This window comes from Cydia amplana, chromosome 25 (assembly GCF_948474715.1).
Source record: "Cydia amplana chromosome 25, ilCydAmpl1.1, whole genome shotgun sequence".
NCBI classification, from domain to species: Eukaryota; Metazoa; Arthropoda; class Insecta; order Lepidoptera; family Tortricidae; genus Cydia; species Cydia amplana.
Genome location: NC_086093.1, coordinates 5,905,028 through 5,975,668, shown reverse-complemented (window position 1 = coordinate 5,975,668; position 70,641 = coordinate 5,905,028). Strand labels below are relative to the sequence as shown.

General features: G+C 48.1%; 5 protein-coding genes across 5 annotated transcripts; 1 reads left to right on the top strand and 4 right to left on the bottom strand.

Moving 5' to 3' along the window:
- Positions 1 to 11,150: 11,150 nt before the first annotated feature.
- On the bottom strand, positions 11,151 to 16,890 carry LOC134659424 (uncharacterized). Its single transcript, XM_063515067.1, has 5 exons — positions 16,724 to 16,890; positions 16,112 to 16,589; positions 12,445 to 13,887; positions 12,059 to 12,387; positions 11,151 to 12,009 (listed from the first exon to the last, which is right to left on the bottom strand). The coding sequence occupies exons 1-5, from the start codon at positions 16,888 to 16,890 to the stop codon at positions 11,151 to 11,153; spliced, it is 3,276 nt and encodes a 1,091-aa protein (XP_063371137.1).
- Positions 16,891 to 32,521: 15,631 nt separating this feature from the next.
- Positions 32,522 to 33,154, bottom strand: LOC134659423 (uncharacterized). The gene has a single exon (XM_063515066.1). It carries the CDS (start codon positions 33,152 to 33,154, stop codon positions 32,522 to 32,524), a length of 633 nt encoding a protein of 210 aa, XP_063371136.1.
- Positions 33,155 to 57,350: 24,196 nt separating this feature from the next.
- LOC134659820 (uncharacterized) lies at positions 57,351 to 58,639 on the top strand. The gene has a single exon (XM_063515525.1). It carries the CDS (start codon positions 57,516 to 57,518, stop codon positions 58,401 to 58,403), a length of 888 nt encoding a protein of 295 aa, XP_063371595.1. The 5' UTR covers positions 57,351 to 57,515; the 3' UTR covers positions 58,404 to 58,639.
- A 3,102-nt stretch (positions 58,640 to 61,741) lies between these two features.
- On the bottom strand, positions 61,742 to 64,954 carry LOC134659422 (uncharacterized). Its single transcript, XM_063515064.1, has one exon. It carries the CDS (start codon positions 64,952 to 64,954, stop codon positions 61,742 to 61,744), a length of 3,213 nt encoding a protein of 1,070 aa, XP_063371134.1.
- Positions 64,955 to 64,963: 9 nt separating this feature from the next.
- Positions 64,964 to 67,144, bottom strand: LOC134659420 (uncharacterized). The gene has a single exon (XM_063515063.1). The coding sequence runs from the start codon at positions 67,142 to 67,144 to the stop codon at positions 64,964 to 64,966; it is 2,181 nt and encodes a 726-aa protein (XP_063371133.1).
- Positions 67,145 to 70,641: the final 3,497 nt, after the last annotated feature.

Sequence of the window (70,641 nt, the reverse complement as noted above, 5' to 3'; positions counted from 1 at the left end):
AATGAAGCGCGGTTTTTGACTGTTTTAATGTGTGTATGAAAATTTAATCTGGTGTCTAGGGTGATGCCCAGGTATTTGACTTCGTTACTCCACTGGATGGATTGACCGCATAGGGTGATGTTAGGTGCTGTTGACATTATTTTTCTAAGGTGAGAAGATCTGGAAAACAGGATGGCCACACTTTTTTCGGGGTTGATTTCTACCCGCCACAGTCGGCACCAGTGCCCTAAGGCGGTTGATGCCTCCTGCAGCAGGTGAAAAATCCTGTCGGGCCGGGGTGAGGTTGCATAAATAGCAGTATCGTCAGCAAAAAGTGCATAGGGGTTTGAGGTTTTTTAGGAATATCGTCGATATATATGGCAAAAAGCGTTGGTGAGAGACAGGAGCCCTGGGGGACGCCTGCCAGTATTGGGTGGGGTTCTGATTTTGATCCTTCGATTTTATATTTAAATTTACGATTTGAAAGGAAGTTTTCTATTATTTTTATTAGTCGGTTATTACCTACCTACCTACCTTTTTTATGGAGTTTGAAAATTAGGCCCTGGTGCCATACCTTATCAAAAGCCTTGCTTATATATCAAAGAATATGGCACCAGTTGGGATGGAACGGCCCCAGCCCGTCATCCAAAACAGGACGTGTTCAACTAGTCGGTGAATTTGGTTGGTGCAGGAGTGTTCAGCCCTGAACCCAAATTGTTCAGGGATGATCACCTTATGGTCATTTAGGTGTTGTTGGAGGCGGGTAAGTATAAGCCGCTCGTATAGCTTTCCTAGGGATTGTAATAGGCTTATGGGGCGATAGCTGGTAGGGTCCACTTTTGGTTTTCCTGGTTTTGGAATGCCGATGACATCCGCCTTTCTCCAGCATGCTGGAAAATGGCAGAATGCCATTGACATGTTGTAAATTTGGATTAGTATTGATAGGATACGGTCAGGAAGGGTTTTATTACCGGCGGCGCGCGCTTTTTTTTTCGAATGGACTCTCTGAGCTGGGCAGCTGGTGCTAGGGCATGCAGTACCGGTTCCGGTAATTCCCATCTTTCAGAAATCGTTAACGAACGTGCTAACGAAGTGATCCTCATTACAAATGGGGCACGTACGAGGGTTGTTTGAGAAGTAACTTGGTTTGATATGAAAAAATAATAATATTGTAAATGTATTTATTTTATTTCTCTACGTAATCCCCCCGAAGTTCTACGCACTTGTCCCAACGAATCTGCAACTTCTCTATGCCTTCACGGAAGTGCGTCTCTTCAAGGGCCTCGAAATACGCATTGACCTCCCATATAACCTCCTCATTGGACTTAAATGTTCGTCCTGAGAGAAATGTTTTGAGTTTAGGGAAGAGGTGATAGTCCGACGGAGCCAAATCTGGTGAATAAGCAGGGTGTGGAAGAAGTTCAAATTGTAACTCCGACAGTTTTTGTGCAGCGACACGACTTGAATGCACCGGAGCGTTGTCATGGTGATAAATCACTTTTTTTTTTGCCAACCCTGGACGTTTTTCAGCTATTGCCGCCTGTAACTGATCTAAAAGTGATGCGTAGTATGCTCCAGTTATAGTTTTTCCCTTGGCAAGGTAGTCAATTAAAAGTATTCCCTTTGCGTCCCAAAACACAGACGCCATCACCTTTCCAGCAGACGGAATGCATTTGGCTTTCTTTGGAGCTGGCTCACCATGACCAACCCATTGTTTCGACTGATGTTTCGTCTCCGGGATGTAGTGATGGATCCAGGTTTCATCCATAGTGACAAAGCGGCGAATAAAATCTGTTGGATTTTTTTAAACACCTGCAAATTTTCATCAGATAATCACATGCGAATACGCATTTTTTCTGGAGTCAGTAATCGCGGCACCCACCTTGCACAAAGCTTTTTCATGTGCAACTCGTTGTGTAAAATAAAATGCACCCGCTCAGAAGAGATGTTTGTGGCTTCAGCTAATTCGCGTATTTTCAATCTTCGGTCGGCTAAAACTAAATCATGGATTTTATCGATGACTTCGGGTAAAACTGCCGTTTTCGGGGCTCCAGGGTGAGGTGCATCTTCAATGCTTGTCCTGCCTCGCTTAAACTCATTTACCCAAAGTCGAACCGCTTCGTAGGAAGGACACGAACTACCCAACATAGGTAAAATCCTTTCATGGATTTGTTTCGCAGTTTTGCCTTCCAAAAAAAAGAACTGAATTCCAATTTTCTCCATTTTGCCGCGTAAGTGAGATCACATTTGTTTGAACTACTGTCAAAAGTCAATTTCCCGCCAAAAATTACATGACGCCACAGATTAAATATATTTAGTTCCTAAACTAAATCAACACATACAGAGTTGACGCCAACGCCATCTATACGTAGGCGAAACAAGTTACTTCTCAAATCACCCTCGTATTGCGCGGCGGGACAGAGATGGGCGATTCCTGAAGTCTAGCTCCGGTTGACGCGGGTTTTTTTCTTATTATTACTACTGCGCGAACTACTTTTCGAATCGCGTGAGTAAGCTTCGTGGGAATCTGATTCCGAATCCGTGCTAGAATCGCGGGAGGACGCGGGGGCGCGAGACCTAGAGAGAGCGTTGCTCGATCGTCTCGGTTCGCGCTCAGAGGACTCCGCATTCACTGCATTCCGTAATTTCGAATCCGACCTACAACAGTCACGGAAGAACGCGGGGGCGCGAGACCCAGAGAGAGCTTGGCTCAATCGTCTCGGCTCACACTCAGAGAACACCGCATTCACTGCATTCCGTGATCTATTAGACGGCTTATGTCGGCTTACGCGCTTGGCCGCAGTGCTAATTTCGTTAAGAAACTCGGATATCGCAACTAACCCGGGTGATTCTTCGTTAGACTGCCTGTATTTGGCCCATTCATAGCAGAGATGTTGCGAATATCCGCATCCGCAACCGCGGAACTTCCGCATTATTTTCAACATCCGCATCCGCATAAAATCGATGCGGATGCGGATGTGGAACAGGTCGGTACAGGAACGTGTTAGCATCGGCGTAAGTGCTAGACTGCTAGGTAATTTAGTCATTAGCCAAAAAAACCTATTAGAAATTAGCAGTCAAGCGTGAGTGGGACTTAATGTACGGAACCCTTGGAACGCGAGTCCGACTCGTAGGTACTTGTCCGGTTTTTTGAAATAAAAATTACTAAAATGTAATATTTGACGTTTTTTTATGTACCCATCTTGACATCCGCATCCGCATCCGCGGATGTGGGCCTCTAAAAATCCGCATCCGCGTCCGCGGATGTCAAAAAATCGGCATCCGCAACATCCCTGATTCATAGCGCACTATCAGATTCAACTTATCCACGATTTTATTCACAAGCTCAGGCGCGTGTAAATATTTTTCTTGACGCAACGATCGAATGGTGGCGACGGCGTTCGCGATATGCGCGGCAAATGAGGCGATATTCGCATTGTCTTCGGACAAACGCGGCATGCGTTTGATGTTATGTATTTCCGTAAGAACAATTTCCTCGGGGTCGCCGAACTGCCGTTCTAGCGCTTCTATTATTTCGTACGGATCCTGAACCGTGTACATGATTGATTTTACGGCGGTCCGAGCTTCGCCCTTAAATGCGCGCCTAATCCGACTCACGTTATTGACGGCACTAAAGCATAGTTCATATAGAAATGGTACGCAATCGAAGTCTAAGCTTTTTTTAAGTAAATGAAACCACGTAGCTTTTATGCGATAAAAATAGAATAATATTTATTTATTTAACAGCATTTATAAAAAATATATACTTTTATTAGTATTTCGTGCGAAATCACGGACTTTTTTCTTGATTGAGCTCATCATCTTCTGGACAAGGCTTTTTACTACTTTCTTAGCCTGTTGACGTAGTAATAATAAGCAAACTGTGATATTGTGAACTACCTATTTTTTGCTACACCCTTTCCAGGGTCCATGTATGTAACATCTATACTATGGAATGCAAATAAAGATCTCTCTATCTCTATCTCTAGAACGCAGAGAATTGATGTCTTGTACTGTTTTCCCAGTTTTATGCAATTTACCTTTCATTATTGCCCAGTAGTTCTCGATTGGGCGGAACTCAGGACAGTTTGGAGGGTTCATTGATCGGGGTATAAAATTGACATTATTTGAAGCATACCACTCCAAAACCTTTTTCGAGTAGTGGCAGCTAGCCAGATCAGGCCAAAATTTTATTGGGCCCTTGTGCTTTTTAATGAATGGCAAAAAGCGTTTGTGAGTGTTAGGTCCTATCTTCTTAAATCGTAGCAGGTACGTAGGGGGGGTGTGGACTGTATAGGCTTCTTGACATAGGCGGGATGGAGTAATGAAACAACGCAGCTGGAGTATCTTCAGAGGCAGGAGGGTCGAGGTCGGAGAGGGTTTCTTCTTTTCCTTTTAGTGTTTCTTGCTCGGCTGCTGGTTGCGTAATGACGCGGTGCGGGCGGCGCGCGTTTCTTTTTTTTTTTTTTTTTTAACCGACTTCCAAATCTAAAAGGAGGAGGTTATCAATTCGGTTGTATGTTTTTTTTTATTTTTTTTATTTTTTTTTTATTATTTTTTTTTATGTTTGTTACTCCATATCTCCGTCATTACTGGACTGATTTTGAAATTTTTTTTTTGATTGTATGTATATGCATACAGATTGGTCCCTTTTTTGTCAAAACCCGGTTCTGATGATGGGATCCATGAGGAATCGAGGGAACTCCTCAAATCTTAAAGGCATGCGTATAGAGATTTTTGTATTTTCATCAAAAAATTAAGCATTTTCATTAAAAACTGTCGCATTTGATGCAGTGGAACTGCTGATGATGATCAGAACAGAACTCTTCAACGACGCATAGTTCACGTTAGGCGATTTGTCCTCTTCGTTATGTTTGTTAAGCAAGTTAAGTTTTTAAGCCAAATTTTTTTCAAGCTCGAGTTCTGATGATGGGATCCACAAGGAATCGAGGGAACTCCTCCAATCTTAAAGGCATGCGTATAGAGGTTTTTGTATTTTCATCAGAAAATCGAGCATTTTCATTAAAAACTGTCGCATTTGATGAAGTGGAACTGCTGATGATGATCATAACGGAACTCTTCAACGACGCATAGTTCGCATTTGGCGATTTGTCCTTTTCGTTATGTTTGTTAAGCAATTTAGGTTTTTAGGCACATTTATGTCAATCTCAAGTCCTGAACATGGGATCCATGAGGAATCGAGGGAACTCCTCAAATTTTAAAGGCATATGTATAGAATTTTATATATTTTCATCAGAAAATCAAGCATTTACATTAAAAACTGTGGGATTTGATGAAGTGGAACTGCTGATGATGATCAGAACAGAACTCTTCAACGACGCATAGTACCTACACGTTTAGTGATTTTGAATTTCGATTTTGACTTGGACTGGGCCCCGGACTTCGGACTCGGACCCGTACTCGGACTCGGACCCGTACTCGGACTCGGACCCGGACTCGGATCCGGACCCGGACCCGGATCTTGACCCGGAAAACCACTATGATACTTAAACTAAAAAAACACTATGATTACCATAAAATGTATAGGTACATATTACCAAATAAAGTATAAGCGCCGTTAAGTGGGTTAGGCTAGTAGTTAGAGAAGTCGGTTTTTTTCTATTAAAGATTTTTTTTTTGATCTGTTCGCTTCAGCATTCCTGGGAATTTGGCTTGGAGGTCATGACTGCGGCTGGGAGGTCTCCGTGTTTGGGCCTCCCGAACCGCCGATAAAGTTTGTGAAACAGCGCGGGCACTCGGAGCGCGCGGGCGCTGCGAGGCAGTGTGTGGGTGAGTCTGAATTTAATTGTTGTCTAAAGTGTAGAGTGTAATGTGAGTTTTCAACTACTCGGTGCGGGTGCACCGAGTAGTTGAGTGTCGTCGTGTAGCGTATCTGTGTTGCGCGGTGGTCGACCACGCCGTCGGCGACGAGGTCGAGTGTGAGCGTCAACTGTCGTGTCGTTTGTCGTGTCTTGTCTTTGTCTTGTCCATTTGTCTATAGTCTCTGTCATGTAGTCTGTCGTGTCGTTTAGTACATCCTTGGGGCGGCGAACCGCGCTGCCCCTTGGTCTGCGTCTGGTCAAAGTGGGTGGTCCGTCGGTTGGTATGAGGGTGAGGGTGGGGGCGAGGGCATCCTCAGTCTCACTGTCGTTTTGTGAGGGGGGTAAGAATTAAGCCGTTGTGCCACACCTTGTCAAAGGCTTTCGCTATGTCTAAGAAGATGGCCGCGGTGGGGATTGGATGTCTCCAACCATTCATCCAGTAGAGCGAGTGCTCCACTATGCGGAGGCGGATCCAGATTAGCTGGAGGCAGCGAGGGAGCTAATGAGGGTGGATCAGGTTCTTTTTGGGATGGCTGACTGACAAGAGGCAGTCCTGAGGGGTCTGAGGGAGCTGAAGGAGCAGAAGGTATTTTTGGATGGGAAGGCACAGGATTGCTTCCCGTCCTAACATTATTCGTTCTATTTCTATTTTTATGGAATGGGATGTAATCCGAGGGCTTCGGAGCTTTAGGACAACCTCGGTAGTTGCCCGTATGAGGTCCCCAGCAGAGACCACAGGTGGCCTCAGTGTCCGGGGATTTACCACACTCCTCCCAGCGGTGGTTTCCTGCACACTTGACACATACCGGGTCAAGTGTGCAGTTCCTCGCTGAGTGGCCGTAGAGGAGACAATTCTTACATTGAACTACATAATTGGACTTGATGGGCCATTCGGGTTTAGAGACCATCATACCTAAAATGGATTTTTATGTTGAAGATTTTTTGGGCTTCCGGAGTGTTTAGAAGTTTGACATCTACTATGTCGTATGGAGTTTTTGGTTTTGAAAAAGGCTTGAATTTTCGGTGAACTTCAGTGACCGGGTAACCTTGGTCACGAATGTCCTTCAGAATGTCCTCAGTATTGAATTCTTTGGGTACTCCTTTAATAACTACGCGGAGCTCGATTTCGTCAAAAGTTCTGTACGAGTAATATCCGTTTATGAGGAGGTAGCGCCAGCCACGGTACTGCTTAATGGTTTCAGTGTAGATGGCCATACCACCATACGCACCTTCTATGAATCTGGAATGTTTATAGCCTATTTTGAGGCGAGTAGCCTCCTCTCGCAAAGGAACCCATCTCTTTACATTCCTGAGGAGGATGACTGGAGGTGGGCGTTCTTTGGCAATGATCTCCTCATCAACCGCAGGGGCAGGAGCGGCATTTAAGCCTTCTACTGCCTCCGCAGCTGAGTTTTGGTTTTGATGAGATGGGCTATTTTTGCCAGAGGAGGCTTTGTTAGGGCGTTTGGGGGCAGTGCCCACCGAATCGTCTGAGAGATTTTCCGTTGATTTATGTTGACAGTCTGGGTAAAAGAACGAGTTTGAGACAGGGACCCCCTCCCCTTTTTTCGGAGAAGGCAAGATGGCTTGCGTTTTGCTCTCTGGCGCAGAAGACGGTGAGGTACCAGGTACCGAAGTTGGATTTGGGTTTATTGAGTCGAGAGTTCCAGGTGCGGAAGGAGTTACTCGTTTACGCTTAATTTTGTTGCGCTTTTTTCTGCTGATGACATCATTGTACGCATCTGAATCGTAGGCCATCTCAAAATCAGGCTCTAGGTCTTGATCAGTGCCTCCATCATCAGTGAGAGTGTTGGTCGATGTGGAGTCCGATAAGTAATGCTCCGGGGGGATAGGAGTGTCTTTGCGAGGTTGGGTGGAAGTGATAGTCAGGGCAGGAGTAGCTTGCCCTAGAGGCAGCGAACAGTCAATTTGTGAGTCATACGAAGATTGCATGAGGTGCACTGGAGAGGGTTGAGCCAGTGGAAGGGAGCAATCAGGTTGCGAGATACCAGAAGAGCAAGCTGGTGAAGTGTTAGAAACTAGGTGGCAGCTGGGGGCCACTATGGAGGCAATACTCGGGGTGAAAGGGGCAACTGGAGGGAGGGGGGCAGCTGGGGGCAGGGGGGTTGCCGAGGTTACACCAACGCCAAAAGCAGGGAGCAGATTGTTGACCGCCGCTCTTCGTCCCATAGCACGAGGGTCGCGAGAGTATGGATGAGGATGAGGGTGATGAGGTGGGGGGGATGAGATAGGGATGAAAGGCACATTGGGCTGACCAGGCAACATACCTTGATAAGGGTTTCCAGCTGATGTCCCGTAGATTCTCCTGAGGGTCTCCGTAACTCCAGGATGATAGGACTCGAGGATGTCGAAGTGCGAGGGCGGAGGGCCAGAAGTAGGTGGGAGGTGCGCCATTTTATTTTGCACTGACTTATTAAATAACTACAGTAATATACAAGCGATAATAATGCAGCTATGAATTTAAAACAACTTGAGTATGTCTATACTATGATACACAGGATAAGCTAACTGTAATGTAACATAACATTTCATTTAACACTACAAATAGACTATATAGCTTTTTATTTTAACAAAGAAGTAAGACCAGAAAGGTATTATGAATACCGCACAGTAACTACGTACTATTAATAAAACACTATGAAAAATAATATAAAACTAAAATTAACTATGAGTACAGCAATAAAACAACTATGAATACTGCACCATAAGACACAACTACAAAAAATACTATGAATACAGCAACAAAACACGACTATGAATACTGCACCATAAGACACAAACCTTAAAAGTAACTATGAATACTACACAAAAAGTACCAGAAAGACACGACTATGAATTTTGCACCATAGGACATAAAACACAACTATCAGAATGTACTATGAATACTGTATAATAGTTGAATAATACTGAGAAATACACTTTGGAGTTAATTTAAACTATGAGTACAGTACAAAACAAACTATGAATTTTACACCGTGAAACACAGCTATGAATTACACTTTAAATTATACTAAAAATATTACACAAATGATACAAACTTTGTGCACTAAACGAACACTGAGAAACACTTAGAACTAGCTTAATACACTTAATTAACACTTACAGTCTTAACTAATAGAGTCCTATCTCGAAAAAATGCACTAATTTGGTAAGGCACAGGAGGTAAAGGATCGCTGGGAATAGTTCATAGGTCACAGGCCCGGCAAACTCGCGTTTAGGCTCAACCGTTGCGCGCGCAGCGAAAACGGGAGGACGCGGCCGCCTCGCGGCGGCGCAGAGGGTGCGAGGGAGACCGCGCAGGCGCGTGGGAATTCGCGCATGCGCGTGGGACTACTACTCGTTATACGTCTCCATGTCCTGTGTGGGCATGGGGGAAGCTGTTTGAGGCGTGGCCTCTTTCAGCGACGATTCTCTTCCCGCAAAGGTGGGAAGGCCATTTTTTTTTTTTTTTTGCAGTACGATCTGGGGGATCGGGACTGCGGAGGGGTAGATAGGTTTTATGTTAGGTGGGGGATAGGGATAGGGGGTCCGGGATGCGGTTCCACCGCTATTCCGCCCTCCTGTTGTTGTTGTGCTTCGGTCGGTAGTAGTAGGTCTCGTGGCAGTCCTTTGTCATCTGGTGGTCTTGAATGGTAAGGGGCCAGTTCGCGCAGGTGTTCCCAGTTTGAGTTCTTTGCCCTGTCAAACATGGCCCTGGCTAGTCTTTTTATGAAGGTTTCTATGTCCTCCATTTTGAGGTCTCTGGATAACGTCTTGTTTCTAACGTAGAAAGGTTACCAGTTACCATTCTTAGGCTTAGCATTTGTTGCGCCTGCAGTTTTTTCTTTTGTTTGTCCCTTAACAGTGCATACCAAGCCGGTGCTGCGTAGGTTAGTCTGGGTCTTACATATATTTTATAGATGGCTATTTTGGTGTGAAGGGTGAGGGCCGCAGCGGAGAGAATTGGCTGTAATAGTGCTCTTGCTGACCTGGTATGGTCTGTTATTATTTTCATGTGTCTGTTCATATTGAGTTTTCTGTCAATTGTTATTCCTAAGTATTTGACGTGAGGCGCCCATTCTATTTCTTTTTCTAATAGTTTTAATTTTGTCGGTAGTATTATTTTGTTTGTTATTGCGATGCCCTGAGTTTTTCCCACGTTTACTTTCAGTCTCCACTTATCCAGCCATGTGGGGAGGAGGTCTAGGGTTTTTTGGATTTTCAGGGCCGCGTGATTTACTTTGATTGATGTGGCCATGTAGGCGGCGTCATCTGCGTAAAGCGCCAGGGTTACTCCACTTAGAGAAGCGCTCGAACTTAGGTGTCGCCGCGTGTTTATCTTGAGGCACTGTAACTGCAGCGGCGCACGTTTCTTTTTCTTCACCGGTCACGGGAACTTCGACCTTATTCTCACGGGGCCAGGTCTCTTCTTGCTCGTACAGAAAGGACGGGCCTACGAACCATCTGTGGCTCGTATCGAAGTCAGCTGGTGTGGCGCGGGTCGCGTCGTCGGCTACGTTGTGTGCTGTCGGTACCCATCGCCACTCGTTCTTCTTAGTGTGATCTTCTATCTCGGCGAGTCTGTGGGCCACGAACGTCTTGAATGTGCGGGGCTCGGCGCGTATCCATGCTAGCGCCGTGCGGGAGTCGCTCCAGTATGTTTTCGAAGCGATCTCGAAGTCGTGCTCTTCTAACACTGTGTTTGCTAGCCGTACGCCTAGGACGGCCGCCTGTAGCTCCAGTCTAGGTATGGAGATAGGCTTCCTAGGTGTGACGCGGCTTTTGGCGGCGGCTAGGGCTATTTTCACTGAGCCGTCGGCCCGCGTCATCCTCCAGTACACTGCGGCGGCGTAGGCTTCCTCACTCGCGTCGACGAACGTGTGTAGCTCGCGGGCGGCGGCGGGCGTAGCGTCGTAACACCTAGGTATTTTTAGGGTACCTAGGTCTCGCAGTTGTTGTAGCCAGTCACTCCAACGCGCGCGCAGCTCCCCCGGTATAGTCTCGTCCCAGCCCGTGCTATGTTGCCACGTATCTTGCATGATTCGCTTGGCCGGCGTCGTAATGGGCGATATGAGGTCAAATATCGACATTATGATGCTGAGTGCTTCCCTTTTCGTCGGAGGCCGGCGGTCGTCGATCACTTCTGGCTGAGCTCTTCTTGTGTTGAGTCGAAAGCGTATTGGCAAGGTGCGCAGTCGGTGGAGGGGGAAGTGGCGCTGATCGTCACAAACACAGGTAATCTTATGGAATGTCTGACATTAGTACTAGCGGCAGCCGCTTGAACTAATTTTACTCCATAAGATTTAACGTAGAAAGTCTGCCAAAATGAGGGCAGCACCAGTCGTGCACCTAGCGAATACTGTCTTCGTTCGTGTCCCATAGCAGGCCGAGCGTTTTTTCTATCTCGCTCTCGCCGATGGGGACAGTACTTCCCTCTCGCTCTTCGGAGTCCGCGACGTCACTTATTGCTTCTTTTTTGTTCGTGGCCCACCCACGCAGTTGAAACTGGGCTTGCTTGTGCACGTAGTCGACGTCTCTGGTAACTTGTCTTGCCTCTTCTATTGTGTTGAAGCTTTGCAGATAGTCGTCCATGTAGTGATTTCGCTCGATCGCTCGCGCAGCCTCCGGGTACTGAGTAGCGTGTTCTCGTGCATTCCTATTTTTTATGTATAGGGCAGTGCACGGCGATGACGACGCGCCGAATATGACGGACGTCATGCGGTACTCTTCTGGTTCCCCGTCGCGGCGGTCGCCCCGCCACAGGAAGCGTAGGGCGTCCCTGTCCTCTTCGCGTATCTTGATCTGCATGAACATCTCTTTCAGGTCAGCTGAGACTGCGATGTTGTGTTGTCGAAACTTCATGATGACGCGGGGTAGCGATTGCAGGAAATCTGGGCCCGCGTGCAGCATGTCGTTGAGGCTGCGGCCGTGTGAGGTGGCCGCTGCGTCATGGACCAGTCTAATCTTCGGCTTCTCTGGATTGCAGACCGCGAAGTGAGGTAGGTACCACGTCCGCTCGCTAGGTGGCGTGGTCGCGCGCTCGGCGTAGCTCGATGTAAGCAGATTGTTGACGCGTTCTTCATATTGTTGTTTCAGGTTCGCGTCACGATCCAGCTTCCTCTCGAGTGTGTGTAGCCGCTTGAGAGCGTCGTTGCGGTTGTTCGGTATTCTTTCTGTCTCGTTGCGCCACAGCAGCCCGGTCTCGAACCTGCCGTCGGGTAGGCGTACTCTTCTCTTCTAATATGCGGAGTGCTTGCTGCTCGGGGTCGCTGCTCGGCCGCCGCGGCTCGATCGCTAGTGACTCGAGTGCGAAATAATTCTTCATTGTTTCTTCTATGTTTTCAGCCGGCCCGGCCCGTGTGAGGTGCGCGCAACAGTACGCGACAGGCTTCGCTTTAGTGGTGCGACAGCCGTGAAGTACCCATCCTAGTTGGGTTCTTGATGCGACGAGTTGACCGCGCCGTCCTTTTCTTATCTCGCGTGACACGATCAGCTCCCAGTTGTCTTGACCGATGAGTATTTGTGGGGTAGCATCTCGGTAGGTTAACTTGTGTTTCAGCCCCCTGAGATGCGCGCAGTTGTCTATCTCGCTCACGCCGATTGATTAGTGATTGATTAGGGTAGTGAAGCCGAGACTGCCGACGGTGTGCGCGTTCGTAATTCGCTGTTCGTCTCTCTCGTGCTTGTTCTTGATGAAGACCTCGACCCTCCTGCTCTGATTGTGCTCCATCTCTTTCCCCCCTACGCCTTGTACCCACATTGGTTCAGTGGGTCCGTCGAGCCCGAGTGCGTCCGCCAGTGCCGAGTCGATGATTGTTACTGTGCTGCCCTCGTCTAGTAGGGCGAACGTGTCTATTGCCGTCCGCGGGCCGCGCAGGGTGACTGGTACTATCTTCAGGTACGCTCGGCTCGCACGCGCCGCCGCGCAGGTGACTTGGTTCACTGCAGAGGCCACCACTTCTTCTGGTTTGTGTGTAGGTGGCTCGGCCGGGGCGGCGGGGGCGTACGTCGACGTCTTCTCGTGGTGTAGTAGGTGATGGTGTCGCATAGGGCAGCCTTGCTGGCCGCAGGGCTTCGCACGGCACGCGAAGCGGCGATGTTTGCTAACGAGGCATCGGTAGCAAATGTTGTGTCTCTTGGCCACTTCCCAGCGCTCGTTCGTGTCGATCTTCTTAAATTGCGGGCACGACGGCAGTTGGTGGGTAGCGTGTTCACATAATGGGCACGCCGGCTTCTCTTCTTTTTGTTTCTTGTTAGTGTCGACCGCGGCGGCGTACGTTCGCTCGGGCTTCTTTCTTGCGCTTCTTACTTCTTTATTCTCCGTCGTAACTTCAGGCGGAGCGTAAGGCGTGCACTTGTCGGCTTCGTTGTTTAGAAACTCGGCAATCTTCTTAAGCTCGGGCGTCTCTTCTCTCGTAGTTGCGTAGTCGTACCACTTGTTGCGAAGTATCGGCGTTAGTTTATCGACCATCGATCGCAGTAGCTCCGGGTTGTAGAGGTACTGCGGCTTCTTTAGTATCTCGATAGTCGTGACAGTGTTCGCGACCCGGCTGGCGAATATGCACAGGTCGCGCGGGCTGTCGGTGAGGCGCGGCAGTCCTTTGATCTTCTCCAGTTCATTGACGAGGAGAGCGTCCGGCCTTCCGTATCTTCTTTCTAGTGCTTTGATGACGTCATCGGGGTGCGGCTGGCTGATGAGGAGGGCGCTGACGGCCTCCCAGGCGACACCTTTGAGACTTCTTCTGATACGGGCGACGTTTTCACTCGCGGAGAAGCTGGGCGCGGACTCGTTATACGCGGCCTTAAATTGTAGCCACTCGGTGCACAGGCCACTGAAAGTCGGCCGGTCTGGTATGTACTTCTTGTAGGACTGGACTGTAGGGCTGGCTTGAATGGCTTCTGTGAGTGCGGCGGTTAGCGATGACACGTCCATCGCACGCTCGGCCTTATGTGGTTCCGGCTGCGCGCGTAATTTAGTGGCGCGCGCAGCGGGTTCGTGCGTGTCTTCTACGTGGGCGGGTTCTAATGCGGTCGCTTGTTCTGGTCGGGTATTGAACCAGTCAGCAATTCGTTGCGGAGCGAGGTCCTGTAATGTGGTGAATGTCCAATTTTAGTGTTTAGCAGTAACGCTTTGGTTTACTGCGACATAAACGCATATTGCTTGTGTCAGCGCAACCTAACGTGTATAAAACAATAGGCATTTAGAGAATAAACGTTCAGAATGTTCTTATACTATCACACATAAGGTGTTTAACTTCTACTCCCATCACCTGCTCGAAACTATATACATAACAATACCTATCTTGTTATTTGATGGCGATCCAGACCAGTGAACCAACAAGGAACTAACACTCAAGAAAGAAGGAAAAATCAAGCAAGAAAGGAAAAAAACGAAGAACCACTTTTTCAACACCAATCCACGCAGTCAGAACCAACCAGCTTATCAAGAATCAAGAAACAACCTGAGAAGAACCAACCAACATCAAAAAGCGGAAACCGCGTTAAGAAAATAAATTAAGAAGAACGAAGAGCGCTGTCCAGGGTATCCCGGCTCGCAAATCAAGAGGTGTCCAGGGTTATCCCGGCCCATTTCAAGAGGAGTCCAGGGTTATCCCGGCCCACCATCATAATCATCGGAAGCAAAGCCAGCCAGCCATATGAAGCGTCAAGCGAGTGCCACATGGAAATGCCAGCTCGCCAGGCCACGCCAGCAGCAGCAAGAATGCCGTACGCGAACTCGCACCGGTCCGGACGAAGACGAAGCCGAGGACGGCCAGCCACGCAGCAATAGGATGTAAATCCTACATGTAATTTATCATTTTAATTACTTTTCTCTAAAAGCCAGCATTTATTTTTCCAATTCAGTAGCAGTTATATTTAAATCATTCATAATTATTAAAGGTTGTCGCTAAACTCAATTTCGTTTCGAGCATAAATAATTTTCATAAGAAGTCATAATATAATATTAAATATTAACGGTGTCGAATAGTGTCCTCAATCATGTATGTTGCAATTTGCAGCGCGTGCCACACTTTGTGCGCACGTCGACAGAAAACTTAACTAGGCCGCGAGACTTTGCCGCGAGTTAGAATATTTTAATAATCGATGAATGAAATTTGATACATCGCATAACGATTAAATAATTAACAACTCAATTCAATAAAATTATTTAATTGTTTCTTAGTAATGATTGATACTTTAGCTACGTGTCGGACTGATCACCTGATATACAGCGAAAGTTTGATTTATTACATCATTTTTTTTAATTTTCGAAGTAAATAATAATGTTTATTTTATAGAAAGCTTACAGTACGGTACAAGTTTGAGAAGTTTTAAGGAGTTTTTAGGCACATTTATTTATAAAATGTGACCTCATAGCTAGAGAGCACTAGTCCTTCGTACTTGATCATAGTGTGATATACAGTATCCTCCGTGAAAGTTGTAGGAGACTTATTGTCTTAATGTATTTGTGTCTCTAGGTACAGGCAGAGCCGTACAGCCTGGCCTGATATGCCATTTTATAGAGTTGATAAAGGGTGACCATGCCCTAGGTGTTTATTGAAGAATTGCTATGGATAGCATTGATAGGTGAAGGGTGCGCACAGAGGCGCAACCCAGTTATGTCCTTGATCATAGTCGACCTCATAGGTGTCCGTGAAAGGCTTAACATTTAATACGGCATTAGTTTATTTTTTATCAGAATTATGGGAGATACCGTAACTATAAACAGCGAGAGTAAATATTTTTAAGTTGAATACCAATTGTTTCTAAATGTTTTAAAGTTGAATAGTAAATGTTTTAAAGATGAAGAGTAGGTAAATGTTTTTAAAGAAGGAGATTTATATTTTATGAGAAAAGGAAGTAAATTAATATTTTAACGTTTGAGAGATGACAACATTTTAAGTGATGATATTTTCTTATTAGCACAACGATTTTTTTCTTTTTCTTAATAGGACTACGACACTTACGACACATAAGAACCTAGCTAAATAAAGATTGCTTGCATTATACCTATATAATTTGATAATATTTTTTTTTATTAATTTCAGAAAAAATTGTAAACAAGTAACATGCGTTTAAATTTTTTCTTCTGCCACCCCGGCGGTGAGAGGAACTTTCGGGGGAGGTGTAATGTGGTGAATGTCCAATTTTAGTGTTTAGCAGTAACGCTTTGGTTTACTGCGACATAAACGCATATTGCTTGTGTCAGCGCAACCTAACGTGTATAAAACAATAGGCATTTAGAGAATAAACGTTCAGAATGTTCTTATACTATCACACATAAGGTGTTTAACTTCTACTCCCATCACCTGCTCGAAACTATATACAACAAGTAAGATCCTGTTATTTGAGTCCTCTTCATCTTCTTCCGACTCTTCTCTCGACGATGCAAGGTCTATTCTTTCTTGCTGTATCTTCAATAGCTCCGCTTCGGCTCGAATGCGCTTCAACTCCAGCTCGGCTATCCTCTCTTTGGCCTCCAACCCCGCGAGGAGTCTCTTGCTGGAGGCCTTAGATCGGTGTGACCGAGCGGGTCTAGGTGGCTTCTGGGGCGGCGGCATCAGTGCAGCGGCGTGGCGCTCGACGACCGTGGCCGTAATGCTGGCCGCGGGCGTGGCTCTGATGCCCGACGTGTCGGCAGGACCCCCGGCGCTGCTTGCGTTGCCGGTGGTGTGGGCGTCGGCGTTGCTGGTGCGTGGCGTCTCTTCTGGGTCGGGGCGCGTCTTCTTTGTAGCGCCTGTGCCCGACGTGGTGCCTGTGCCCGACGTAGTGCCCGTGCCTGAGGGCCTACCGCGAACCACGTTCGACGTGTTGCCTCTCTGTCGCACTTGTAAATTCGTACGTAAGTGTGACAGGGAGGCAACACATCTAACGTGGTTCGCGGTAGGCCCTCTGACGTGGTTCGCGGTAGGCCCTCTGACGTGGTGCCGGTGCCCGACGTCGTGCCTGTGCCCGACGTGGTGCCCGTGCCCGACGTGGTGCCGGTCTGGTCGGTGGTGCGCGTTTCCCCGGAGCTCGGAGTCTTGTCGGTGCCATCTGACGAATTTTCTTCTTCTTCTTTGCCGTGGTTGCTTCTTGTTACTACCATCTTGAAATTTTCTTTATTCAGAGATCCGGCTTCGACGAGGACCAAACAATGTGAGTGTTAGGCCCTATCTTCTTAAATCGTAGCAGGTACGTAGGGGGGGTGTGGACTGTATAGGCTTCTTGACATAGGCGGGATGGAGTAATAAAACAACGCAGCTGGAGTATCTTCAGAGGCAGGAGGGTCGAGGTCGGAGAGGGTTTCTTCTTTTCCTTTTAGTGTTTCTTGCTCGGCTGCTGGTTGCGTAATGACGCGGTGCGCAGCAGCGGTGTCATCTAACACTCCCCCTTTCTGGGGGTGTGAGGAGGCCAAGCTGGCGCTGGATCTTGCGTGCGGCGTGAGTCGGTGAAATGGACGACACGTACTAAGCCGCGTCGTCCGCGAACAGGCCCAGCTTGACGTCGCCGACCACCGGGATGTCGTCAGTGAACCAGGCGTAGCAAGATGGTGATAGACAGCTTCCTTGTGGGACTCCCGCGAGGATCGGGCGCGCTGAGGATAGGGCATCCTCAACTGCCACTTGGAAGCTTCTTTCTGTGAAGAAGGAGCTGATGACGCGTACTACTCGACGTGGGGCCGAAGACGTTGACAACTTGGCTAGCAGGCCCTCGTGCCAGACCCTGTCGAACGCCTTCTCCATATCGAGAAACATCGCGACGATATGCTCCTTCTGGTTCATCCTCTCGCCCATGTAGGAGAGGACTCTGGTCAGCTGCAGGGTTGTGGAGTGCTCTGACCGGAAGCCGAACTGCTCCGGCCTCGGCACGATGTGCGGCTGAAGTCTTCCGAGCAGGAGCCTCTCGAAGACTTTGGACAGGGTACTGAGCAGCGTGATAGGCCGGTAACTCTCCGGCCTTCTTCTATCCTTCCCCGGTTTCGGCAGCATGATGACCCGGCCAAGTTTCCAGGTCTTCGGAAAGTGGCCCGAGCGCATGATCCCATTGAACAAGCGTGTCACCGCCACGATTGTGTGCTGCGGCAGGTGACGAAGCGCCATGTTCGGGATCGAATCGGCGCCCGGGGCCTTCTTTGGGTTGGTTCTTCTGGTTGCACGTCTAACTTGGCCGGGTGAGAAGAAGACCGGGTCCTCCTCTGCATTCGGCTGTTGATTCGGTTGTTGTTGAGAGGTTTCAGGATAGACTTCAGAATAAAACACAGGAATAGCAGTATAGCGTGTACTGGTCGGTTACAGACTGACTTGCTTAACTAGTTTTAAAACTACCCTTTAATTTAAACACTACATCCCTCCACCAATAGTTGTAAAACTATCCATACAACTAATAAATAATAACAAATAATAAGTAAAACACTGAGGCGTCTTTTTGTATTAATAATCGGGGTTTGGATTCCTTGTGCTCCTTAATGGAAATCGTCGTACAAAAACATCTGGTTCAATCGGCTCGTCGTCATATACTCCGGGGGGTGTAATAGAAGAAGGTGGTACTTCCGGGACAGCCGTGGTACCCTGAAGTCGCGGCGATGATGTTTGTGAGACGACACTCGAAAATGAGCAATCGGACATGTCGGCATCGTCGTCCTCTTCCCCGGCAGCCGCAGGCGACGGCGCCGGCGGCGGCGGCGGCGGCGCTGCGGTTTCAGAGGGCGCCTCCTCTCTCGGCTCACTGGTTTGCAGAACGGGCACATCGCCATCGTAGCCGTCGTCTTCCAAAGCCTTGTTGCCCTTGTACATAAGCAACTGATCAACATGCTTTTTAGCTGTTACTTGAAGGCTTTTTATATAAACATTGAACATTGACGAGCCGATGGTACTTAAAATTGTTCCTTCTAACCACGTATGTTTTGTGCCATTTTTAAAATATGATTTTACGAGTACACAGTCTCCGATATTAAATTTAATTTGCCTCTTTCCATCGTAATATTTCGGTTTAAAGAAATTTTATTGTCTAAGAAATTACAGAAATTTCACTTATAAGACAACTTATAAATATAACGGCGCGCGCTTGATTTAATTCGATTATTTTTAAATTTGTTAAACTAATCGGGTAGTTGTGATTTGTTGTGAGGTGTTATTGACACTGACAAGTTGATTTATTTTAAGAGCGGGTAGTCCCGAATGGAGTTGTAAGTGTCATGGCGGCGCGGAACGTCATTCGTTGACAGCGCCCCGCATGGAATGGTCGCTTACAAACCCATTGGCTCTTAATCGTGATTTATTGTTGTAATCCGTGAATATTTTTGGTATTTGACAATTAAAATAAGAAATACAGTGTTTTGATTGTATCGTGACATTTTTATTTGGTGAAAACCTGCACGTGCACGCCCAAACGACATCAATATGCCAGACACGCCTGTTCGGCCTCCCGATACCCCGACATCGGAAGTGAGATTACCAGAAGCGGCGCAGGATCACCCTACAGGTCAGTGTGGTGTTATTCCTCAAAAAAAAAGTTCCGACAATCAAATGTGGAAAATGTTATTTGAAATGCAGCAAAGTCAAATGATGGAAGTGATTCGTACAATTAAGGAACCTAGTACTAAAGATTACAAACTAGTGCTTCCTGAATTTAATCCTGAATCTCGTGACAGCGATGCTCGGGCTTGGTGCGCTACTGTGGATTTGTGCATGCAAGAAAAAGAGATAACTAGTAGTAACCTAATTATTGCCCTGAGTCGAGCGCTCAAAGGCACGGCAGCGTCATGGCTGGCCCAGAATAGTTTTGCTGGGATAACCTGGGCTCAGATAAAAGATTCTTTTCTCGCTCGCTTTGACTACGCCGAAACACCTGCTGCTACATTATTCAGGCTACTCAACGAGAACCCAAATGACGGTGAATGTTTAGCATCATACGCTAATCGATTTTTAAGCACGCTCATGAACAGATGGAGTTCTTTATCAAATGAGCAGATAGCGATAGCTGTAACATTAGCACATGCATCAAAAACTGATCCACGACTGCAAAGACTGGCCTTTACTACGGAAATCGATACGCGAGTGAAAATGCAACAAGAACTGATGGCCTATACTTATCGTAAAAGAGGGCCTTCGACACAGGATAAGCCATTGGCACAAAATGATGCTAAAAGACCCCGAGTTGATTCATTAAGGAGGTGTTACATATGCAACAAGCCAGGTCATGTGGCAATCGATTGCCGTGTTGAAAGTGATTCAACTCGTGCATCGACATCGAAGAATACTGCTGATGTTCCGGTTAAACTATCTTCGCTTACGTGTTTCTCCTGTGGCGAGAAAGGACACATATCGACGCGCTGCACGAAGAAAGAAGATAAAGCAAGCGAAGCGGTTGTGGAGCCTTGACTGAATATCTGCACCATCGGGCAAGCTTCAGACCAGCTCTCTACTAATCACGGTGAGAAGTAATCATTCTGTTTTGATTCGAGCGCTGAATGCTCTCTAATTACAGAAAGTGTAGCTCTTAGTTATTCTATTCATGGGTAGGCAATACATTGTAAACTTACTTGGCATAGATAAACGTTCTGATAATGGTTTACGTGTTGTTTACAGTGTAATATTCCAATATTAGCCACGGTCAATATACAGGGGCTCTCAGTGCAATTGCTATTCTATACTGTAGGTACCTGATGTTTTCATATTTTAGCCTATCCAAATGGGGCGAGATTTATTGGCATTAGTGTATTCAGTAGAGATTACTAAGAATCAAGTTATTGTTAAGAAAATTAAGACGGTAGTGGTTTGTGAAGTAGCCTCTAAAGTTAATGGTTTCCAAAACATTAATTCTGACGTTAGGTACTCGAAGAAAGCGCAGATCATTCTGAGTTAGAACAGAGGGAAGTAGAAAATTAAAGATCTTTTGGACGTGGGCATGATTCGAGAAAGTTGTTCCCCATTTTCCCGCCTCATTTTACATGGCAATTAGCTACCATCAGATAACAGTTCATAAGGGCTCGATAGAGCGGACTAGTTTCGTGACACCGGACGGGCAGTTCAAATATCGTACGTTGAATTGTCCGTTTGGTCTCCGAAAACACGCCTGCAGTGTATTAACGTGCTATGAATAAGGCATCTTCCAGGTCCTTCATGTGAAACGTTTGCCGTAGTATCTCAGGATGTCGTCATTATTCCCTCCCGTACAGTAGCAGAAGGCTCAGATGCGCCAAGTATTAGGGGCTTTAAGTAGTGCCGGTTCCTCAGTAAATTTAAAGAAATGCGTTTTCCTGAAGAATGAGGTATAATATTTAGGCTATCACGATTCTGCGAGTGAAATACGGCCTAATCCCAGAAAAATCAAAGTGTTAACAGAACTTGCACCACCCGAAACAGTTACGCAGTTAAGACAATTTATTGATCTGGCTTCATATTTTAGGCAGGTAGTACCTGGATTTTCTCAAAAAAAAAAAGAAGAGCGACCTTTCTTTATAGATTGACACCGGAGTTTGAAAAAAAAACTAGGCAAGACATTGACTGATTAGCCGGTTTTAGCAGACAAAGGTAGGTGTTTCTCTAGAAAGATTTCTGTACGACCCATAACGTAATAGCCTAAACCTTATAGCAACAGGCCGTACTTGTGCTAAAGGGGCGGTTTACGACGAATGCTCGATTGTTATGTTTCATTAGAGTTAAATACCGCGTTAGAAACAACCGTAAGTTCTCGTATAGAGTCAGGATGCCCTAACGGCGCTGGTGAATACAAATAAGTGGTGTTAATGTTTTTGTATGTTGGGTTGTGTGTTATAGTAAAAGACTTGAGTAATATGGTAGTCTTGTGGCGATTAGCAGCTTAAATGTCAGATTGTTGCCTTGGTGGCATTAGTTGGCCTAAGTGGCCTTATTTGACCTTAGTAATATTAGTTGGCCTTGGTGGCAGTAGTAAGCCTTGGTGTCATTAGTTGGCCTCAGTGGCATTATTTGATAAAGGTAACAAAAGTTGGGCTTGGTGGCAGTAGTTAGCCTTGGTGGCATTAGCTGGCCTTGGTGGCATTAGCTGGCCTTGGTGGCATTAGTTAGCCTTGGTGGCATTAGTGGCCTTGGTGGCATTAGTTAGCCTTGGTGGCATTAGTGGCCTTGGTGACATTAGTTAGCCTTGGTGGCATTAGTGGCCTTGGTGGCATTAGTTAGCCTTGGTGGCATTAGTGGCCTTGGTGACATTAGTGAGCCTTGGTGGCATTAGTGGCCTTGGTGACATTAGTTAGCCTTGGTGACATTAGTTAGCCTTGGTGGCATTAGTGGTCTTGGTGACATTAGTGGCCTTAGTGGCATTAGTCTGGCCTTGGTGGCGTTACTTGGTATATTGGTTGCATAAGTTGGTTTTGGTGATACATGCTACAATTGCCAGTTGTTACGGTGGAAATAAGGAGATCGAAAGAATAAAATGTTAGTCAGTTCCTAATGGTTGAATGAGTAAGTTCAGTGTGTTAATGTTGTACAGCGGTCAGAATGACCGAGCAGGTTGCTGTGTGTATATTGGTGGTTTATTTGTTTACAGATGAGCCTGAGAGCAGAGACGATACACACGAGGACGTGTGATGATGCAGGACGGCCGTAACGGCGCGCGCTTGATTTAATTCGATTATTTTTAAATTTGTTAAACTAATCGGGTAGTTGTGATTTGTTGTGAGGTGTTATTGACACTGACAAGTTGATTTATTTTAAGAGCGGGTAGTCCCGAATGGAGTTGTAAGTGTCATGGCGGCGCGGAACGTCATTCGTTGACAGCGCCCCGCATGGAATGGTCGCTTACAAACCCATTGGCTCTTAATCGTGATTTATTGTTGTAATCCGTGAATATTTTTGGTATTTGACAATTAAAATAAGAAATACAGTGTTTTGATTGTATCGTGACATTTTTATTTGGTGAAAACCTGCACGTGCACGCCCAAACGACATCAATATGCCAGACACGCCTGTTCGGCCTCCCGATACCCCGACAAATAGATAACTTACAGTATTTACAAGTTACGCAATAAGCAAGCACTTAATGACAGTGTTTAACAATAAACAGTTGCATTTAGATTTAAACTAATAATTAAAACACAAGAATAAGACTAAAAATCGACCCTAATGGTCTTAACATAAGGTTTAGATTTAGTTGGTTAGTAATAGGAACATGCGAGGGTATCTTTTTTGTTCGACTCATGACGGCCAGACTTGTTTATAGGGCCAGTTAAACGAGACATTTAAGCTGTAGTTAATTATCGGTTATCGATATGACTTTTCTATTTTTATTTTTATAATATTATTATTTTAAATATACTTAAGTTATTATAACTATTTTATCCTATATATTTATTTTTTATCTTTTCTATTTTATTTTATTTATTATTATTATTTTATGTATATTCGTTATTTTACACATTTGATAAAACCAGTGTACCTATGTGTATTAATTGAACTGAAGTAAGCATTTTAAGCCTTTTTTTTTCACATACATAGTAATTTTATATTACGTTATATTTCTAGGTAGGTATATTTTCTTTTTTATTATTTTAAGTATGTTAATTAGTTTCGCTTTTTAGATCTACGGTATTTTTTTTTTCATCTTCTCGTATACCTAAATGAAATACATATTATTATTTTAGTTTGACAGGTGTTTATAATTTCGATTTATTTATTTAAGTATTTTTGTTTTAACTGATGTTAGTTTAGATGGTACTTTTTATGTTGTGATATTGTTTATAACATGTAATTTTAATTTGCTTTTAAAAGTTTTAAATGGTTTGATATCTTTCAGAGTTTTGGGTAGGTTATTATATAATTTTGCACCATCATGCATCAAATTCAGGGTTCCGTATCTGGTTCTAGGGAAACGTAGTGCTAAGTGGTCCGCGTTTCTGAGTTTCATTCTCTGGTATTTACTTTTGGTGTTAAAGGTAATTTCCGAATGTATAGTACCATCCAGTATTTTACGTATCAAGAGACATGTTTTATATACGTGTATTTGTTTTAAGTTCATGAGACCTGTTTTTTGATATAGTGTTTTTGTAGGTGTTAGATAGTCGTAGTTGAATAGGACTTTAATAACTTTGTTTTGCGCAATCTGGAGATCTTTGAGATTGGTCATTGCTGCATTGCCCCAGATTTCAGCAAGATATTCCAGGTGGGGTTTAATTAGGGCATTATAGATATTAATACGAACTTGTTTTGGAAGACAGTTTGAAATGTTGCGCATAGCGGCGGTTAGAGAAGTTATTTTAGGTCTTGTTTTAGCTATATGTGCTTTCCACGTGAGTTGACTGTCAAGGATCAAGCCTAGGTACTTTTCGTGGTCCTTTTTTTCTAAAAGTTCGCCATTTATATATAAATTTAGATTTTGTTCAATTTTTTTATTTTTGGCTGAAAAGATTACATAGCACGTCTTAGCCGTGTTAATAGTTAATAAATTACTTTGGAACCAGTTGAAAAGTAGGTCTAGATCTTGCTGTGCCTGTTGGATTATACTGGAGAGCGAAGATCCAAAATAAAACAAACAAGTGTCGTCCGCATATAAAGTTAAGTGGCCCTGTAGTCCTGCTTCATGTAAATTATTTACATATATTAAAAAGAGCAAGGGACCTATAATAGAACCTTGTGGTACACCGCAGGTCACAGGCAGCGGGGAGCTTTCATGCTGGCCTAGTTTAACTACTTGTTGCCTATTTGTAAGGTAGGACTCAAATATGCTATACGCCTTGTCTCTTATTCCGATTTGTTTTAATTTGTTTAAGAGCAAAGGGTGGCTGACTGTGTCAAATGCCTTTTTCAGGTCGACAAACACCCCTAATGCAATATTTTTTGAGTCTATATTGTTCTTTAGTTTAGTAACAAGGTCTATAGTAGCAGAAGTTGTATTACTTTTTGGTCGAAAACCGTACTGTCTTTTAAACAAAAAATGAATGGAATTTAGGTAGTTAAATAGTCTGTCATGAATAATTTTTTCGAAAATTTTAGAGATTGTAGGTAAAACGGAGATTGGGCGGTAGTTGCCAGGCTCCATTTTCAACCCAGACTTGTAAATGGGCGAAACTTTAGCGATCTTGAGGGAGTCAGGAAACTCGCCATTACTGAAGCAGGTGTTTATACAATCAGTTAGTTCATTTGCTATTGAATTTTTTATGCATTTTAGGGTCTTTGTATTAATACCGTCTACTCCGGTACTTACGTTTGAGTCTAGGCAAGAAATGATTTTTAATACCTCATTAACTGAAGTTGGTTTTAGTTGTTGTAGCTCATTTGTACAGTTAGTATTTACATTTGATGGTACATTATTTATTTGTCTAAATCGAGTTGGAATATCATTGCATAAGTTAGAGCCAATAGTTGTAAAATATTCATTAAAGCACTCGCAAATTTGTTGTGGGTCTGTAAATATTTTATCTTGATACTGGAGTTTAGGGGGAATGTAATTTGATGTAATTTTGTTTTTGGACAACGCGTTTATGAGACTCCACATTTTTTTTGGATCATTTTTACAATTTGCAAATGAGTTATGGTAGTATTTTTTCTTTGTTTTGGTGACGTTGGCTGTTAATCTGTTTCTTTCCTGTATAAATTTCTTGCGTATTTCTTCATTGTTAGGTTCTTTCTTTAGTTTTCGCCACAGTTCGTCTCTTGTAGTAATCGCCGAGATGATAGTTTGGTTAATCCAATCATCCTTGGGAAGGTTCAATATTTTGGTTTTTACAGTCTTCGACCGTTCTATAGCTATCTTGATGTACTTTTCTAGTCCGGAGTAAGCATGGTCTTTGTTAGTGAAGTTTTGATCCAACATTATTTTGCTGAGTTTATCATAGTCCACTGCCTCATATTTTATTTTGCTTTTTGGCTTTGGATATCTTTTTAAAAGTTCTAAGTATATGTGTTTGTGGTCGGACATTGCTGAGTCTATGATATGGAAATTAAAATTATCTTCTGAAAGGTTGGTATAGACGTGGTCCAGGATCGTCTTGCATGTTGTCGTCGTTTACGCTGTGAGATCTGTTTTTGGAGCACATTTTTATCAGCCGAGGATTCTGACGGACTGACGTCGGGTGCGTCGTCGGGCGTCGGCACGAGCGTATCGAAACGATAGCGCAGCGACCGACCTAGCATCAGTTCGGCGGGAGAGTGTCCGGTCGTACCGTGGACAGAGTTTCGGTACTCAAAAAGAAAATAATTAATTTTATTATAAAAATCGACCTTCGATAGATTTTGTGCCAAGATTGTTTTTAAACCTTTTTTTATGAACCTTACGCTATTTTCCGCGAGACCATTAGACGCGGGATGGTAAGGCGCAATTGTTACGTGCTTTATGTTATTACTTTTGCAAAAGTCCTCAAATGCCGCCGAAGTAAAATTGGTAGCATTATCTGTTACTAACGTTCTAACTAAACCGAATCTAGCGAACATATCGCATAGTTTCGCTATAACGCTCGCCGAGTCAGTACTCGACATAAAATAAACCTCCACCCATTTGGAGTGCGCATCCACCGCTACGAGCACCCGGTGGCCTGCCAGCTCCGCCATGTCGAGGTGCAGGCGCTGCCAGCGCGCGCGCGGCCGCGGCCACACCGTGAGCGGTGCGCGCGGTGGCGCAGCGCGGATCGATGAACAAATAGTGCAAGAACCTATCTTTTCCTCAATCTGTTTATCAATATTTGGCCACCACATATATTTACGCGCGTTGCTTTTTGTCTTAACCACACCAAAATGTGAATTATGCAGTTCATTCAATAAACGTTCCCTATAGATAACGGGTATTATGATTTTATGACCTCTCATTATACAACCTTTTTCTAAAGATAACTGCAAACGGCAATTAAAATACGGCTTAAGGTCGCTATCCACTACTTTCCTAGGCCAACCTTGCAAAATATATTTTGATATTATGCTCAACACGGGATCATTAAGAGTTTCTTTTTGTACATTTTCCACCGAAATAGGATGAATGTCGTGATACATGAAATTAATAAATAACGCTTCATCCTGCACTAAATTATCCTCATTAGCAACCAGTTGCGAATCTTTTATTGCGCGCGATAAGAAATCTGCCACGTTATCTGCGCTCTTAATGTACTCGATCTTAAAATTGTACGCCGATAAAAACAGAGCATATCGTTGTAATCGATTAGCCGCGAACTCCGGGACGCCTTTCTTGCTGCCAAAAATCGAAATTAAAGGCTTATGGTCAGTCCTTAAAATGAAAGGCTCCGGTCTACCGTACAAGTAATGGTGGAATTTTTTAATTCCAAAAATTATAGCAACCGCTTCTTTTTGAATTTGAGCATAATTTTGCTCACTCTTAGATAATGACCGAGATGCGTAGGCCACGACGCGCTCGATGCCATCCGCTTGCGTTTGAGCCAATAAGGCTGCCAGACCCTTGGGGCCGCGTCCACAGTGACAATCGTTGGCAAATCGGGGTCATAGTGAGCCAATACCTTATCAGACGCAAGCTCCTTTTTGATAGCTTCGAAAGCGTCGTTTTGGGCCTCGCCCCACTGCCATTTGCAGTCTTTTCTTAATAACAAATTTAATGGATTTAACATACTGGCCGCATCAGGAATAAACGTCCTATAATAATTTAGCATACCTAGAAAAGATTTTAATTCCGTCACGTTCCTAGGTCGTTGACATTCTAGAACAGCATTTACCTTCTTTTTAGACTTGTGCAACCCATTTTTGTCAATAACAAATCCTAAATACTCTACGGAATCCTTAAAAAATTCACATTTTTCCTGTTTTACACGTAACCCGGCATCCTTTAGTCTATTCAAAACTTGTTCCAACCTAGCCACATGAGATTCCCTATTTGGCGCGGTAATTAATAAATCGTCTAAAAATATACACGTGCCCTCAATGCCAGCTAACAGTTTATCCATGCACTGCTGAAAAATGCATGGAGCGTTGGATAGGCCAAAAACTAAACGGGTATACCGGAATAACCCCTTATGGGTATTTATACAGGTCAAATTCCGCGACGGTTCGTCTAGAACCAGCTGATTGTAAGCTCTGGATAGGTCTAATTTGGAAAACTCCACCCCGCCATGCAATTTAGAAAACAAATCTTCTATTCGCGGTAACGGATAATTGTCAATAAATAAAATATTGTTTAAGGTTACTGAGTAATCTCCGCAGATACGAATATTACCATCCGAACGCAACACGGGGACAATTGGCGTAGCTATATCGGAATGTTCGACTTTCTCCAAAATGCCTAAATCTAGTAACCTCTGTAATTCAGTTTCAACTTTAGGCTTTAACGCTAAAGGTACCGTCCGAGGCTTACAAAATTTAAACACTGCATCTTTTTTAATTTTTAAATGAATTTTATATGGAGTAAATGTGCCAAGTTCCCCTGAAAATACCTCCGAGTACTTTTCGTGTATTTTTTTTATCATCGGATCCTCTTTTATGTTATGACAATTAAGGTTACACAAATGTAGGTCAAATTTGCTAATAAAATCACGTCCTAGCAACGGCAATTGCACCATTTGCGAATCGATCGTGGCAATAATAAAAAACTTAATCTCCATTATACGATCATCAAACTTAACCGGTAATAAGATATAACCCACAGGTGTGATTTTATTGCCATCGTAACAATTGAGCCTTACGTTACACTTGCATAGGGCATAATTTACTTTAAATGTTTTTGCGTAAACATCGGCGGGTAAGACGGACACTGCGCTGCCGGTGTCAACTTCGCACAAAATCGACTTGTTATCAATCAAAACAGATTGCATCATAGGTTTCCCGTTAACCGAACGGATAGGAAAAAAATCATAAATACCTTCGCAAATATCGTCAGTATCCTCGGCTAAGAAATTTGTGGTCTTAATTTTAGATTTACACACTCGGCTCAGATGGCCTTTCTTTCCGCACTTTTTACACGAATACTGAGTAAATTTACACTGTTCTTTGGAATGTCCGTGATAAGCACATGCACTACACTTAGATCTTTTCTTATCGCCTTCCGCGGCGGGGCGTAGCGCGAACACATCTGCAGATGCGCCGGCGCTGGCGCTGACCGTACTGTTGTTGCCATGCACCGCCAGCCGCGCACAGCGCACGCTTTGCGCCAGCTGCAGGGCTTTATTGAAGGTCAACGAAGTTGGGTCTTCGGCAAAAAGTTTTTCTTTCTCCTTCCTGTTTTCTAATCCGAGCACAAAACGGTCTCTTAACGCGGAGTCGAGTTCCGTAGCGAACGAACAATATTGCGCCAGACTGCGCACACGCGCCGCCCACTCGTTTAATTCCTCTCCGGGACGCTGCTCCGCTTTGTAGAACAAGTATCGCTCGGCGAAAACACATCGCTTAGCTTCAAAATGTCCGTCTAATTTTGCAATGAGGTCATTATAACTGACCGAATCTAGGTCAGCTGGAGACACTAGGTCCTTTGCGATGCGGAAAGTGTCCTCCACCAGGGCAGTAAGTAGCACCGCTCGACTTGTAGCACCAGATTTATCTGTCTCCTCCGTAAATTTGTTCGCCAAACAAAACTGAGCAAAACGACTTTTAAAAATGGCCCACTCCTGCGTGCGGTGGTCGAACGTCGGACTGTTACCTAACACCAGATTCGTTGCTAACATCTTCTCACTTGTGTATAACTGACTTTTATCACAAAAACTTCACTTTTAATACGCGTATGTTCTTTTTTCGTCGCCACTGAGAGGTTTCAGGATAGACTTCAGAATAAAACACAGGAATAGCAGTATAGCGTGTACTGGTCGGTTACAGACTGACTTGCTTAACTAGTTTTAAAACTACCCTTTAATTTAAACACTACAAAGTACCCTGTCAATTGCTCCTCCACCTCCCTCGTGTGGGCTGCGTTGGTAGCAGGGTTCGGTTGGAACGCTCGCTCCAGGTAGTCCGCGAACAGTTCTGCCCTCTCTTCGGCCTTGTAGTGGAGCGCTCCCCCTTCGTCCACAAGCGGCCTTACTGCCTCCTTGGTTGTTCCCAATTGCCTGCACAGACGGTGAATGGAGGGCACGTCTTCGTCTATACTGGCAATATGGGACTCCCAGTCAGCTGCTGCGTAGTTCCTGAGCTCGATCTTCACCTTCTCCACTAGGGTGTTGAGCTCTGTCTTCAAGGTGGGGCAGCGGGTGTGTTGCCATCTTCTTCTCAGCTGGCGCTTTCGCAAGATGAGTGCCTGGATTTCCGCGGGGAGGGGTGTGCACCTCTCGCCTGCGGGAATGGTGTGCGACGAGGATTCTAGCGCCAGCTGTATGTTGTCGGTGATGGCCTTGGCTGCAGCTTCGACTTCATCGGCGGTGGAGACTGGTCCGATTTGGGGGTTTTGTAGTGCGTCTGTGAAGGCCTCCCAGTTGGTCTTCCGCCTCGACTTCCTCTTCGGGACGGAATATGGGGCTGCTTCTACCGTCATCAGTACTGGTCTGTGGTCGGACGGTAAGTCTGGCAGTACTTCCATACTCAGTGTGGCGTTGCAGTCGTTGTGGATTGCGAAGTCTATGATGTCACAAGTCCCTTGGCCATCTGCGTGGTGTGTGGGTTCTCCTGGTCCTGTGACATCGTAGTTTGCGTCCGATATCGCGCTGTACAGGGTTCTGCCGGCAGCGTTTATTCTAGAAGCGTTCCATGCGGTATGCTTTGCGTTCCAGTCCCCTGCCAGGATGGTCGGCCCTGAGGACTGGAATAGCGCACGGAGATCTGCTCTGAGGCGGCTCGTGGGTTGCAGTGGGGGTCTGTACACGGAGTAGAGCCGGAGGTCTCCATCGGCCACTATTATGTCGACTCCGAGCGCCGTGAAGGAGTCGTAGGGCACGAAGTCGACTGGCTGGTGAACGATGGATCTGCGGACCATCACGGCGACTCCGCGGAACGGGTGTCCCTGCTGGTTTGTCTCGTTCCGCTGGTATACTATGTAGCCCCCCATCTTCAGGTCTCTTGGCGAACGTTTCGCTGACCAGCAGTATGTCCACATTCTGCTCTCGGAGGAAGTGGCGGAGCAGGGCTTCCTTGCTGGTCAGCGATTGCGCATTCCAGAAAACTACCCTCAGCTTACGATTGAATGTTAGCTGAAGGTAATGCGCTCTCTAGTGCCTTTGCGACCGCTTGTGGCCCCTGGGCTGCAGCAGCTTGGAGCAGGGCAACTATCATCGTTGCCAGGTCCTGGCCGCCTGCCGGTGGAGTTGGTGTCCCGGCTGGTGCTGCTTTGGTGGGAGGAGGAGGAGCTTCCGCTGGCTTCTTCTTCTTCTTTTTGGGCTTCTTTTTGTTTGCGGTTGCTGGTCCACCTCGTTGCGTGGGGGCGTTCGCCGGCGCCATCAAGGACGCGGGCGCTGCCTCCTCGACGGTGGACTTGGGGACACTGGCCTTCGTCACCGGTCCCGGCTTCTTCGGCACCGTGTCGGCTGTGGTGCCCGCCTTCCAGTTACGGAGCTCTCTGATGTAAACTGGACATCTTCTATAGTTCGCGGGATGGGGACCCGCGCAGTTGGCGCAGGTGCAGGGTTGATCCTTGGGCCTTGGGCACTCTGATGCAGGGTGGGGGCCTGCGCAGCGGACGCACTTCTGAGGTCTGTGGCAGCCTTTTGAGTGGTGGCGGAACCTCTGGCATCTGTGACACTGCGCAGGCCCGCTTTTACCCCTCCATGCTTCGATTTTGACTGAGTTCATGTAGAGGAGCTCAGTCACCCGGTAGAATTCTGTGTAATCTCTTGGGGGCTCGGCGAGCTGTATGAAGTATACACAGCCCGGCTTCCCCCCTCTTGCATCGATCTGTTTGACGTACTCGACCGGATAGCCGAGCCCCTCGCACGCCTTCTTGATTTCCTCGATCGGGGTGTCTGATGGGATTCCGCACAGCGCCACCTTCATGCGCTTCTCCCCATGCAGCTGGTAGGTGTGCCACTCCATTGGCACCCCTGATTGCTCCAGTTTTTCCAGGTGGTTGTAGACACACCTGTACTCCTCTTCGGGCTTGGGTTCGAAGCGTACTCCTCTCCCCGTGTTCTTGGAGTTCGCTGTCCTCCCCAGTTCCTTTGCTATGTCTTCCGTGACTTTGAACCATTGCGGGAGCACCGACGCCACGATGTTCGGGTACTGGTTCTTACGCTGCTGTTGAGGTTGGGGCTGCTGTTGGTCCTTCTTCTTCTGCTTTTTCGCCGCCATGGCTTCGCCTGCCTCGGCGGCTTTAGAAGCATAGGAGGTCTGCGGGTCTGCGTGTGGCGTTGTCCCCAAGTTGGTGTGGGGCTTTTGGCTGGATCCGGTTTCTGGTGGTGGCAGATCCGCGGAGATGGGCTTCTGCGGTAGGGGCTCCTTTGCCGGATGGCGCTGCTTGGCAGCTGGCTCTTCCGTCGGGGGGCTTGGTCGTGGCTGGGGTACTGATGGGGGCTCCGGTGGCTTGGGGTCCCTCTTCTGTTGCCTTTTGGTGAGGCGTTGTGGTTGGGGTTCCTCTTGCGGGGGGCCCTGCTTCTGTGGTGGTGGCTCCTTTTTTTTTTTTTGTCTCGCAGGGGTAAATGCATTTGCGCATCTCATCCCCGGGCCAGGGAAGCCCATATGGGGGGGTGGTATGTGGGGCTCGCTCCTCCTGCAACTCCCTCTGATAGTCAGAGGGAGGGGAGAAGAATACCCACCAACATCCCCTGCGGCGATTCTCCGCACTGCCGTTTATTGGGGGCACCATGGGGTCGCAAGCGTTCTCGCGCCAAAGGGGGGAGGATTGGAATACGCTACAATCCCTCCCCCAGACGTGTGGAGTCTTCCATCGTGGGCCCCTCACCCACGGACTCCACTAGAGGTATTGACGGGCGGCAAAATGCGCCCGCCTCCTCCTTCTACGTCTGCGCCGGATCGGGGGCGCATCAGCTCTATTTTCGCGCTCCCGCTCCAAGGCCTCCTTCTGTGAAATGACGGTTTCGCAGAAGGAGGCCACAGTCTCTCGCTCTTCAGCATGGCCGCCACGACGCTGTGGAGCGAGAGATCATCCACTCCGATGGCGCCGATCAGGGTGCGGCGTTCCTGCGCCCAGCGACTGCACGCCTCTAGGGTGTGCTGGGCAGTGCCATCCGGGTCACCGCACTCATGACAGACCGTGCTGACCTCCCTTCTGATTCTATGCAGGTAATGACCGAAGCATCCATGCCCGGTCATCACCTGCGTCAGCCTAAACCCAATCTTGCCATGCGCCCTCTCCAGCCATTGGTCGAACGACGGGAGGAGTGCCCCTATAGTGCGAACTCCATAAGGGGAGTCCTCCAGGTCGTTTTTCCACCGGTCCCTCATCCTCATTTGCGCTTGGCGGCACTCTTCTCTTAGCTCTTCGGGAGCGGGGAACTCATTCTGGGCCCTGCGCCTTACCCGCTGTCTGTGCGCTTCTGCGAGCACCTGGGCATCAAGTTCCCAGGGCATTGTGCCCGCTAAGACGCATGCCGCCGCCCACGCCACCGTGCGGTAGCCCCGCACCACCCGAATGGCCACCACTTTTGGCGGGGCCCGGAGGCGGGCCCTATTTTCTGCATTACAAGCGACGGCACGCGAGACTTGGCCCTCCTACATTGGGCAGCAGCCTGCTTAGCGCTGACGCTGCCGCCGTAACTCGGGGAGCAAGTTGGCGGAAGTGCTCCCTAAAATCCCACCTGCGGTCCTAAAATGCCACCAGATGTATGCCCAAATACTTTATATGGGCCTTCACCCGGACCACTTCTCCACCCACAGGGATGACAGTTACAGCGGGCGGCTGCCAACCTCTGCCACTGAAGATGATGGCGTCCGTCTTCGGGAGGGCCACTCTTAGCCCCAGTAGCCCTATGCGGGTGACCATTAGATCCGCCGCGACTGCCGCTCTTCGCAGGGCTTCCTCTAGTTCAGCTCCCCGGACAGCCACCATCGTGTCGGATGACTGTCATCCGGGGGAGCAGTGGTGGTGGCTCCTGGGTAAGGGGGGCCATCTCTTGAGTGGGTTGATCTGCCGCTGCTGGGGCCTCTGCTGGCGGCACTGGGGGGCGGGGCTTGAATAGGTCCCTCCTGTAGACTTGCAGGCCTCCTATCATGATCATCTCCTTGGGGGACGGGGCCTTCCAGGGAGATGCCTGTCGCTGTTCCGTTGGCTCCGACGCTCCTGCGGATTTGGAGCGGCGACGCAGTCTCGGGTCCGATGGTGGCGAGCGCTTTCTGCAGGTGCGTTTTTCTGTACCCGCAGTATCGCCCGGGCTTTCCCTTTGCCGTTTTTCAGGCCTTAAGATGTCCGGATGGGCTTTGAGGAACTCTATGAAGGGGGCGTCCTCAGGGTGCAGCTCTGTTTCTAGCCCCAATTCGTGTGATGATATCCTGATGTAGGCGGCCAGCCATGCCTTCAGTCTCAGCGACGGCTGCTCCATTCCCATGATATGGGCAACCAGAAGAGTGTCAGCAAGCTACTCGTCTGCTTCTTTCATACCTCCCGAAGGGAGGTATGAGATGCCTTCCCATCCCTTTTGGGGATTTTTGGCGGTTTCAAATCGCCGCCCGTAACTACGGGCGGGTCTTTTCAGTGCCCTTTTCTAGGGCGGTGGCTTCACGGCCATAACTAGCCGACTGGCCTGTCATGGCATTTTCTCTCATCTATGTAGCCTCTCAGTGGCTTTGTGGCTGTGGGGCCACGTTGCTGCTGTGGGCTGTCTCCCTCTGTCGGCGGCTGTCCGGAGGGCGTGCGTGGAGCGGCGCGGTGCCCGGTTGGTGGTGTCTCCTCCTTTTTCGGCTTGCTCCTGTGCCCTGTGGGCGCTGGCGCTGCCGGCGGTTATCCGGGGGGCGCGCATAGAGCGGCGCGATGCCCAGTAGGCGGCGGGGGCCCGAGCGTTCGGCGTGCTCAGGCGTTTTAATTAGGCGCAGCTGCGGGGCTGCGGCGGTTGCGTGGTTGATGTCAGGGGCTGCGGGTGTAGATGCCGGCGCGGGGGCCGGGGGGGCAGGTACAGTAGCTCCCGACTTGGGGGCCTCTGTAAGTGCGGCGTCTTGCTTGGTGGGGCCCTTTGAGGGGCCTTGTTGAGGCTGCGGGGCGGCTCCGGGGCTGGCGCGGGGTCGCGGGTCCGTCGGTGGCGGGGTGGTGTCACAGGACCCTTCCTGGTCCTGCTTGTCGGGCGTGCTGCACTCCGGCCTCTCCTCAACTGCCGAAGGTTGAGGAGTGACGGGGTGCTCGTCCTGGTGGCACTGCGGTTGGGCTTCTTCCTGGGACTGCTCCGCTGTCCCAGGGGCGTGCCCCAACAGCCTGGGGAAGGCTGTTGGCCATACTTCCGGGCGTGGAGGTATGTGACCGACTTGCGCCAAGCTGGCAGCCTTGATACAAACACGATCAAGTTGCCCGCGAGGAGAAAGTCGGTCTGGGGCTACCCATGGGGGTGGTGCGTAGGGGCGTCCGAGGGCTTCGATGAGGCCATCGAAGTCAGGTTGCCACGGCTCTGAGGGGCCGTAGGTGGGTTCCGGGGTCTTGGTGTCGTCGGGTACTTCGTAAAACTCGCGTTGCGAACTACCCACCCTATCCGAGGGGACCGGGTGGGTCGCGAGTTTTACTGTTGTGGCTGCGGGTGGATTGTAAAATCCGTTTTCTTGACTACCCACCCGCCCCGAAGGGTCGGGGGGGGACATCGGTGGCTTCTTGTCCGTGATGATGCGGGACCTGCGCGACGCGTCACCGTCAGTCGGTCCTGTTGGGCAGGGCGACCGTCGGTGGATGGGTTCTGGGTACAGCTGGGCTTCCCCTCCGGCAGGGGCCGGGCGCGTTCCGGCTTCGATTTTCACAGAAAATCGTCGGTCGGATAGGCAGGTGCTGGTGAGGTGCGTCCGTGCGAGGTTCCGAGTGGCTCTCCACTCGTCAGCAAGCTACCACGGCGGGGGGCGGTATTTATAGGCGCGCGCCCCACCATAGCCACTTAGGCCACGCCTACTTAAGACGTGGGTGTTACGTGCAGAGTCAGTTTTGCTTTATTCGACCAATAAGCTTACGCTATTACATATGATTGGGGAATGGGTAAAATATATTTATTAGGAACATGATTTACTTAAAACTAGGCATATAACACAAATAATATTATTAATAACACAATATAAGTTAAAAATACACATGAAAGTAAAGGGTACATAAAACATAATAAAAACGCTTAAAACTAACATGCTTAATTTTAATGAGCTATACACGACAATCTCCCCCACGTGTGTCAACACCGTCTGTGTGCGAAGAGTATAGGTCTGGAAACTGGGCGACGGACTTCACCTGCGCGGGTGCGGACAATGGCTACTCTCACGTGGCCATCGGGGCCGGGAAAGAGTTGTGCGATTACGCCTCTAGGCCATGTCCCTCGTGGCATGGAGCTATCCGCTACGATGACTACGTCCCCTACATGTAGTTTCTTTACGTTTTGATGAGCACCTGGCCTAGGGAGGAGGCTGGGTCGGTATTCTCGCTGCCAGCGCCTCCAGAAGTGGTCGGCTAGCGTCTGCGCTGTTTTCCACGAAGAGAGTGACATAGTCGCGTCTGTGAAGACGCCCAGTGGTGACATGGAGCTCGATCGGCCGATGAGAAAGTGGTTCGGCGTCAGGGCTTCGACGTCTAAGTCTGGATTCACTGGTGTCAGCGGTCTAGAGTTGACTATGTGCTCTGATTCTAGCAGTAACGTGTGTAGAACTTCTTCGTGGGGTGCTCTCTCTTTTAATGTTACTTTCAGTGATAGCAATGAGGCTTTCCAATCCTCGGCGGCGACCAGAATCCTAGCGGTGACGTGAACTAGACGCACGTTAGCTATGAATGATCGCCATGCGGGTGCGAGCGAGACGGGTATAGGCGAGTCCCAATCGATTCCCGTTATCCATATTTTCCGCATTATCGATTTGCTTGACGCCGATATGGGACTTACGCAACCGATCGGATCGAATATTGATATCGCGCTACTCGTGACCTGCCGTTTTGTAGGTAATTTCTGACCGTTAAGTACGTCTTCGGGCGTATTACGAAAGTTTACGTTGAAACCTAAGGTGTCACGCTTGTGATTCCACTTCAAACCTAAGGTACGTTCGCTCTCGTTTGCGCCTAACAGCGACGTTTCCTCTTTACTTTTAACTACGTCAGCTATTACCGCAGGATTGTTCGATGCGAACCCGCGAAGCTCGAATGACGCGCGCATGTTTAACTCGTAAACCTCGTTTACTACGCGTCTGGCTTCCTCCTCGGACGTATCGAGTGCGATCAACATGTCGTCCATGTACGTATTCTTTATCGTTTTTTCAGCTGCGATCGGAAATTCCTTACTATGCGTTTTTGCGTTTTCGTTTTTGACGTATAACGCGGTTGTCGGCGACGCTGCCGATCCGAATATAAGCCGCTTCATTCTGTATTCTTGCGGTGGAAAGGTGCGGTCCTCCTCCCGCCAAACGAAACGTAACGCATCGCGATCTTGCTCAATTATTTCGATCTGTAAAAACATTTCTCTGACGTCGGCTATCACGGCGATTTTACCTTCGCGAAAGCGCACTAATACGCCAAAAAGTGACTCTAACAGATCGGGGCCGGCCAACAGCGCGCTATTTAGCGAACGTCCGTAAGCTGTGGCGGCCGCGTCCCAAACTAATCTCATTTTTCCGCGTTGCGGGTGAAAAGTGGGGAAATGCGCTAGATACCACGTCCGGGGTGCATCGGGGGGCGGCGGCGAGTCCATTTTCTCCGCGTAACCTTTGTCAAGCAAATTGTTCATATGCTTCGCATACTCGGCTTTAAGTGTCGCATCGCGGTCTTGTTTCCGTTCTAGACTGTATAGCCGTTTTAATGCTTGCGCTCGGTTATCGGGGAGTTTCTCGTCATCTGTCCGCCATAGTAAGCCCGATCGATACCTTTGCTTCTCCGGTATCTTCTCGCATGTGGCTTTCAATAAGTCTAGCGCGCGTTGGTCGGGGTCGGCCCGAGGTAACTTTTGCGAAACTGACTCGATATCAAAATGCCGTTTCATAAGTTCCAAGGCCTCTTCCTCCGCGGTTTTAGGCCGTGCGTGACCTACGAAATGTACCGTGGCACGCCGGGTGCGGTCGGGCCCATGCAATACCCAGCCTAGCCGAGTTAGGCTCGCTACAGGAAGGTTAGGCGGGCCGTTTAAAATTTGCCGAGTAACGATGAGATGCCAGTTATCTTGACCTATGACGATGGTAGGTACTGCGGGCGGGTAACTTAATTCGTCCGCGATTTTCGATAAGTGATCGCACTTATCTACTACGTCTCGCGGTACGTCCTGCGCGCCTAAACCTACATCGCAAACTGTGAACGTCTCCATCATTTCCATATGTCGGCTACAAAAACCCCGTATGGCGACTCGTATTGAATACGAATCTGGGTCCCGTACTACGCCGCCTATACCTTCTATTTCTAAAGTTTCACCGCGTACGCGAGGCGCGATTTTGTCCGCAGTTTCGTGTAGCATCAAAGTCATTGCCGCGCCTTCGTCTAATAGCGCGAGAGTTTGGGCGGTACCTAACGGTCCCGACACCTCTAATACAGGCATGATTTTGAGGTACGTCTGCGGAAGTCTAACGTTGAGTACTGATGCCGCCGGAGTACTATTACCGTTCGCGGGCGCGGCCGCGTTCAATCCGTGTAATAGTTTATTATGTCCGGCTTTGCACTGACTCATGCCGCACGCGACATATTTGCACTTAAAAGGCTTACGGTGATTCGCGTCTAAACATCTAAAGCACAATTTAGCACCCTTCACTAAGTCCCAACGCTCAGATATCGTCGCAGCTAGAAATTTAGAACACTCACTAACTTTGTGCTCTTTGCCGCTTTTACATATGACACACGTAGCGTGCGAGACAGAGACGGACGATATCTGCCTTTTGGGCTTAGCTCCGGTTGACGCGGGCTTTTTTTTTTTAAATTACCATCGCGGTGCTTGACTTGAGCTACAGTCGGTTTACTATTGCGCGATCTACTTCCCGTATTACGTGCGTATGTTTCGTGGGAATCTGATTCATCCGAATCCGAACTATAATCGCGGTGGAACGCGGGGGCGCGAGACCCAGAGAGAGCTTGGCTCGATCGTCTTGGTTCGTGCTCAAAAGACACCGTGTTCACCGTATTCCGCAATCTATTAGACGGCCTATGTCGGTTGACGCGCTTGGCTGCAGTGCTAATTTCGTTAAGAAACTCGGATAACGCAACTAACCCGGGTGATTCTACGTTAGACTGCCTATATTTTGCCCATTCGTAGCGCACTATCAGATTTAATTTGTCCGCTATTTTGTTCACAAGTTCCGGCGCGTGTAAATACTGCTCTTGACGCAACGATCGAATGGTGGCGACGGCGTTCGCGATATGCGCGGCGAATGACGTTATGTTCGAATTGTCTTCGGATAAACGCGGCATGCGTTTAATATTATGTAGTTCCGTAAGCACAATTTCCTCGGGGTCGCCGAATTGCCGCTCTAGCGCTTCCATTATCTCGTACGGGTCCTGAACTGTGTACATAATCGATTTTACGGCCGTCCGAGCCTCGCCCTTAAGCGCGCGCCTAATACGACTGACGTTATTGACGGCACTAAACATGGGGGACGTGTCTTCGAACTCTGCCCTAAATGATATCCATTCTGTGATATCTCCGCTGAAAGCGGGTAACTCGGCCGGTTTGTGGTAGATAGGTGCGTAATTATTATGCGGCACTTCATAAAATCGCGGTTGCGGTCTGCTAGTCCGGTCGGCGGCGGCGCGCGGCGCGGCGGTCTGTTTCGGTAACGGGATTTTACTATCATTCGCGATCTCGTGCTGTGACTTCGGCTGTCGTTCCACCCAATTCCTAGTTCGTTCTTCGACTTCAGTCGCGATACTGCTGCCGTCAGATTGCGCCTTTACTTGGGCAATCTGCAGCCTCAATTTTGTAGTATCGGACTCTGTCTTAGCAACGACTAGAGCGGCTTTATGAACCTCGAGCTGAGCCATTAGCACGGCTATTTCACTATCGCGGTCCCTATGTACCAATTCGCGATCCCTATTTGATGCGCGATCAGACGGCGCCCGCGGCGGCGGCGCGACAGCGGTTTCATTACGTACTAGCGTATTCGACCTACTGCGAACTACTACCGTATCATCAAACACTTCCGAGTGTACCGACTCATTATCACCACTAGTTTTCTGGTTGCCACTGGTGCCTTTGCTCCACGTATTCGTCTCGCCGGACGTCGTCTTGCCCGACGAGGGGGTAGAGGTGTCCGCGTTGGGCGCGGGGGCAGGCAGGCCCTTCCTGCGCGAGCGAAGGCTACGTGCTTCCTTTTCCGACATCTTCACTGGAAACACTTTACACTTGACACACGCGGGGGGTCCCTAACTATATACAGATTTACCTACCTAACGCCTATGCTCTGACGTTACCAAGCGCAACGCCAGTGCCGGCAGTGCCCCTAAGCGTGAATCCCTCGGTGTACTGAATCTCTCGCAATGGCTAAGTGCAATGCCTAGAGCGTTCAAAAGCAGTGTGTTGGTATCACCATGTGACACATGCAACTAAAGTTGCCAGGACACGTGAGTGGAGGAGAACCTACAACACAACACGGTCCGACCGGCAAGCCGGTAATGGTGGGGTATGGAAAGGTTATTGGGGTAGGGTCTAAGCCGAAGCGAACTTCTAGGCTCAGCGTGTACTTGTTTCTTTTTTCCAGTCTGAGTGTTACTTGAAACTCAGCGCGTACTTGTTTCTTTCTTGATCCGGCTCGAAGGACCAAATTGTGGAGCGTAGACTGTAGTTTTGAAGTTGAATTGTAGTTCTGCGAGAAGAGAAGAAACAGCACTCAGGAACGCGCCAGCCAGGATACCTTTGAAGTCCGCTTGCCGTACCTCCAATACCACCATTACCGGGTTAGTGGGTTAGTATGTTAATAAGAACACATATTTATGGTTAATATGTTACGTGTTAAGGCATATGTTGCCTGTAGTAGTATGTAGTGATGAGTGAGCAAGCTACCTTTTTTTTTTTTTTAACATGGTATTCAGAGTCGGCCGGACAAATGCGGCCCTGTTTCTCTCTGCCCTAGATGACAACATTTTTTTTACAGCTAGCATAACCTAATACTAAGCTTTTTACATTCCTTTTTTGTACAAACCTAACACTAAGCTAAAGAACTAACATTAAGCTTAAAACTATATTTACAGCGTATTTCCTGATTATAAAACAGGTGAACTTTTTTAAGTTAAGTTTGCAGTTTCCATAAAAGGTGGTTATTTACATTAAATTTACACCATAATAATTACTATTTACAGACAGAAATAATTCATTTAAATTCTATTTAACCAGCAAGTCTATACACATATAGACAAAAAGCAAAAAACACACAACAGTTCAAGCCTAACGCTGCGCACATGGCGAGCACGTGGCACCGGCCGCGCCCTTAACCAAATTGTGGTTGAGGCCCCGCCTCCGCGCCACGCCCTCTCTCCCACAACATGGGAGACACAATATAAGTAAGGAGCAGTACAAGGATTATTTACACAGTATAAGTATAGGAATTAGGGATTGAGTAAATACCCAATTTTGGAAGAGACACTATAACTAGAATAACAGTATAAGGAATATTTACATAGTATAGGTACAGGATATTTTCAGGATTAGGGTAAATGCCCAATTTGGGAAGGAGGTCTGACGGGGTGGAAAACATGGCTTTTGGATCTTTTCCTTGTGCGCCTAGGTCTGTATGGGATCGAAACTGAGATTTGGGATATAGGAGCGGACCCTCCAATATCGGTCTGGACTGTGGTAGGAACAGAAGGATCAGAGTTAAAGGTGATGTCCTCATTAGTACTTGGCAGGTAAATTCTGCCTACGTCAGCGTCATGATCATTATGAGTGGGAGATGCTCGGAGCTCAGCATCACATTCTTTTTCAATGTTTCTGATTACAGTGAACTCGTCGTCGTCATCTAGCAGCACGTGTTTAGGCCTGCGCTTATCTTTCCTGACGTTCGGAAGGGGCACATAACTGGCAGCCTTGGCTATTAGCGGATTTGTACTGTGTGCCGCTTTGTCGAAATACCTCCTGGAATTGTCCTGGAAGTATTTCGACAAAGACGGCATGTCGAGGTCCGCGTGCAGTCGCACATTCCTGACATAGTAGGGGGCACCCGTAGCGCTCCTCAGGAACCGGTTTTGCACCGTCTGCAGAGTTTTTATCTTTGCCAGCGTGGCGTGGGCAAATGCCACACTGGCATAAGAAAACACTGGCCTGATACATGTTTTGAAAATATTGAGCTTGTTTATTAACGAGAGCTTGCTCCTGGCCCCCACTAGATAAGTCAGCCTAGACAAGTAGAACTTTGCTTTGTTCCGGACCGTCCTTATGTGTTTTCCGAAATTGAGCCTCCGATCCAGAGTCACTCCTAGGTATTTAGTGGAGTCGACCCATGGTATCCTCTGTTCGGAAAGCTTGATGTGGCCATGCTTATGGAGTTGTTCACTGTACTGAGCTCTCCTACTGAAGAGCATGGCCGCACTCTTTTCAGGGTTGACCTCTATCCTCCACGTGCGGCACCAGTCCCCGAGGGAATCGGTGGCCCGCTGGAGAAGAGAGGGCAACTTGATCGGACTGTGTGAAGTAGCGAAGATCGCCGTGTCGTCCGCGAAAAGCGCGTAATTGACCTCGGCGATCCTCGGCAGGTCGTTTACAAAAAGGATAAAAAGAAACCGGGGAGAGCACAGAGCCCTGGGGGACTCCGGCACGAATGGGGTGGAGGGGAGACAAAGTCCCTTCCGCCCTGTACCTGAACCCTCGATTACTCAAGAAGTCATTTATCAAATGTACTAATCGGTCCGGGAATTCGTATCTGTAAAAGTTTGAGGATCAACCCACTGTGCCATACTTTGTCGAACGCTTTCGCGACATCGTGTAACGTTAAGGGGGAAGTACGTCCCTGTTGGTAGAGGAGGTAAAAGAAGTACTACCAACTCGTTAACAAATTAAGTATTTATTTGAATAAAAAAACTAAGTTTTGAATAGGGTCGTGGGTGGTCAAGGCCCGTTTAAATTTGCACCCGAGATCCGGTACTGCCCTGGCTGGTCGAGGGTCCGCAGCAGGTGGGTGTCACTCGACAGCGCTGAAGAGGAGCAGGGGCGACGGCGGGCGAACGGCTATGGCTCCAACCCTGCCGTCGAGGTGGTGATGGTGTTTGTCGGCCGACGGTCTTGAATTTAAAACGTTACGACGCACCCTGTGGATTTCCAGATGTCTTAGTAAGGTGTTCCTGCTCGCTCTGCTTTTGTGAACACCCTGTGATGATGATGGGACCATGGGGAAGCCGGTGCACCATAAGCAGAAAGCGTGTTTGTGTTCACAAGCAGAGCGGAGTTACAAAAACGAAGGAAAAGCACAGAGTAAAGAAAGAAAGAAGAACAAAGAACAAAGAAGTGAATTTAAATAAGTAGGAGGGTACGTACACATACTTACTCGTACGCGCCACTACGAGAACAATGGAAATTGCTAGATCATTCTGGAGCTAAAAGCATTTAGCAAAAGATGGAATGGAACGTAAGATTAAATTTAGGTTTTGCGATTAATATGAATCGTATAACAAACTACTTTAACACTAAAGCTACTTATTCTAATGAAACGTTCAACACTTTGCACTTACCAATACGTGGGTGCGGGAATCGTAATATGCGAAAACGTCGCTGAGCAGATTATTATCACGAATAGGTGTCCGCGCTCACCATAATAAATATTTGTACCGCGCGCTAGACGACACGGGCTTCCCCGTGTGCGCAATGGCACATCCGTATACGACGGCGAGGTGGCGCGGACTGAATCGCCAGTGGTCAACGGGAGGGGACAAGCGCGCGCGCAGCCGCTTCTCGATCCTTCCATGACGTCAATCAATGGACCGGTCGCGAGTACAGTCCGTACGAATAAAGTGTCATGCATTGTAAAAACTATCTATGTATTGTATATATTACTTATGATAATTTATGTCTTACTTTACAATAGTACAGTAGAATAAGACGATTACTGTAAATATAAAATTGATTAATATATAAAATTGTAAAAATAAATAATTAGTTCATTTCCATAAATAATAATTGATTAAAATAAAAGTAAAATAATAATTCATGTGTTAATAAATTAAAATCTATTATAAATAAGTTATTTTTATTTAAATTTAATTTATTTAATATGTAAAAATAATAAAATCTAAGCTTATAATTAAAACATGTACGTACAACGTTACATTACCCCCTCGCGCCGGAAAAGGATTTTGTTCCTCAGAATAAAATCCGCGCAATATACGTTTTCGTATTTGCATTTACTATTTCATTCTACCTATCATACATCACGCAATCATAAAAAAACATTAGTATCTAGTTTTTAACTACAGATGCTAATGCGCCCGGACTTTTGCAGGTAACCAGTTATCATTCAACCGGAAACCAATACAAATACATTTTAAGCACTGAGATAGATATTAAAAACGCGAATTGGGAAATAATGCAACAATTTATTGATAAAACATATATTATTTATTAAAACCTGATAATTTTAAATCTTTTATGTGCCAAGTCCCTAAATTCTTGCCAGACATGTCCTCCAAAACATAAACCAAAGGCGACTTCTTTTCAAGAATAACGACACTGTATAAACTTCGGAGCAAGTTTTTTACTGAAGTACTTATCTTTGTCACTTAAAACATAAGCACGTTTCATTACTATATCTCCTACATTAAATTCGACATGTTTACGACGTAGATTATAATGAGCGGTATTCTTTGCATGAGCTTGATATAACTTTGCCTGTACATTATCAAATATTTCAGACATGCAACCTAGATTTTCGGCGTAAATGTCACGTGGTAAAAACATTAAGTTCCTGCCGAGGTCATTATCCACGTAATGCGTACCACAAGTCACAAGGTCTCTGGCATATACTAAGAACGAAGGAGTGTAACCTGTTACTTCATTTGCAGCGTTATTCATGGCAAACTGTACCTTTGGTATAAACAAATCCCAAGTCCTATGATCTTCATTGACAAATGTTGATAAGCAAGTGACAATTGTGCGATTCTGACGTTCGACGGGATTAACCTGCGGTGTGTATCTAGGCGTATAGAATACATTGGGTACATTATATTTTTTAAACAAATCTACGGTCATGCCGCTAGTAAATTGACTGCCGTTGTCGAGAAAAATTGTTTGAGGAACCCCATGAACTAAAAAAAGTTGGTCCTCTATAATTTTGGTGATTATAGTTGAAGTGGCATTACGAATAGGAAATATAAGGCAAAATTTAGAAAAACAGCAAGTTATGACCAGGATATATTGGTTTTGTTTTCGAGTGATAGGCAGAGGGCCCATAAGGTCAATCGAAACCATTTGAAGAGGTCGACAACATTGTTTGGGGCGACCCATTTCACCAAGCACCTGATGGTTTTGATGTTTATACTGTAAACACTTATTACACGAGCCTACAAATTTTACGACGTCGTTATGCATCCCTGGCCAGAAGTATCTCAACGCCAATCGACGATACGTTTTAAAGATACCTAGATGTCCAGCCATGGGTTCAGAATGATTTTGTACCAAAACATCGTGACGAAATTCGCTAGGGACGACTTCCTTCCAAGAGAACTCGGAGGTTTGCTCGTGTTTATTTTGACACAATCTATACAAAGAACCGTTTTTAGTGAAAAAATTAGGAAAATTTTGAGGTTTTGTTAAGCAAGAGTTATAAATATTTTTGTACCATGCATCTGACGTATTAAGGTAAGAATTAGACAAATCGATAGCGCTAATAGGGACAGCTCTGGAAAGAGCGTCGGGAATCACATTATCCACGCCTCGACGATGTTTGAGTTCGAAATTGAAACACGACAAACGCACTCCCCAGCGAGCCAGACGACCAGTAGGGTTACTTAGAGAAAGGAACCACTTTAAGGCACTGTGGTCTGTAAAGACAGTGAACGGCTGTCCATTCTCCAAATAACACCTCCAATGCTCAAGAGCTATAATTACTGCAAGTGTTTCACGCTCCGTTATGCTGTAATTACGTTCAGCCGGTGACAACGATTTGCTCATGTAAGCTACCGGGTGTTCCTTACCGTCAATAGTTTGAGTCAGCATTCCTCCTACGCCATAGTTACTCGCATCTGTATGCACTTCGAACGATTTGTTGTAATCAGGGCAAGACAACACTGGAGCTGAAACTAAACATTCTTTCAGCTTGCTAAAGGCAGCATCGGCTTCAGGAGTCCACTTGAAAGGCGGTCTACCTTTCCGCGTGGATGTCAGCTGATTAAGAGGACCTGCTATTGTACTAAACTGTGGCACAAACCTACGGTACCAGGTGGCAGTTCCTAAAAATTTCTTTATGTCCTTAACACTAGTAGGTGTCGGATAGTTTAAGATGGCGTCTACCTTACCTGGGTCCGTGCGAAGACCTTGGCTATCAACAACGTATCCTAAGTACTTAAGGTGACTTCTAAAGAATTGACACTTTTCCAAGTTTACTGTCAGGTTTGCTTGGCGAAGTTTATCTAATACCCGCAGAAGAAGTGACACATGAGAATTAAAGTCCTCGGAAACTATAATTATGTCATCTAAGTAGGCAAAGACTTTTAAGTCAAATTCTCTGAAGAGAAGGTCAACTAAACGTTGCTGCGTTGCTGGCGCATTTGTGAGGCCAAATGCGGTTCTTTTAAAACGGAATGTACCACGACCAGGAACATAGAAGGCAGTTTTGTCCCTATCCTCGACAGCAATTGGAATCTGCCAAAAGGCCTTGGACAAATCGATACTCGTAAGGTAGCGAGCGTCACGCAGATTGTCCAATATTTCCGTTACATAAGGTAAATTGTACGCATCCTTACGAGTAACGGAATTCAGCTTGCGACTGTCAAGGCAGAAACGAGGCTGACCATTCTTCTTCGTGACGAGTAGGACAGGTGAAGACCAGGCGCTTTCGCAGGGCTCGATAACGTCGAGACTAAGCATTTCGTCTACCTGTTCGACGAGGATCCGTTGTTTTTCAGGCGACATACGATAATACCTTTGCCGTATCGGCTGAGCATCCCCAGTATCTAGACGGTGTTCAATGAGACTGGTCTTACCTAAACCCTTGCGTTCGGCAGAAATATCCTCGAACTGTGCAATGATGTTGTCAGCAATGGACTTCTCCGACACGCTTAAATGATCATAGCCATGAATAAATGTAGGATTATCTGGCTTTGGTTCCTCCTGTACTACTGACACATTACGAAAAGTAATACTACTTAAGTTAGGAAGAATATTAAATTTACGCCAAAAATCTACGCCTAATATAAAATCCGTGTTTACATCTGGCACTATATGAGCGGTAATAAAACGGAACTTATCTTGAAAATGTACAGGCAAGTTAATGTAACCCCGGCTCTGCATAACACGTTTGCCAACCCCTATGGCTGAAATAATTTGATCCTTATGAATAGGTAAACCTTGGAGTGCTGGATGAGCCTCACTTTTTAACACAGTTATAGCAGCACCAGAATCGAGTAAACCTGTCATATTAATACCATTAACTTGTACCGTTGCATAAGGACGATTATCAATACTGGGATCATCATTCAGAATTGCGTCGATCTTATACGAACTGAAAAAAATGTTGATCGTTTTCAGCCATTTGCTCCAATCTACAGGATCAAAATGATTAAGCAGATGGTGGGCACAATTCTGTCTATTTAGTTTTTTGAGGTGGAGGGTTTATCCTTTTTGCAAGTAGGGCAATCTGGGGACTTGACACCTTTATGTCCACACTTAAAACAATAAATTTCGTCCTTATTAGCTGGGCACTGACGCAAGTTGTGGCTATTATTGCGACATCTAGGGCAATACAAAGTTTTGGTCGAGGGTGTAGAAGTAACTGCATGTACCTGTTTCATGTTGTTAAATTTGTTAAAATTATTGTTATTTGTAAAAGACTTATTATTATTGTGACTTGAATGAAATTGATTATATTGTTTATTATTGTTGTTAGTAAAATACCTATTATTATTTTGATTAGAATTATATTGATTATATTGTTTATTATTGTTATTCCTGTATGTGAAATTCTTGTTGTTATTGTTGTTACCATTCTTGTTATAACTATTACCAGTATAGGCAAACTCAGGTGCCAAGGTGTCAGCTGTCCGTCTGGGTGGTTCGCGAAAGTCGGCAAGACGTGCCTGAATACTTTCGTAGTTACGACAGTGATTACGTAACGTATCTATGTCAGTAATCGCGGCTGCTGACGCTAAAGTACTGGCATAGCAAGGCCTGATGTTATGGAGGAGGATCTCTAATTTCTCGTCCTCCGGTAAAGGTTTAGAGAGACGTGAGAATAACCCGGCCATGATTGATAGGTACACGGTAATGTTCTCGGATTCACCCTGCGTGCGTGACCGAATCTCATTACCAAGCCTATAATCATAGTCTTTCTGACTGAAATCTTGTTTAAGCAACGTGGCGAGTTCAACCCAGGTGGACACTTGACCCTTAATATTTCGGTACCAGTGTAGTGCATCACCAGTAAAAATCTCTGTGGCATAGGACAAAAGTTTAGAATCCGAAATAGACCTAGCCTCACAAAATTCAGTTATGCGTACCACGAAGGCACGGACGCAAGACTTGCCATCAAACTTGATCTTACAAAGCTCGTTGTGACTACCACGGTCGCAAGTGACGTTTACGCTTATCGGTGCAGTGCTAACAACGGGTTCGGCGTTCGGGGCAGGCCCAACGGTCGCGGCAGCCGTGTCCTTGATGGAGTTAAATCTAGCTGTAAGAGCTCGATACTCCTGGTCGCAAACTTCAAACATGGGTTTGGTCGCTTCGTCATAAACTATACGGTTGAGACGGTGATGTAAATGATTTAAGAGGTTTTGTGTGCGAAGCAAAACGTTCCTATCCGGTCGAGAATCTAAATGCGACTGAACTTTCGCGAGAGCATCACTAACGCCCCTTAAATCGGCAGCGACAGAGAAATTACTTTCTAAAATATCCTCGGTAGGAAACAAAGGCCCTAATTTCGAAATTTGTTTCCGCAAGTCCTGGACGGTGGAACCCGGTGTCTCACCACGAATGCTAACCTCATACTCCAACTCCGGCTTTTGGAGTGACAAAAATTTCACGGGAAATTCCATTTTTTTAAATTTAATTTAAAATAATAATAATAATAACGTGCAAAATGACAAACGTGGAAAGTGTTGAACGCTTGCTTTTAACTAACACTACTCCGCCTGTTACAATAATAAACTACGTAACGTTTTGGTTGGCAAAAAAAAAAAATCAAGCAAAAATCAAAAAATAAAAATATACATTCACAAAAATAAAAACAGAAAAAGCATTAAATAATCGCAACTAGTGTGTACCACAAAACTACAAAATAAAATATTGCACTACAAAAAAATATTCATAAAATATTTGACTGACTGTACTAGACTACACTGCACTAGCACAGGATGATTTAAAAATCCAATATAAATTAAGACACACAAAATGAATTATATTATTATAGAATGTTAAAATTACAATTTGATTATTAATAAATTATTAAAATTATTATTATTATTGGGGTACACCTTAGTTACATGCAACCAAAAAAAAACAACGTTTCACAAAAATAAAAACAACAAACACACAAATTCTGCGGGGCAAATTTAGACCAGACCACGTTAAAGGGCGCCAATGTAACGTTAAGGGGGAAGTACGTCCCTGTTGGTAGAGGAGGTAAAAGAAGTACTACCAACTCGTTAACAAATTAAGTATTTATTTGAATAAAAAAACTAAGTTTTGAATAGGGTCGTGGGTGGTCAAGGCCCGTCTAAATTTGCACCCGAGATCCGGTACTGCCCTGGCTGGTCGAGGGTCCGCAGCAGGTGGGTGTCACTCGACAGCGCTGAAGAGGAGCAGGGGCGACGGCGGGCGAACGGCTATGGCTCCAACCCTGCCGTCGAGGTGGTGATGGTGTTTGTCGGCCGACGGTCTTGAATTTAAAACGTTACGACGCACCCTGTGGATTTCCAGATGTCTTAGTAAGGTGTTCCTGCTCGCTCTGCTTTTGTGAACACCCTGTGATGATGATGGGACCATGGGGAAGCCGGTGCACCATAAGCAGAAAGCGTGTTTGTGTTCACAAGCAGAGCGGAGTTACAAAAACGAAGGAAAAGCACAGAGTAAAGAAAGAAAGAAGAACAAAGAACAAAGAAGTGAATTTAAATAAGTAGGAGGGTACGTACACATACTTACTCGTACGCGCCACTACGAGAACAATGGAAATTGCTAGATCATTCTGAAGCTAAAAGCATTTAGCAAAAGATGGAATGGAACGTAAGATTAAATTTAGGTTTTGCGATTAATATGAATCGTATAACAAACTACTTTAACACTAAAGCTACTTATTCTAATGAAACGTTCAACACTTTGCACTTACCAATACGTGGGTGCGGGAATCGTAATATGCGAAAACGTCGCTGAGCAGATTATTATCACGAATAGGTGTCCGCGCTCACCATAATAAATATTTGTACCGCGCGCTAGACGACACGGGCTTCCCCGTGTGCGCAATGGCACATCCGTATACGACGGCGAGGTGGCGCGGACTGAATCGCCAGTGGTCAACGGGAGGGGACAAGCGCGCGCGCAGCCGCTTCTCGATCCTTCCATGACGTCAATCATCATATTGATATGGACCGGTCGCGAGTACAGTCCGTACGAATAAAGTGTCATGCATTGTAAAAACTATCTATGTATTGTATATATTACTTATGATAATTTATGTCTTACTTTACAATAGTACAGTAGAATAAGACGATTACTGTAAATATAAAATTGTTTAATATATAAAATTGTAAAAATAAATAATTAGTTCATTTCCATAAATAATAATTGATTAAAATAAAAGTAAAATAATAATTCATGTGTTAATAAATTAAAATCTATTATAAATAAGTTATTTTTATTTAAATTTAATTTATTTAATATGTAAAAATAATAAAATCTAAGCTTATAATTAAAACATGTACGTACAACGTTACAATCGAGAAAGACGGCACCAGTGGGGATCGACTTTTTCCATCCCGTTAACCAGTATAAAATGTGCTCTACAATACGATGGACCTGGTGGGTACAGGAATGCCCAGCCCTGAACCCAAACTGCTCATTGATGATAATACCTTTTTCTTGAATGAATTCTCCTATTCTCAGTTTAATAACCCGCTCATAGAGTTTACCTAAGGAGCTCAAAAGGCTGATAGGTCTGTAGCTGGTCGGGTGAATCCTTGGCTTTCCCGATTTGTGTATACCAATTAGGTACATGTGCCACCTTCCACTGATCAGGGAAGTGAGAATTCGCTAGTGCCACGTTGAACATGTCTACCAGGAAGTGGATCAGCTTCTCAGGAAAGGCGCGGAGCAGCCGGTTTGGCAGCCCGTCAGCCCCTGGGCCCTGGAGCCTTTCTGACCTTGAGTTTGCGGATTAGAAAGCCTATTTCTGTGAATGAGGTAGCCCTTATCAATGGGCTACTTGGTTGAAGTGCCAACTTCACCCTCACCACCTCCTCCTCCACCTCTGCCGTGTGGTCTGGGTCATGAGGCTCATTGCTCAAGGAGCATTGGGCCTCGAGACTGGACGCCAGACATTCGGCTTTTTCAGCGTCAGAGAAGGCTGGTGGGTGATTAGGGGGCGCGTCCGGTATAATCAATGGGGGCATTTGGGTTACTGCGTCCATTTTAAAAGACCTAATAAGTTGCCAATAAGCCGTGTGGTTCGGGGTGATCTCTTTAAGGAGATTTTCCCATCTTTCATTTCTAAAGTCCTTTACACCTTTCTTGAAGTCCTTAGTAAGCTTATTGACTGCAGCCTTGTGTTGTGGTGAGGGCCATATATCGTAGGCCCTTATGGCAGCGTTTTTCTTTCTTTTCAAGACTTGCAGATGAGGCGGCAGCTTCCATCTGTTGTAATCAGCTTCATCCGTTACCTGTTTGCTGTGACGGGCTATCAGCTCTGATAACCCTGTGGTCAAATAAGAAATAGCTCTATCCGTGTCTTCTCTGGACGCGATGTTAGTCGGGAGGTTCCTAATCAGGTCTGGGTCTTCCCCCGACAGCTCTTTACTGACACCATCCCAGTCCGTGACTAGTTTGGTATCAGGGGTGGCCGACAGGGAGGGACCCAGTTTAAGAATAACAGGTCTGTGGTCTGAGGACATTTCATGGACGACTTCGATTGAACGAAATCTCAGGGCAATATTTCTAAGAAGGAATATATCTAAAATATCAGAGGAGTGTCTAACATCAGCCGGAAAATGGGTGGGCTCTAGTGGGGCTATAATGTCTGCTTTCAGTACGCTTGTGTCTTTCGCTGTCGATGTTAGTTTGTATAACTCCCTGCCGTTCCCGTTAGTCACTCCGCAGTTCCACAGAACGTGCTTTGCGTTCAGATCACCAGCCACAATGACTGATTCACTCAACCCAAAGACGCCCTCCAGGTCTGACCGCAGAATGGCCTTGGTAGGGGGGATGTATGCTGACACTAATATTATAGCTTGGTGGCCAGTCATAGCTAGCCGGCAAGCTGAGACTTCCAGTATAATGAGATTGGGTACTTGAACAGGTGAGCAGTGAAGAGATTTTTTAAAATAAATTAGAGTCCCACCGCCTCTTCCGCCTATGCGGTCATTTCTAATAATATTGTAGTTCGCTACCTTAGGGGCCCTGTGGGCTGGTTTTAAAAAGGTTTCCTGAATCAGCAGTATATCTAAGTTTTGTTCCCTAAGGTGACTACTAATTTCATCACGTTTTTCTTTGATACTATTTGCATTGAATATACCTACAGTTAGGGAGCGCGGGGCTGTTCTGGCGTTTGCAGTGGGAACGATTCTCGACGGTGTACTATCCATTATGGGTTAATAAAACTTTTGAGTTGCCTGACTCGTCTCGTCTGCTTTTCGGGAGGTATGAGATGCCTTTCCATCCCTTTTGGGGATTTTTGGCGATTTCGAATCGCCGCCCGTGACTGCGGGCGGGTCTATTTAGTGCCCTTTTTCTAAGGGCGGGGGCTTCATGGCCATAGCTAGCCATGCGAGTGGCCTGTCATGGCAATTTTGTCCCTCGGTGGCCTGTCAGTGGCTTAATGGACTGCGGGATCCTTAACCACTGTCCGGCGTTTCTTCTTCGTGCGCACGGCTCTGGGGAGCTGGCGCAGTCTGCGGCGGTTATCCGGCGGGCGTGTGTGCAGCGGCGCGATGCCCTGAAGGTGATGGTGTCTTGAGGGGTCGGCGCGCTCGAACATGTTTGTTGAGAGGTGGCTCACGAAGGCGTCCAGGCTCTGCCACTTCAGGCCTCGATGGATGTCTACGTTTCGCACGTAGCGGGGGGCATTTACTATGGTGCGCAGGGCCGCATTCTCCTGCGCACGCAGTCTCTTCTTGTTTGTTTCAGCCACCAGGGCGTACCATGCTGGAGCTGCGTACGTCAGGCGGGACCGTATGTAGGTTTTGTAGACCCCCAGCTTCGTGCGACGGGGGAGGCTGCTGCAGAGCACTGGACGGAGCAGGGTTCGTGCGCATTTCGCGCGCCGGACCACCTCGTCCACGTGTGGCTTCATGGTGAACCGCCGGTCGAGGGTTACACCCAGGTACTTGACCTGGGGCAACCATTCGATCTGTTCGCCGTGCAGGCGAAGCGGCGGAGGGAGGGAGTTGCCTGAACGGCGGGGGGCGGTATTTATAGGCGCGCGCCCCACCATAGCCACTTAGGCCACGCCTACTTAAGACGTGGGTGTTACGTGCAGAGTCAGTTTTCCTTTATTCGACCAATAAGCTTACGCTATTACATATTATTGGGGAATGGGTAAAATATATTTATTAGGAACATTTATTACTTTTTACTTAAAACTACGCATATAATACAAATAATATTATTAATAACACAATATAAGTTAAAAATACACATGAAAGTAAAGGGTACATAAAACATAATAAAAAGGCTTAAAACTAACATGCTTAATTTTAATGAGCTATACACGACACAATAGTTCGCTTAAAACTCAGCGCGTACGTGTTTCTTTCTTGCTGTCTGAGTTAAGCAATAGTTCGCTTGAAACTCAGCGCGTACGTGTTTCTTTCTTCATTCGGCAGCGAAGGACCAAATTGACGAGCGTAGACTGTAGCTTTTTTCTTTGTTTGTTCTCCGAAGTGAAGAAGTCAGCTGTTACCTCCAATTTACCACCAATTACCGGGATGTGTTTATGTGAAATAAAAACACATATTTAAGTTTAATAATACTGGAGAGTGTTCAAGCTAAGTGCTTGGGTGGGTGAGTAAAACTCTCTGAATAAGCTTTTTTTTTTAACTGTTCGCTGCAACATTCCGAAGAATTTGGCTGGAGGTCCTGGCTGCGGCTGGGAGGGCTCCGTGTTTGGGCCTCCCGAATAATGTTTGCCGATAAATGTTTGTGAAGAACACGCGCACTCGGAGCGCGCGGGCGCTGCGAGGCAGTGTGTGGGTGAGTCCGTGTTTAAATAGTTGTCTTGAAAGGTGTAGAGTGTAGTGTGATTTCAACTACTCGGTGCGGGTGCACCGAGTAGTTGAGTGTCGTCGTGAAGTGTAGCTGTGTTTCGCGGTGGTCGACCACGTCGTCGGATACGAGGTCGAGTGTGGGCGTCAACTGTCGTGTCGTTAGTCGTGTCTTGTCTGTCTTGTCCATTTGTCTATAGTCTGAGTCATGTAGTCTGTCGTGTCGTTTAGGACGTCCTTGGGGCGGCGAACCGCGCTCCCTTTCTGTTGTTGTCTGCAGTTTGTTGCTGTTTTAGTCGTCACTTGTCTGTCTCCTGTCGTGATTCTGAATAAGCTTTTTTTTTTGGAGTTTTCTAAGTTAGGAGGTTCCTCCTTTTACTATTGCAATAACGCCGGGGCGTCCCGGAGGGACGCACTGGGGGAAGAAGTTGGTGCCTGAGTCCAGAAGGGATACGGGTCTTTATTGTGTGGATGTTAATATGAGTCAGTGAGTCAGTCAGTAATAAAACTGCGTTGGAAGGTATATGTCGATATAGTCTGTAAGTAGGTTGGTTACATGAAATTGAACAGTGGAGTGAAGGACATCAACCTGGCTCGTAGGGCGGAGCCGGGGATGACCGACTGTCGGGTCCCGGGCTCTTACCCACACTCCTTTTTGTGATGTTTGGTACCTGCAAGAAGGAGCACGCAAGACAGCACCCGTTTCCTTAAGTTTAGTTGGTAAAGAGTCAAATTCCTCTTCTGATACGTTTGACACATCAGTTGACGGACCTACAGGAAAGCGCCTAGGCGGGTTGAACGAACCTTTATTTATAGCTACCGTGAGCCTATCCTCAGGGTCCTTCAGGACATGCTTAGGGCGTCTATCTTTTGAGGCAGAGACTGGATATGGGGTGTATTTGACCATCTCCCTGATGAGGGGATTGGGGTTGTGGGGTGCTTTATCGAAGTAACGTCTTGATGTCATGTTCATGAAGTGTGCTATGGACGTTATTCGTAGATCCCTGTGGAGGTCGGCCACTCTGACATAAATCGGAGCGTCGACTGCACTCCTCAGGAATCTATTCTGCAAGATCTGGAACTTTTCGAGACGATGCTTCGATACGTGTGCAAAGACAACACTAGCGTAAGTTATGATGGGTCTCACACATGTTTTGTATATGGTTAGTTTATTTCTAGTGGCCATTTTGCTACGAGGGTTTACCATTGGATGGAGTCGCCCCATTACAAAGGCCGCCCTGTCACGAACGGTCTTAATGTGGGACTTGAAATTAAGCTGTCTGTCTGGGGTGACCCCTAAATATTTTGTTTGTTCAGTCCATTTTATGGGCCTGCCGTAGAGTTGGATGGGCGGATGCGATTCCAGTTATTTGGTGTAATTAAATTTCTTTCTAGAGAAGAGAACAGCAGCGCTTTTGTCTGGATTTACCTCAATTCTCCAACGGTCGAACTAACTCCCAAGAGAGTCGATAGCCCGCTGGAGAAGCGAGGTCAATCTTGAGGGGATGTGGGAGGAGGCATAGATTGCGGTGTCGTCGGCAAATAGGGAATAGTGGACTCCTGGGATCTTGGGGAGGTCATTAACATAGAGGGCAAAGAGTATGGGAGACAGGACCGAGCCCTGTGGGACTCCCGCTCTCACCGGGTGACGAACCGAAAGGGTTCTTTCGACTCTGTAGCTAAAGCATCGTTCCGACAAGAAGTCTCGCAGGATGTGAACGAGACTGTCTGGCACTTGGAGCTCGAGCAGCTTGTAGAGCAAGCCGCTGTGCCATACTTTGTCGAATGCTTTAGCTACGTCTAGGAATATGGCTCCTGTTGGAACCCCCTTCCAGCTCGTCAGCCAGTAGAGAATGTGTTCTGTTATGCGATGTACTTGGTGAATACACGAGTGTTGGGCTCTGAACCCGAATTGTTCTTGTATTAATAGATCCCTGGAGTTCACCTCCTCCATCAACCGTATATGGATAATTTTTTCATACAGTTTGCCTAACGTATTTAAAAGGGAGATAGGTCTGTAGTTTGCTGTCTGAATAAGTTTTTTTTATCTGGATTTTTTAAGCCGAGCCGCGCAGGGCTCTTATGCTTAACGTCGGAAATGTACATACGCCCTTAAGGCGCAGCAATATACAAAAACTTAAAACTAATAGTGACACATGGTACGAGCTCCTCCCGTTAGGGGCTCATGGTGAAGAACTCGAACGGGTCACTCTCTTCCCGCGCAGGGGAAGCTGCTTGAGTGGAGACGGCAGCAGCCGCTCCAGAGGTAGCTTTGGCTGTTTTTGGTAAAGGCGGCAGGCGAGAGCGCCGCTCTATTTTAGGTCGATATACTCTAGGTTGAGGGTGTATGCCACCCAGCACTACCGACGATAATGATGGTGGGGGCGGGTCTGAAGGATAGGGAAGTGGTGGTGGTAGAGGGAGAGGTTGGACTACCTCCGCTGCCGTAACAGCAGAGCCCCCCCCCCCCCCGCCTTTTATTCCGGAGTTCATTAATTATTTGCTCCTCCACCTCCTGGGCCTTTGTTATTTCGTCATCGCTGTCTAGTAGGACATTTCTAGGTCTCCTCTTGAATCTATTGGCATGTGGGTTTTTCTTATAGTTGCCAAACTTTTTGATTACGGGGTTTGCATGGTTATCAACGTTTTCATTAACTTCTTTGAAAAAAGCTTCATGAAGCGTCTCACTGTGGGTATTTTAAGGTCTCTGTGTAAGTTTAAATTACTGACGTACCACGGCGCACCTACGGCACGCCGCAGTAGTTTGTTCTGTAAGGTCTGTAATGATTTTATGTTTTTATTAGAAGCATGTGCGAAGGCAGTGCAGGCGTAGCCGAACACTGGCCTTATGCACGTCTTGTATAATGTCAGTTTATTTCGCGTTGTCATTGTGCTGTACTTTCCTATGATAACGTTCATTCTACTTGCAAAAAAGGCAGCTCTGTCCTTGACCTTCTTTATGTGTTGGCAGAAGTTTAGACGTCTGTCGAGGTATACCCCGAGGTACCTCGCTACAGGTACCCAGGGTATAGGGGTGTCATGTAGTTTGATGCTCCCATGGGCAGATGTTAGTGCCTGATAGTTTGCACGCCTGGTGAAATGATGTGTATTTGTATATACCTATACGTAGTTATAGGGCGGTTGCGCCGACTGCTTAACCAGTAATAAACTAGCTTGCGAACTAAACGGTTGTTTCACTCATACATCTCAGTGTCGAACGAGGATTCTGAAGTACCCGCGCTAAGTGAAAATAAATAAATAATGGCTTATTTTGGAAATTTAGGGAATTTCGATCACAAAACTGGTGAATGGCAGATATTTCACAGCACATTAAAGCAATTTTTTGTGGTGAATAAAGTTGTGGATGAAGAGGACAAGCGCGCCCTTTTGTTCACTCTCATGACAGACGAAACCTACCGCTTACTTGCCGTTTACTTGGCTCATCCAAAGGAATTAGAGGAGCTCGAGTTCAACGAGCTAGTGAAATTACTCGACGGCCACTTCAAGAAAAAGCAGTGTACGTACGCTGATAAGGCCAAGTTTTATGCTGCGACGAGAGTACCAAGCGAGACTTTAGGGGACTGGGCGGCGCGATTAAGAGGATTGGCAACTTATTGCAATTTTGGCGCAGCCCTGGAAGCGAATTTAGCAGATCGTTTCATCCTAGGCTTGGGCTCGGGGCCCGAGCGTGATAAATTATTTGAAAAAACGGCTACCCTTTCGATGGCGGAGGCTCTGGAGATTGCAGAGAAAGCAGCGGTCGCTAGGGAAGCGAAGACGGAGATGGCGGCAACTGTCAAGGAAGAGCCCATATTTTATGGGGCTAGTGGAAATGGGCACGGCCGAGGCGGCTGGAACAAAGGGCATCGCGGCCGTAGCAACAGCGGTGGCGGCAACCGGCCGGCCGGAGGCGACCAGGGGCAGCGAGATGATTTCCGTTGTGCCGTTTGTGGAATGAGAAACCATGATGTAGATAGTTGCCGTTACAAGAATTATCGATGCCAGAAATGTGGAGTTATAGGACATTTAAAAAAAGTATGTAAAAGCAAGATTACGCGAGTGAACTGCATCGCCACTGAACGGGAGGAAAACTTGACCGAAGGAGCTGAGCAGTGTTGTAGGGAGTGCCAAAACTTTAATTTAAGGTAGGTACGTGCCTAATATTAAACCAATTATCTTCGATGTGATTTTAGATGGTAAAAATTTATCCATGGAACTAGATTGCGGTTCAGGAGTGTGCGTCATTTCAGACAGTTTGTATTACGAGATGTTTTCTGAGTACCAATTACAAAAATGTGACCTTAAGATGTGTTTTTACACAGGCCATCATATCTCGCCACTCGGCTGTTTTCAAATAGGGGCTACTTACAACAATAGAACCGAGAAAATTAATATATTTGTTGTAATTTACGGTGGCCCGCCCTTGCTTGGTCGAGATTTTATGGCCGCCTTTGACTTGATTGTAACAACAAAGACACCTAAATAGTATTGGAAATGATAATGATGTACACCAATTGTTAGAACAATATCCTGACGTTTGGCGTGATGAACTCGGTTCATTTAACAAGTTCAAGGTCACCTTGCGTCTCAAGGAAAATTCATACCCAAATTTTTTTAAACCACGGTCTGTTCCCTTTGCCTTAAAAGCCAAGGTAGAGGAAGAACTGGATAGGTTAGTAAAGTTAGGTATTTTAGTTCCCGTGAATTACTCAAATTACGCTACCCCTATAGTGCCTGTGCTTAAAGAAAATGGTAAAGTTAGGATAGCTGGCGATTTTTCCGTGACATTAAATAAGGATTTGGTAATTGACAAGTACCCTCTACCTCGAATAGAGGAGGTTTTCGCCAAGTTAGGCGGTGGCGAACATTACAGCAAAATAGACCTTAAAAATGCATACCTATAACCAGTTTTTATTGGATGACTCATCACAGGAACTCACAACCATAAATACCTCGAGAGGATTATTTAAATATACACCATTAGTGTACGGCTTGGCTAACGCGCCGGCGATTTTCCAAAAATCTATGGAAACCCTTCTCACAGGTATTGAGGGTGTGAGTTGCTGGCTTGATGACATTTGTGTAACAGGGCCCAATAAAAAGGTGCATTTGGAAAGGTTAAATTTGGTTTTAAATAGATTAAACGATGCGGGGCTGCGTTTACAAAAAGAAAAATGTGAATTTTTCAAAACTAGTGTCACCTATTTAGGGTATGTTATTAATAAAGACGGCCTACAGACATGTTCCACTAAGGTTGACGCCATTTTAAAGGCACCAGAGCCAACAAACGTGACAGAGGTGCAGTCGTTTCTAGGTTTAGTTAATTACTACAGAAACTTTATTCCTAATGCTTCGGCGTTAATGAGTCCCTTACACGAGCTGTTACGTGCAGGAGCTGAATGGAAATCGGGAGAGCGGCAGCGGGACGCCGTGCGCGCGGTGCGCCGCGAGCTGGCCTCGGAGCGCGTGCTGGCACACTTCGAGCTCAGCGCGCAGCTGGTTCTCAGCGCTGACGCCGGACCCGGGGGCCTCGGCGCACTTTTGGCACAACGGGCCGCCGACGGACAGGAGAGACCGCTGGCGTTTGCATCCCGCTCCCTCACCTCCAGCGAACGTAACTATAGTCAGATCCAGAAAGAGGCGGCAGCCTTGATTTTCGCTGTAAAGCGTTTTCATCAATTCCTATACGGCCGTAGCGAACCATTCGTTCTAAAAACCGACCACAGGCCGTTAGTTTCGATTTTCAATCCCCAAACTGGAATATCAGCCACGACAGCCTTACGTCTTCAGAGGTACGCTATTATATTGTCGGCATATAACTACACTGTGCAATGTTTCTAGCAGTAATAAGTAGCAGACTATTTTTCCCGCTCGCTCGTGGCGGACACGTACAGCGATAGTGATAAGGAATTCGATTCGTTATGTGCACAAAATTTTTTAGATTCGGTTTCATCCGCGGTAACCGCGCATGATATTAAAATGGCTACCGAGGTCGATTCGACTCTTCAAACGGTAATTAAATATATGAACAAGGGTTGGCCGCGTAAAATCAATTGTAAATCGGTCCAGCCTTATTATAATTGCAGAACCGATTTACAATTTGAAAATGGATCCTTATTGCGAGGGCATAAAGTCGTAATTCCAGTATCACTCAGGGGTCGCATGTTAAGCGAACTGCATAGCACGCACTTAGGTATTGTTAAAATGAAATGCGCAGCGCGCAGTAGGATGTGGCGGCCGGGTATCGACCAGGACATCGAGCGCTGCGCGGGCGCATGCCAGGCTTGCGTGGCGCTGCGGCCGGCCCCGCCGCGGGAGCCGCCCGCGCCGTGGCCGCGCGCGCCCGGGCCCTGGCACCGGGTACACATCGATTATATGACGATAGGGCAAAGGCACTGACAATCCAACCTCTAGACTGAGCTTAGGCCAATTCTTTCATGAAACCGATGCTGCCAAAAATACGGGGGTGCGGGGGGACGAGGTGAGCGAATCCCGTGCCGTGATTGGTCCGTTCAAGGACACGGACCAATCACGGCACGGGATTGACTCGAAGATGGAGTAACGCTACCGTATGTGTGGCAGAGGGGGTAGCGCGACTATGCTATGTCTAGAGGTTGGATTGTCTGTGGGCAAAGGCTATATTTGATTGTGGTCGATTCTTATAGTAAATGGGTGGAATGTCTACACATGCCAAATGGTACTAGCACACAATCATTAATAACGAAATTAAAGTACATTTTCTCAGTATTCGGTATACCTAAAGTTTTAATATCGGATAACGATGTAAAAATTCATTGCGCTGAATTTAGGTCATTTTGTTCTAACAATGGTATAAAATATATGAATTCGCCGGTGTATCACCCCAATAGTAACTGTGAGTGTTAGGCCCTATTTTCTTAAATCGTAGCAGGTACGTAGGGGGGGGTGTGGACTGTATAGGCTTCTTGACATAGGCGGGATGAAGTAATGAAACAACGTAGCTGGAGTATCTTCAGATCAGAGGCAGGAGGGTCGAGGTCGGAGAGGGTTTCTTCTTTTCCTTTTAGTGTTTCCTGCTCGGCTGCTGGTTGCGTAATGACGCGGTGCGGGCGGCGCGCGCTTCTTTTATTGGCCTCTATTTTATGTGCCTCGCCCCCCGCACCGCGCATGCCGCGCCTGCGCAGTTCGTACCTGCGCAGTGAGTGCGCGCATGCGCCCTCTCTTTCTTTCGACCCTCTCACTCTCTTTCTTTATTTAAGTAAATTATCTTAAATCCTATATTACACTTGTTTTATTCTAATAAGACTCTACCTAACCTATTTATTTCTTATAAGATTCCTATTGGCAGAGTGAGCCTTTCCTTTGTGGCCCATTCTCTGCCCTATATTCGTATTACTGAACTACTGAGGTATTAAAAGACGGCGAGATCATATTTTTATTCTACAATTTAGGTACTTATGTTAACGTCTTAAAACTACTTATTTATTTCACTTATTCTAATTACAACTTTATACCGCGTCGTGTACATTTCTCCCGCCGTCGCCTTGCGATCCTACTGGTAGCACGACGATCTTCTTGGTAGGCCGCCTCAGCACGTGTCCCCGGCTGGTGGTGACGTCGACGACTCGTACTACGCCATCCTTGCCCGGGTACGTCTTCGTTACTATCCCACGCGGCCATGTGTTGCGGGGGAGGTTGTTGTCGCATATGATGACGACGTCGCCGACGGCCGGGGGAACTCCGCCTTCGTAGGGCTCCCGCCGGTGTTGGAGTAGCGGCGCGTACTCGCGGACCCAGCGCTGCCAGAAGGTGTCGGCCAGCTGCTGGGCGCGCTTCCAGTGTTGTCGCGCGCTCGTGTCGCTCTCTTCAAAGGTGCCAGGCGCAGGTGAGTAGCAGTCTGGCCCGAGCAGGATCATGTTCGGAGTCAGGGCCGGCGGGTCCTCGGGGTCCACGGCCACATAGGTGAGGGGCCTGGAGTTGACGGTCGCTTCCGCCTCGGCGAGCAGGGTCTGCAGGGTCTCGTCGCTCGGGTACTTCTCGTGCAGCGTGGCCTTCATGGCCTCCTTCACCGTGCGCACCATGCGTTCCCACACGCCCGCCATGAATGGGGCGGCGGGGGGCAGGAAGCGCCAGTTAATGCGGCGCGCGTGGGCGGCGTCCCTCATGGCCTCCGTCAGCTCGCAGTGGGCTCCTCGGAAGGCGGTGCCGTTGTCACTCCATAGTTCGGTGGGGCACCCGCGCCGGGCAATGAAGCGGCGCAGTGCGTTGATGGCTGAGTCGGTCCTCAGCGAGACGACCATCTCCAGGTGTACGGCCCTCGACGTCAAACAGGTGAACAGCGCGACGTACCTTTTTTCTCTATGGCGGCCTACTGTCACTTCTTGCGGCCCGTAGTAGTCTAGGCCCGTAAACGTAAAGGGCCTAACGTGATGGGCTAGGCGCGCCGCCGGTAGGTCGCCGGTCGACGGGGCTGCGGGCTTCGCGCGCCGCAATCGACACCTCGGGCACTGGGCGATCACTTGTTTCACTGTCGGCCGTATTTTCACTATATGTACCCGCTGTCGTAGCTCGTTGACCACTATCTCGGTGCCGCCGTGATGTAGCTGCTCGTGCACGTGCGAAACATACAATTTTGTATAATGATGTTTCCCGTGTAGCACTATAGGTCGCACCGTTTCCTCTTGAATATCGCCGGCCGCTATTCTCCCTCGTAGGCGTATAATGCGATCTTCATCTAGGTAAACACTCAGCTTGGCTAGTCGGTCGTCCTTGTCTGGCGCGCGGTCGCTCGCTATGCGCCCTCTCTCTTTCTCGTAGCTATCTTCTTGCGAGGCGCGCACTAACAGCTTCTCGGCGTCGTTTAGGTATTTAGCTTCTAACACTAAGTACTTCTTTTCTTCTTGTGGCTGTGCAGCGGCAGGTCTGGCGGGCACGCGTGTATGTGTCGTGCGCTTGTTCCAGGCTCCATCTTGCGTCTCATTCGCGCGCGTCCGTTTGCGCCTGGCGGCCGCGATAAGTTGTGTCGCGGGCCGGGCGGGTTCACTGGGTCGCGGGCGCGCGAGGTCGATGAACTGTAGCACGCGCGCGGTCGCTCGTACTAGCCGCGTCCACTTAGAGAAGCGCTCGAACTTAGGTATCGCCGCGTGTTTATCTTGAGGCACTGTAACTGCAGCGGCGCACGTTTCTTTTTCTTCACCGGTCACGGGAACTTCGACCTTATTCTCACGGGGCCAGGTCTCTTCTTGCTCGTACAGAAAGGACGGGCCTACGAACCATCTGTGGCTCGTATCGAAGTCAGCTGGTGTGGCGCGGGTCGCGTCGTCGGCTACGTTGTGTGCTGTCGGTACCCATCGCCACTCGTTCTTCTTAGTGTGATCTTCTATCTCGGCGAGTCTGTGGGCCACGAACGTCTTGAATGTGCGGGGCTCGGCGCGTATCCATGCTAGCGCCGTGCGGGAGTCGCTCCAGTATGTTTTCGAAGCGATCTCGAAGTCGTGCTCTTCTAACACTGTGTTTGCTAGCCGTACGCCTAGGACGGCCGCCTGTAGCTCCAGTCTAGGTATGGAGATAGGCTTCCTAGGTGTGACGCGGCTTTTGGCGGCGGCTAGGGCTATTTTCACTGAGCCGTCGGCCCGCGTCATCCTCCAGTACACTGCGGCGGCGTAGGCTTCCTCACTCGCGTCGACGAACGTGTGTAGCTCGCGGGCGGCGGCGGGCGTAGCGTCGTAACACCTAGGTATTTTTAGGGTACCTAGGTCTCGCAATTGTTGTAGCCAGTCACTCCAACGCGCGCGCAGCTCCTCCGGTATAGTCTCGTCCCAGCCCGTGCTATGTTGCCACGTATCTTGCATGATTCGCTTGGCCGGCGTCGTAATGGGCGATATGAGGCCGAGTGGGTCAAATATCGACATTATGATGCTGAGTGCTTCCCTTTTCGTCGGAGGCCGGCGGTCGTCGATCACTTCTGGCTGAGCTCTTCTTGTGTTGAGTCGAAAGCGTATACTGTCTTCGTTCGTGTCCCATAGCAGGCCGAGCGTTTTTTCTATCTCGCTCCCGCCGATGGGGACAGTACTTCCCTCTCGCTCTTCGGAGTCCGCGACGTCACTTATTGCTTCTTTTTTGTTTGTGGCCCACCCACGCAGTTGAAACTGGGCTTGCTTGTGCACGTAGTCGACGTCTCTGGTAACTTGTCTTGCCTCTTCTATTGTGTTGAAGCTTTGCAGATAGTCGTCCATGTAGTGATTTCGCTCGATCGCTCGCGCAGCCTCCGGGTACTGAGTGGCGTGTTCTCGTGCATTCCTATTTTTTATGTATAGGGCAGTGCACGGCGATGACGACGCGCCGAATATGACGGACGTCATGCGGTACTCTTCTGGTTCCCCGTCGCGGCGGTCGCCCCGCCACAGGAAGCGTAGGGCGTCCCTGTCCTCTTCGCGTATCTTGATCTGCATGAACATCTCTTTCAGGTCAGCTGAGACTGCGATGCTGTGTTGTCTAAACTTCATGATGACGCCGGGTAGCGATTGCAGGAAATCTGGGCCCGCGTGCAGCATGTCGTTGAGGCTGCGGCCGTGTGAGGTGGCCGCTGCGTCATGGACCAGTCTTCGGCTTCTCTGGATTGCAGACCGCGAAGTGAGGTAGGTACCACGTCCGCTCGCTAGGTGGCGTGGTCGCGCGCTCGGCGTAGCTCGATGTAAGCAGATTGTTGACGCGTTCTTCATATTGCTGTTTCAGGTTCGCGTCACGACCAGCTTCCTCTCGAGTGTGTGTAGCCGCTTGAGAGCGTCGTTGCGGTTGTTCGGTATTCTTTCTGTCTCGTTGCGCCACAGCAGCCCGGTCTCGAACCTGCCGTCGGGTAGGCGGCGACTCTTCTCTTCTAATATGCGGAGTGCTTGCTGCTCGGGGTCGCTGCTCGGCCGCCGCGGCTCGATCGCTAGTGACTCGAGTGCGAAATAATTCTTCATTGTTTCTTCTATGTTTTCAGCCGGCCCGGCCCGTGTGAGGTGCGCGCAACAGTACGCGACAGGCTTCGATTTAGTGGTGCGACAGCCGTGAAGTACCCATCCTAGTTGGGTTCTTGATGCGACGAGTTGACCGCGCCGTCCTTTTCTTATCTCGCGTGACACGATCAGCTCCCAGTTGTCTTGACCGATGAGTATTTGTGGGGTAGCATCTCGGTAGGTTAACTTGTGTTTCAGCCCCCTGAGATGCGCGCAGTTGTCTATCTCGCTCACGCCGATTGATTGGGTAGTGAAGCCGAGACTGCCGACGGTGTGCGCGTTCGTAATTCGCTGATCGTCTCTCTCGTGCTTGTTCTTGATGAAGACCTCGACCCTCCTGCTCTGATTGTGCTCCATCTCTTTCCCCCCTACGCCTTGTACCCACATTGGTTCAGTGGGTCCGTCGAGCCCGAGTGCGTCCGCCAGTGCCGAGTCGATGATTGTTACTGTGCTGCCCTCGTCTAGTAGGGCGAACGTGTCTATTGCCGTCCGCGGGCCGCGCAGGGTGACTGGTACTATCTTCAGGTACGCTCGGCTCGCACGCGCCGCCGCGCAGGTGACTTGGTTCACTGCAGAGGCCACCACTTCTTCTGGTTTGTGTGTAGGTGGCTCGGCCGGGGCGGCGGGGGCGTACGTCGACGTCTTCTCGTGGTGTAGTAGGTGATGGTGTCGCATAGGGCAGCCTTGCTGGCCGCAGGGCTTCGCACGGCACGCGAAGCGGCGATGTTTGCTAACGAGGCATCGGTAGCAAATGTTGTGTCTCTTGGCCACTTCCCAGCGCTCGTTCGTGTCGATCTTCTTAAATTGCGGGCACGACGGCAATTGGTGGGTAGCGTGTTCACATAATGGGCACGCCGGCTTCTCTTCTTTTTGTTTCTTGTTAGTGTCGACCGCGGCGGCGTACGTTCGCTCGGGCTTCTTTCTTGCGCTTCTTACTTCTTTATTCTCCGTCGTAACTTCAGGCGGAGCGTAAGGCGTGCACTTGTCGGCTTCGTTTTTTAGAAACTCGGCAATCTTCTTAAGCTCGGGCGTCTCTTCTCTCGTAGTTGCGTAGTCGTACCACTTGTTGCGAAGTATCGGCGTTAGTTTATCGACCATCGATCGCAGTAGCTCCGGGTTGTAGAGGTACTGCGGCTTCTTTAGTATCTCGATAGTCGTGACAGTGTTCGCGACCCGGCTGGCGAATATGCACAGGTCGCGCGGGCTGTCGGTGAGGCGCGGCAGTCCTTTGATCTTCTCCAGTTCATTGACGAGGAGAGCGTCCGGCCTTCCGTATCTTCTTTCTAGTGCTTTGATGACGTCATCGGGGTGCGGCTGGCTGATGAGGAGGGCGCTGACGGCCTCCCAGGCGACACCTTTGAGACTTCTTCTGATACGGGCGACGTTTTCACTCGCGGAGAAGCTGGGCGCGGACTCGTTATACGCGGCCTTAAATTGTAGCCACTCGGTGCACAGGCCACTGAAAGTCGGCCGGTCTGGTATGTACTTCTTGTAGGACTTGCTGGCTTGAATGGCTTCTGTGAGTGCGGCGGTTAGCGATGACACGTCCATCGCACGCTCGGCCTTATGTGGTTCCGGCTGCGCGCGTAATTTAGTGGCGCGCGCAGCGGGTTCGTGCGTGTCTTCTACGTGGGCGGGTTCTAATGCGGTCGCTTGTTCTGGTCGGGTATTGAACCAGTCAGCAATTCGTTGCGGAGCGAGGTCCTCTTCATCTTCTTCCGACTCTTCTCTCGACGATGCAAGGTCTATTCTTTCTTGCTGTATCTTCAATAGCTCCGCTTCGGCTCGAATGCGCTTCAACTCCAGCTCGGCTATCCTCTCTTTGGCCTCCAACCCCGCGAGGAGTCTCTTGCTGGAGGCCTTAGATCGGTGAGACCGAGCGGGTCTAGGTGGCTTCTGGGGCGGCGGCATCAATGCTGGCCGCGGGCGTGGCTCTGATGCCCGACGTGTCGGCAGGACCCCCGGCGCTGCTTGCGTTGCCGGTGGTGTGGGCGTCGGCTTTGCTGGTGCTAGGCGTCTCTTCTGCGTCGGGGCGCGTCTTCTTTGTAGCGCCTGTGCCCGACGTGGTGCCTGTGCCCGACGTGGTGCCTGTGCCCGACGTAGTGCCCGTGCCTGAGGGCCTACCGCGAACCACGTTCGACGTGTTGCCTCTCTGTCGCACTTGTAAATTCGTACGTAAGTGTGACAGGGAGGCAACACATCGAACGTGGTTCGCGGTAGGCCCTCTGACGTGGTGCCGGTGCCCGACGTGGTGCCGGTGCCCGACGTCGTGCCTGTGCCCGACGTGGTGCCCGTGCCCGACGTGGTGCCCGTGCCCGACGTGGTGCCGGTCTGGTCGGTGGTGCGCGTTTCCCCGGAGCTCGGAGTCTTGTCGGTGCCATCTGACGAATTTTCTTCTTCTTCTTTGCCGTGGTTGCTTCTTGTTACTACCATCTTGAAATTTTCTTGCTTCAGAGATCCGGCTTCGACGAGGACCAAACAATGTGAGTGTTAGGCCCTATCTTCTTAAATCGTAGCAGGTACGTAGGGGGGGTGTGGACTGTATAGGCTTCTTGACATAGGCGGGATGGAGTAATAAAACAACGCAGCTGGAGTATCTTCAGAGGCAGGAGGGTCGAGGTCGGAGAGGGTTTCTTCTTTTCCTTTTAGTGTTTCTTGCTCGGCTGCTGGTTGCGTGCGGTGCGCAGCAGCGGTGTCATCTAACACTCCCCCTTTCTGGGGGTGTGAGGAGGCCAAGCTGGCGCTGGATCTTGCGTGCGGCGTGAGTCGGTGAAATGGACGACACGTAGTAAGCCGCGTCGTCCACGAACAGGCCCAGCTTGACGTCGCCGACCACCGGGATGTCGTCAGTGAACCAGGCGTAGCAAGATGGTGATAGACAGCTTCCTTGTGGGACTCCCGCGAGGATCGGGCGTGCTGAGGATAGGGCATCCTCAACTGCCACTTGGAAGCTTCTTTCTGTGAGGAAGGAGCTGATGACGCGTACTACTCGACGTGGGGCCGAAGACGTTGACAACTTGGCTAGCAGGCCCTCGTGCCAGACCCTGTCGAACGCCTTCTCCATATCGAGAAACATCGCGACGATATGCTCCTTCTGGTTCATCCTCTCGCTCATGTAGGAGAGGACTCTGGTCAGCTGCAGGGTTGTGGAGTGCTCTGACCGGAAGCCGAACTGCTCCGGCCTCGGCACGATGTGCGGCTGAAGTCTTCCGAGCAGGAGCCTCTCGAAGACTTTGGACAGGGTACTGAGCAGCGTGATAGGCCGGTAACTCTCCGGCCTTCTTCTATCCTTCCCCGGTTTCGGCAGCATGATGACCCGGCCAAGTTTCCAGGTCTTCGGAAAGTGGCCCGAGCGCATGATCCCATTGAACAAGCGTGTCACCGCCACGATTGTGTGCTGCGGCAGGTGACGAAGCGCCATGTTCGGGATCGAACCGGCGCCCGGGGCCTTCTTTGGGTTGGTTCTTCTGGTTGCACGTCTAACTTGGCCGGGTGAGAAGAAGACCGGGTCCTCCTCTGCATTCGGCTGTTGCTCTAAGTACCCTGTCAATTGCTCCTCCACCTCCCTCGTGTGGGCTGCGTTGGTAGCAGGGTTCGGTTGGAACGCTCGCTCCAGGTAGTCCGCGAACAGTTCTGCCCTCTCTTCGGCCTTGTAGTGGAGCGCTCCCCCTTCGTCCACAAGCGGCCTTACTGCCTCCTTGGTTGTTCCCAATTGCCTGCACAGACGGTGAATGGAGGGCACGTCTTCGTCTATGCTGGCAATATGGGACTCCCAGTCAGCTGCTGCGTAGTTCCTGAGCTCGATCTTCACCTTCTCCACTAGGGTGTTGAGCTCTGTCTTCAAGGTGGGGCAGCGGGTGTGTTGCCATCTTCTTCTCAGCTGGCGCTTTCGCAAGATGAGTGCCTGGATTTCCGCGGGGAGGGGTGTGCACCTCTCGCCTGCGGGAATGGTGTGCGACGAGGATTCTAGCGCCAGCTGTATGTTGTCGGTGATGGCCTTGGCTGCAGCTTCGACTTCATCGGCGGTGGAGACTGGTCCGATTTGGGGGTTTTGTAGTGCGTCTGTGAAGGCCTCCCAGTTGGTCTTCCGCCTCGACTTCCTCCTCGGGACGGAATATGGGGCTGCTTCTACCGTCATCAGTACTGGTCTGTGGTCGGACGGTAGGTCCGGCAGTACTTCCATACTCAGTGTGGCGTTGCAGTCGTTGTGGATTGCGAAGTCTATGATGTCACAAGTCCCTTGGCCATCTGCGTGGTGTGTGGGTTCTCCTGGTCCTGTGACATCGTAGTTTGCGTCCGATATCGCGCTGTACAGGGTTCTGCCGGCAGCGTTTATTCTAGAAGCGTTCCATGCGGTATGCTTTGCGTTCCAGTCCCCTGCCAGGATGGTCGGCCCTGAGGACTGGAATAGCGCACGGAGATCTGCTCTGAGGCGGCTCGTGGGTTGCAGTGGGGGTCTGTACACGGAGTAGAGCCGGAGGTCTCCATCGGCCACTCTTATGTCGACTCCGAGCGCCGTGAAGGAGTCGTAGGGCACGAAGTCGACTGGCTGGTGAACGATGGATCTGCGGACCATCACGGCGACTCCGCGGAACGGGTGTCCCTGCTGGTTTGTCTCGTTCCGCTGGTATACTATGTAGCCCCCCATCTTCAGGTCTCTCTTGGCGTACGTTTCGCTGACCAGCAGTATGTCCACATTCTGCTCTCGGAGGAAGTGGCGGAGCAGGGCTTCCTTGCTGGTCAGCGATTGCGCATTCCCTCAGCTTACGATTGAATGTTAGCTGAAGGTAATGCGCTCTCTAGTGCCTTTGCGACCGCTTGTGGCCCCTGGGCTGCAGCAGCTTGGAGCAGGGCAACTATCATCGATGCCAGGTCCTGGCCGCCTGCCGGTGGAGTTAGTGTCCCGGCTGGTGCTGCTTTGGTGGGAGGAGGAGGAGCTTCCTCTGGCTTCTTCTTCTTCTTTTTGGGCTTCTTTTTGTTGTTTGCGGTTGCTGGTCCACCTCGTTGCGTGGGGGCGTTCGCCGGCGCCATCAAGGACGCGGGCGCTGCCTCCTCGACGGTGGGCTTGGGGACACTGGCCTTCGTCACCGGTCCCGGCTTCTTCGGCACCGTGTGGGCTGTGGTGCCCGCCTTCCAGTTGCGGAGCTCTCTGATGTAGACTGGACATCTTCTATAGTTCGCGGGGTGGGGACCCGCGCAGTTGGCGCAAGTGCAGGGTTGGTCCTTGGGCCTTGGGCACTCTGATGCAGGGTGAGGGCCGGCGCAGCGGACGCACTTCTGCGGTCTGTGGCAGCCTTTTGAGTGGTGGCGGAACCCCTGGCATCTGTGACACTGCGCAGGCCCGCTTTTACCCCTCCATGCTTCGATCTTGACTGAGTTCATGTAGAGGAGCTCAGTCACCCGGTAAA

Excerpts from the sequence above, each read along its gene's own strand:
- LOC134659820 (XM_063515525.1), top strand. The coding sequence starts at position 57,516 with ATGGCTTATTTTGGAAATTTAGGGAATTTCGATCACAAAACTGGTGAA.
- LOC134659424 (XM_063515067.1), bottom strand. The coding sequence starts at position 16,890 with ATGGTAGTAACAAGAAGCAACCACGGCAAAGAAGAAGAAGAAAATTCG. Across the intron at positions 13,888-16,111 it reads TTGTATATAGTTTCGAGCAG|GACCTCGCTCCGCAACGAAT; the intron begins GTGATGGGAGTA and ends ACCACATTACAG. Across the intron at positions 12,388-12,444 it reads GAATTACGAACGCGCACACC|ATAGACAACTGCGCGCATCT; the intron begins GTCGGCAGTCTC and ends GGCGTGAGCGAG.
- LOC134659423 (XM_063515066.1), bottom strand. The coding sequence starts at position 33,154 with ATGCCCTGGGAACTTGATGCCCAGGTGCTCGCAGAAGCGCACAGACAG.
- LOC134659420 (XM_063515063.1), bottom strand. The coding sequence starts at position 67,144 with ATGCCGCCGCCCCAGAAGCCACCTAGACCCGCTCGGTCTCACCGATCT.
- LOC134659422 (XM_063515064.1), bottom strand. The coding sequence starts at position 64,954 with ATGAAGAACGCGTCAACAATCTGCTTACATCGAGCTACGCCGAGCGCG.